General features: G+C 36.6%; 4 protein-coding genes and 1 long non-coding RNA gene across 5 annotated transcripts; 3 read left to right on the forward strand and 2 right to left on the reverse strand.

The window, feature by feature from the left end:
* Positions 1-5064: 5064 nt before the first annotated feature.
* On the forward strand, positions 5065-11150 carry LOC107785261 (DNA polymerase kappa-like). The gene is made up of 14 exons (XM_016606523.2): positions 5065-5219; positions 5430-5602; positions 6451-6624; positions 6813-6936; positions 7023-7123; positions 7273-7359; positions 7674-7769; positions 7897-8017; positions 8267-8395; positions 8566-8657; positions 8747-8858; positions 9912-10240; positions 10345-10655; positions 10807-11150. Exons 1-14 carry the CDS (start codon positions 5090-5092, stop codon positions 10928-10930), a joined length of 2103 nt encoding a protein of 700 aa, XP_016462009.2. The 5' UTR covers positions 5065-5089; the 3' UTR covers positions 10931-11150.
* A 696-nt stretch (positions 11151-11846) lies between these two features.
* LOC107785262 (uncharacterized) lies at positions 11847-14401 on the forward strand. The gene is made up of 2 exons (XM_016606524.2): positions 11847-12562; positions 14016-14401. The coding sequence occupies exons 1-2, from the start codon at positions 11984-11986 to the stop codon at positions 14184-14186; spliced, it is 750 nt and encodes a 249-aa protein (XP_016462010.1). The 5' UTR covers positions 11847-11983; the 3' UTR covers positions 14187-14401.
* A 3942-nt stretch (positions 14402-18343) lies between these two features.
* On the forward strand, positions 18344-21653 carry LOC107785264 (uncharacterized). Its single transcript, XM_016606526.2, has 4 exons — positions 18344-18480; positions 19191-19500; positions 20236-20296; positions 20938-21653. The coding sequence occupies exons 1-4, from the start codon at positions 18410-18412 to the stop codon at positions 21504-21506; spliced, it is 1011 nt and encodes a 336-aa protein (XP_016462012.1). The 5' UTR covers positions 18344-18409; the 3' UTR covers positions 21507-21653.
* A 625-nt stretch (positions 21654-22278) lies between these two features.
* LOC107785263 (uncharacterized) lies at positions 22279-26828 on the reverse strand. Its single transcript, XM_016606525.2, has 9 exons — positions 26257-26828; positions 25984-26146; positions 25347-25457; positions 25060-25194; positions 24155-24259; positions 23764-23933; positions 23418-23517; positions 22884-23137; positions 22279-22602 (listed from the first exon to the last, which is right to left on the reverse strand). Exons 1-8 carry the CDS (start codon positions 26346-26348, stop codon positions 22892-22894), a joined length of 1122 nt encoding a protein of 373 aa, XP_016462011.1. The 5' UTR covers positions 26349-26828; the 3' UTR covers positions 22279-22602; positions 22884-22891.
* A 7356-nt stretch (positions 26829-34184) lies between these two features.
* On the reverse strand, positions 34185-35237 carry LOC142182600 (uncharacterized). The gene is made up of 2 exons (XR_012711412.1): positions 35100-35237; positions 34185-34660 (listed from the first exon to the last, which is right to left on the reverse strand). It is a non-coding gene; the product is annotated as an uncharacterized LOC142182600 (long non-coding RNA).
* Between the last annotated feature and the right edge of the window lie 36852 nt (positions 35238-72089).

Here is a 72089-nt window from a genome sequence, read left to right on the forward strand (position 1 = left end):
AATGAATTTAAATGGATAGCGGACATATTTAGAATTCCAGATTTCATTTCTTTGCAACATGGCAACTTTGCAATAACATGAGTCTAGATATATATACCTGGAAATGAGGGTAAAAGAGGTAAAGTTCAGCAGTAGCAGCAGCAAAAAACCAGCAGTAGAGAAATATGAAAGTCAGCAAAATTTATAGCAGCACGCATACAACAATTCAGCAGATTGAACAACCCCAAAAATCCGTAAAAAAAACCCAAACAAATCAGTAACCTCAAGAAAACTCCAGATTCAATCCAAACAATATCACCAAACAAACCCAGACAGATACGAAGAAACAATATTTCTGATTTTTAAAACTCAGGAAGATGTAACCTAAAAACGATCAGTTTCAAAATCAACCTTAACACTCTAACTTATAATGTAAGGTTATAAGTTTTTTTTTCTGACTTTTCTCTCTTTCTTTTCTATTTTTCTGTGTTCTGTCTTTTGTATCTCTCGGTCTTCTCTCTTCTGTTTTTTTTCAGTATCTCTCCTTCTCTGTGTGTGTTCTGAAATCAATCCTAACACACCCTTTTATACAACTTGTTTCCCCCTCTTCCAGCCTACTGCCCGAACCCCTTTTGTTATTCAAAACAGATTTTCCACTAAAATCTGCCACTAAAACTGCTTTTCATTTAATCAGCCACTAAGGACACCTTTTCCCTTAATTTTAGCCCCCCCCCATCTTCTTTTGTTCCCCAGTATTCTTTAAACAAATACATTATTGAACCCTACCATTAGTTATCTATTATCTTTATACAAACCTACTTAAGAATGTCTCAAATCAGTCCACTAACATGTTTAAATATTCAGCAGCCCTTAAACAAGTATTCATGTAGTTTATTTTCCCCAAACTAACCCTTAACTAACTCATGAAAACTCTCAATAATACTGACCCTAATACAAAAAATCAGAATCCAACACAAAACAGATTTTACAATCTGTTCAAACTTAATTATCAATACTAGTTTCTGATTGAACAGTTATAACCAAATCCTAAGGTTTTAATGCAGAAAAACATTAGATACAAAGATTTCCAATTCAGAACAATATTTACAGAATTTTAACTAATCGGGTAATTAATTAAAACCAAACAGAATTTTGAATGATTCAATCTATACAAACAAACTAATCAATGAAGCTCAATCGAACGATTACATATTATAACTAACATTGATCAGCAACCAATGAACACATGCAATTCAAACCATTTCAGTGTTATGGCCAGAATCAAGGATTAAATGAAAACTAATTAATCAATGCAACTTATTAATTGATTACACACATAACAAACATAGCATACATAAACAAATGACAGAATTGGACAAAAATAAAAGTCCACTGAGGATGAGCAGAATTAATTGCTAGGAAAATGGAAAAGATTAATAAAACTAAATTAATCAGGTACATAGATAGAAAATCATGAATACAAAAATAAAGTAAAATACCTCGGAAATATTCTGACCCCAACTCGAATCCAAATTTGGGCACTTTAAGGTCGAACAGACTTTAATCGAAGTATTCTCGATTGAGAATACCTCGATTAAGGTCTATTAGACCCCAATATTTTATTTAATTTGGCCAGATTCCATGGTTTGGTTTTTTTAGGGTTTTGTTTTCTTTGGATTTGGGGTTCGAACATTTTTTGGGCAGATTCGAAGGGAACCAATGATGACTTAGGGGTGAGGGAGGCCTAGAGGTCATTTGGTATGAATTTGGGACGGATCTGGATGAGTTCACGTTTGGCTCGAATCTTCAAATGAAGATTTGAGAAGATTTGAGATGATTCGAGCCGAACGGTTTGAAGATCCGTGTTGGGGGTGACTGGAAGGTTACTGGGTGTTGGTTTGGTGGTCATCGGAGATGGTCGTGTCCTCAGGCCCACTTTCGATTTAAGATTCGAAGAGCTGGGGCCTGATTCGATGGGAGTTATGGCAATGGTTGGGAAGAGGAGGTCGAGGGGGTTCAGGGGTGTTAAGGTGGTGACCGGCGGTGTCGTTGCCGCCGGATTTCAGGCGAGGGGGAGCTAGGGCAGCTAGGGTTTGAGGGCATCGTCTTGGGGACGATGATGAACAGGAGAGGGAGGGGGGTGTTTGGTTAGGGGGCTGGGGTAGGAGTTTAACTTATATAGGGGAGGGGTGGTCTGAGCGCGTCCGTTGGATCAGGTAAGATCTACGGTCTGGATCAATTCATTTAACTAAACGGTGCCGTTTTGGTTTAATGGGGATTGGGTCGGTCTTAGATGCAGGTGGGTCGGGTCATGAGGAAAGGCCTGGAACCATCAGATCAAGAATTAATGGACGGTCCCGATTAAATACAATCATACGACGTCGTTTGGTTTAATGAAAGAACTGAACTAGACCGTCGGATCTATTTGATCAACGGTCCAGATGAAAAATGTCAATGCGACGTCGTTTGGTTGTCTTGAGATTACCCAGAAGGCACCATCAAAACGACGTAGCTCCTGCCCTATACTACGTCGTTTGATGGCTTTTGGGTTGACAGATCTGGGTTGGGTAGGAAATGCAAATTTTTGGGCCTAAAAACAGGCCCAGTCCGAATCTTTTCTTCATTTTTTGAATTCTTTTCCTTTTTCTTCTTTAATTTTCTGATTTAAATACAATTCCTAATTAATTGTAAAATCTAAATATAACTACAAATATTAATTAATATTTACAATAATTAACACGCAAATCAAAGAAAATGAAATCACACAAAGGCACATTTAAATGACAAAATTACAACAATTACGTATTTTTTTGTGATTTTTCTTTTTGTAAAACAAACCTGTTAATTCCTAAATTGAAAAACTAAATTCTAAATACACATGCAACACATATTACATTATATTATTTTTTGTATTTTTAAATACATTAATAAAATTACACACGCACATATGCCTATGCAAACAAACAGGAAAACAGTACAATATTTCCACATAATTAAAGAAAAGACCTAATTTCGGGAGTTATTTTGGAGTAATTCGTATGAGGCAAAAATCACGTGCTCACAGCCTTAAGGGTGTCATTTCGAACTTTCGTCAAAATTTTAACCTGTCGTTGTTCGATCGCGGTCGAACTCTTCTCTTTGGTGATGGCCTTTGGCCTTAAGGGTGTTATTTTGAACTTTCATCGAAATGTTAACCCGTCGTTGTTCGATCGAAGTCGAACTCTTCTCTTTGGCGATGACCCTTGGCTTTAAGGGTGTCATTTCAAACTTTTGTCGAAATGTTAACCTGTCGTTGTTCGATCGAGGTTGAACTCTTCTCTTTGGCGATGGCGCTTGGCCTTAAGGGTTTTATTGCGAACTTTCATCGAAATGTTAACCCATCGTGAGTCCCCATTTTTTGGAGAGTCGGGTATCTTCTGGGGTGTCCCAGTTTTGCTCAACCTTTGCGCTTCCTGGGTGAGTCCTAGTTCGCTTGGTTTTGTTTGCATCGGAGAGTGTAATGTCGGATGGTATAAAACATTGTTGTTTTGCTTACGTTCGTTTCGTGCATATATTGGAGTTTCCTTGTCTAGTCCTTTCGTTTTCCGGTCTGGAGATGTTATTGGCAGGTGGGACAATGAATTATATTTTGAACTTGGGGACGTCAGCCTCATCGAATCGATACTTAACTCCGCGAGAGAACCCTATTGGGACAACTCCTATGTGGTGGAGAGAGAGTACGGTTTAATGGGCATCATTTTCTAGAAGTTGGAGTGTTAGGGGGGCGATATTTCAGTTATTTTATAGTAGTTTCCCATTCTCCAGTTGAGATGTTCCTTTGCTCGCTCGCCTACGCGGCGCTTGCGTTCCTGTTTGAGCAAACAACAGAAGGTGAGTTAAAATGATATTTTCCTTACCCCGATCCGATGAGTCGGTGAATGAGGGTGGATCTATAGCGTTGCTCACTTTGCCTGGTGTTTAAATGGTTGATGGGGTGGTGGTTTCTAAATTCGGTGGCCGTATTCAGCTCTCTTTCCCCTTCTTTTTTGTGCTTTAGCTCCGTGTAGGCTGGGCTTGCCTTAGCTTGTTCATGGACCGCCCGATGTGTGGGGGAGGATGTTGGTTGTAACTTCTGCTCGCATGCAACATCATGATTTGGATTAGCACGTGAGGTTTACTTACTGCTTTTCTTTGGTGGGTGATTATGTTTCCGGTTTTTGATCTGGAAGAGACTAGGAAATTTGACAAAGAAATCCCCATAGACGACACCAAATTATTTGACCAAAAGATGTCAAAACCTTTTTGATTAAAATAACTAATGATAATGAGGAGGTTAATCTTAGTCAAGCATGATAAACCCTAGATCTAAAGATGAATCGGAAAATAATGAGTAGACTAAAATAAGAACGAACAATCTTTATTGATATTGTCGTTTCTTCTTTCATGAGACAGAGTAGATGATCAATTTTGCATCCTTTTTGGAAGGAAAATAGAAGGAGAGAACAGAGACAGAAAAACAAAAAGTCCCCTCCCCCCCTTTTGAGAGTTCTCCCGCTATATATAGTCTTGGGGTTCTTGCTATCTTCTTTAGCCGATATACCTTCACGCTGTGACCATTTTTGTCTTTGCTTGAACATTGTTTTTAACTTAATGTACATTGTGGGTGCTTAGACTGAAGTAGGTTGTGGTGCCTCTCGTTATCCCGCTACTTAGGCGGGATCCCAACTGGGTCGGCTACTGTGGTCAGATTTTGACCTATATATGGATAATATACAAAATTAAAATAATTTTGGTAAATAAGTTTTAAATATTGTATAGGAAAGAAAAAACTCTTTTAGAATTAGTTAAATTATGACTCGTTTGTTAATTCAATGGGCTTTAACAACCAAATTGAGAGATCCCCGCACCATTGACGCACTATCAAGTGGAGTGTAAATGTGTAATTGAGGGATAAATTTTCTGTTTAATGAATCTTTAAGCGTGGTTTTGTGACTGGGAGATAAGTACGGGGAAAATTCCGTGAAACGCAAGAACTTAAGTGTGCAAAGTATAATTTCAAAAACTAAAGAGGTGGCGGGTAAAATTTTATCAAATTGGGGCAAAATCAAAAGGCGCGGTCTTTGCCCTTTAGATGAAACTTTTAGTCTTCTCGTGGAAGCAACCATCAATGGCGAAGAGCCAAACCTCAGTAGGAAGTGAAGAGCCTTCTTCCTCTCGCCCATGGGAATCTTATCACACAGTCTACACCAGCGCCAAAGCTGGTAATTTTGATTATTTTTTTTTTTTTGAAAATTTAGGTATTTCCAATCATTTTAATGTAATTAATTGCTAAATTCATCTGTAGGAAGTGTAATTTCACAAATTAAATGTTCCTGGATAGAGAGGAATGCATAGCGAATTGATTAATTGATTTATTTGACTTTACTTGTTTAAACCACTGTCAAAATTGTGCTGGATGATTGAAATTGTAGGAATGGAAGGAGTGGACAAGGAAAAAGTGCAGAGGATAGTGTATGAAATGAGTAAAGGGTCAAAGTATTTTGAGAATGAGGAAAAGAAGGAAGCTTATATGAAGCAGAAAATTGAGAACATGCGTGCTCAGTACTCTAAACTTACTCCACAAGATATATCTCATCATCAGAAGGTAATCTTTTATGTCAATTAGGAAAATGGTTATGCTTCCAATGTGTCACGTGGGGACCTAATTGTCTATTTCTTTCTATCTATGTTCTCTACACACACGATTTGATGTGTATTGGCTGCATTGAGTGTCTTTGACTGGGTATCCATGATAAAAGGTGTAATGCCAGTGCGATTAAGGAAAAGCGATTTTAAAGTGTAGGATCAGTTGACTGCTGCCATATAAAGTTATTCCAAGTTTGCAATTATGAAATTCTAAATGTAAGTAGAATGAAATTCAGTTAGTTTTACGCTCAGTGGAGATATGAGAAGGGCTGGGTGTGGAAAAGAAAAGAAACAAAGATGTGCGTGGAAGTGTTTTATGTAAGGATTATCATGAGCTTTATCTGACATTGAGAATTGCATGGTACTTTTCACTATGGGCATGGCCTCATATGGTACTATTGAGGCTTCATCTGAACTTAAACAGAAGTGCTGTTTTACAGTTCGCTTTTCTTGAGCTGGCATTGCCCCATCCCTAGTGAGAAATTTTTTATTACTTCTAAGTTTTTTAAATCTAGCATCTCATTATTATTAAATGTCACGTCAAGGGCTCAGAATTGGTTCACTATAAAATTAATAGTTGGAAGTAGTTGTTTGTTGACAATAATCCCATCTTTCCATTGTTGCGTCTTGAGATCATCTGCTTCTCTTGCATTGTAGCTTTGGCTTTCTTTTTCCCCTTTTCCCTGTTAGGGTACAAGGTGGCTTTAACTGCATATGCAAACTTTTCATTATTTTCTTTTGATATGAGATTAACTATCCTTTTTTTTTAACTTTTGTCTAAGAATATTATTTCTTCTTTTTTGCCAGATGGCTGACAAAAGGATTTTAGAGCTAGAAGCCACACGTGATTTGTCAAGGATTTGGCTGCATGTGGATATGGATGCTTTTTACGCAGCTGTTGAAACTTTGTGTAATCCTTCATTAAAAGGGAAGCCAATGGCTGTTGGCAGCATGTCCATGATTTCCACGGCTAGTTATGAGGTTCGAATTTCAGATGAAGAGCTTTTAGGTTAATTGAAGATGCTTGCTGCACGAATGTGGCTGGTGGATATTCATGTTTAACTCATTTATAGTTTATCTTTCAGATTCCTATTTTGTGAAGTTTGTTGTTGTATTTTTTCCTTTGTCCTTTTTCCTTTGTTGAAACATCATGAACTCATGCTTTATAGGCCCGTAAATTTGGTGTTCGTGCTGCGATGCCTGGATTTATTGCACGCAAACTATGTCCAGAGTTGTTATTTGTCCCTGTAGACTTTCAGAAGTATACTCATTACAGTGACTTAACAAGGAAAGGTTGCATACTGTATTTCTAAGGACTCCGCATATTTTGATTGGTATGTGCCTAATTATTTGGATTATTAACCCATCTCTTTTCATAGTTTTTCAGAATTATGATCCGAACTTTCTGGCTGCTAGCTTGGATGAGGCATACCTTGATATTACTACTGTTTGCGAAGAGAGAGGCATTACGGGTGGAGAAGTTAGTCTACAGTAGATTTTGTCCCATCTTTATCTATTTCCATTAGAATTTCCTCCCTATCTTATGTGTCCCTGCTTTACCTTGCCCTTGACTTTGTTTGTCGGTAGTCTTGTTGATCCTCCTTTTTTTGGTTGTTCCACTCCTTTAAGGTGGCTGAAGAGCTCAGACAAAGTGTACACCTTGAGACAGGTCTCACGTGTAGCGCTGGAGTGGCACCAAACCGCCTACTTGCTAAGGTATTGGAAATGAATTATTTTATGTTAGTTTCCTGTCCTCTTATGAAATGAATATTGCGTTTTCTACATAGACCATTCTTGAGGCATCTACAGGAGGCATTAGTTTCTGCATTCAGGCTATGGGCATCATCCAAACTAGTATGTCTGGGTATGCCTCACACAGACTAGGAAAAAATTGCATTATAATTTTCGAAAACTATGAGAAACGATAGATTGAAATTTCAACTAATTAGGCACAGTCCACCTATTCGTACTTTTGTATCAAAATGAAGATGCGGATTGCCGAATAATAGCTTCTCTATTCCTTCTCACAGGTTTGTTCGGATATCAACAAACCTAATGGCCAGTTTGTTTTGCCAAATGATCGAAGTGCTATCATGACATTTATTTCTTCACTTCCAATAAGGAAGGTATTGAGAGTAGCTGTGTTTAGGCTCTTTGGTTTGTGAAGTATCTTATTCCAATTAGGCAGTTCAGTGCTGCTTTTACATTTTCGGATGTAGAATTATAATCTGACATTCAGGAAACTATGTACAGATCGGGGGCATCGGTAAGGTCACCGAACGCATTTTAAATGATGTCTTTGGAATAACAACCTGTGAGGATATGCTGCAAAAGAGTAGTTTCATTTGTGCCCTGTTTTCTCGTTCTTCAGCAGGTTTGTTAATGATATAATCCATATCTTCCATTTCCTCTTAATCTGACAAAAATACAACCTAGAACTATTTCATAGAAATTTCAAGCTCGATTTGAGCTGTATACTTTGATATTCTGTTGTGTTTGAGAGGTCTTTTTCAAAGTTGATTAACTGGCGTGGTCACTGCTTGTTTCCTAATTTTGCCGTTCGTACTGTTTATGATGGGTTCTTCTGTATATTGACAACATTTCATTTGCCTCTTTGTTGCAGACTTTTTCCTTTCCGTCGGTCTAGGGCTTGGCGGAACTGATACTCCTCAATATAAGATGCGAAAGAGTATAAGTAATGAAAGAACTTTTTCAGCCACTGAGGATGAAGCTTTGCTTTTTCAAAAATTAGGTATGGTTTTAGGCTTTCTGTTGGGATTTCTGCTTGCCCGGCCTATAGATATGTTTTTTCCCTCTCAGGTTTTGAGCATGGAGAAATCTTTCTTCAGCCGGAACTTTTGCATGTGTTTTATAATCATTTGGTATGATCTCAAGGTTAATTTCGTCAACTTTGGCTTGCAGTTGATCTATCAGAGATGCTTTCTGCTGATATGATAAAGGAGGGTCTTTTTGGGCGAACATTGACGCTAAAACTGAAAACCATATCCTTTGAGGTACTTCCAACATTTTGCTTTAGTGACTTCTATTACATAAATTCAGGTTATTTTTATTTAAAATTAGCTGATATATTCGAAGTCTCCAGGTTCGAACTCGAGCGGTGACTTTGCCTAGTTACATATGCTCAAGTGAAGAAATCTTGAAACATGCTTCAAAGCTGCTGAAGGCCGAATTTCCTGTTTCTTTGAGACTCATGGGTGAGCGGTTCAACATTGTTCAGTGCTTTTAGTAAATATGATGTCTTGTGTGGTTTCCCTTCTCTTAATTGCTCAGTGCTACAAATAAGTTGTGATTGTTTCTTTTTTCTTTTTAACTTTTTTGGTGTGTGGGGGGTTATCTGATTATTGTGTTCTGTGGAATGGAATCAAGAATGTGCCTCAATTAAAGATGCAAATTCATGTGTGGCTGAAATCATCTAAAAATCAGGCGAAGTATCTGTAATAATTTGTATTCCTTTGTTACCAAAATACACTTCAAAACATTTTTTTAGAAGATTATAAGCTGTCTTGATCAAACATTGGTCCTGCTTTTACATCTTGGGGGAATAAAACCATCTTCCTTCCTTCTGCGTAATTACTGCATATGGAGAAGGAGCGAGGATGTTGAAAACAAAGTGTTAAAATCTTCAATACACGATATCAATTGAAAATCGGTAGCATTGTGTAGCTTGCAGTTTGCAAAATCTCTCTCTCCAAAACTTTTTGAAACTCTACTATCAGATTAAAGGGGAGGTTAGGGCTGCTAATGAATACACATTTGAAACCCATAATTTCCCATGGTGAAGAAGGATGAGATTATGAGGTGGAGCAAAAGAAGCAATTATAGAGAACAGTCTCATAGATTTTTTTGATTCCTTAGGTTATTTGGATTTGCTGTTTTATTGGTCTTATTTTGATTTATAGGAAGGGATTGATTTTAACCCTTTTTACAACTGTAGAGGGGTATTGTTATTTTGTGATTTGCCTCTTTATTCATCAGACTTTATCAAACAATTTTTAGATGCTGCCCCACTCACTTGCCGGTTGCCATGTTTCTATAACTTTTAATTGCAGTTATTGGTTAAACCATCCATTTATGAGTATGCTCTGGGGAAACAAAAAGCCCAAAACAGAAGCCAACTCCATTTAAATTGTTCTCTCTTCCCTGAGCTAGAAATGACATGTTCAGTTGTCACTCTAGAATGTTGTGTTATTTGACTGCAAATTTCCAGCATGAGGCATTTTGACTAAGCAATTGAACTTTTCCATCAGGACTTCGTATGTCTCATTTCAGTGACGACAAAAATGGCATTCCAGCTGATCCTACTCAAAAAACCCTTTCTGATTTCATTCTTTCCGGAGATGCTTCTGGAGGAAAGATGAGTGATTACAGGCCCTTGGTTTTTGATGTTTGTGATAATACTTTCTCAGTTAATTTGAATTGTTGTCCTACCTACTCTGCTGAGACATCTTGTGATCTGCGTGACTCGTCAATGGAGAACCAGACATCAGATTCTACTTTCAGTTGCAGGATATTAGGGAACATTAATGAAGAATTGAATGGAACTGTTGTACCTCAAAGTAGTGAACCTGGAGCTAAGGTATACTTTCCCCCCTAAAGAGCTAAGGCATACATATATCACCAAAGAAAAAGTTGTGATTCAAATAGTGTGATTTTTAATTTTCAACATGTGTTTGAATTCAGGTTCATGAACCAACAAATACTGATCATAAAATGAAGTCTGAGAAGATCGACTCTTACACAGGTCAATTGGAGGCATGCCACCGGGATAGTTGGAAAAATGGTTTTAGCTGTGTGGCTGATGAAGCAGGGTCTATATCAGATCAGAAGCAATTCTTTGTTTGGGTGGATGACTACAAATGCTCTATTTGTAGTATTGAGCTGCCTCCAAGTTTCACTGAAGAAAGGCAAGAACATTCTGATTTTCATCTTGCTGAAAGGCTGCAAGGTGAAGAATCAGGTAACAACCACAGGAGTTTCGTGCGACAACAGAGGTACCTTCTACTTCATGATGTTTATGATACAAGAATTTATTTCCCCATCCTGCTAAGCGCGATTGTTTCGAGTATATTTCTTTTCCTTTTGTTTTGCCTTTCACTTCTCGGTATTGGCTGTGTCGTCTCATTTCTTTTGAATTCTTGTTAGGGCTGCCCAAAAAGGCCATACTGGAAGCAGCGGTCGGCAGAAAAAGAAACAGAAATCATCTCCAACTGCTAGCAAATATGTACCAATTGATGCGTTCTTTGTCAAATCAAACCAGAACTTTTGAAAGGCATAAAATAGTGAAAATCTATTTATTCAGAAAATAGCGATAAATCTATTTCTTTATCCATGTATTCTTTGTATATAATCGTGTAATCCTTGTATATAGTAAACAGATGCAACAAGTGTTATAGTTAACTTCCAAGGGAGTAGATCAGATTTGCTGACATAAACCAGCAATGTATTGTTAGTCTAATTCGTGTATTATCTACAATACAATGTCCTCTTACGTTGCTCGTGTTCTATTCAAATGATATAACTCTCAGTTATGGTGGAATGGTGCACTTTATCAAACCCGTGACGACCAATTTTAAAAAATAAAAGTACATGGCGTTTTTTTTTTTTGGCGATATGGGAATCAGAAGTTTCCCAGCAAATTTATTGTGGGGGGAGGGGGGGGGGGGGGAGTTATTTTCTGAAAATTCCTCAAGTTTACGCTACTCGGACAAATTTCCGATATCTTACCGTGCTTTGCGTTTGCGATATTAGGCCACGTTATGTTTAAATCCTGTTCTTTGCTTTGCTTAGGCAAATAGCTTAACCTTTGGACTTTCCCTCGGCTAATGGTTTTTTTTTTTTTTTTTTGGATGAACTAGTGTTTTTGGGAAGGTGATATTCATTCACTTTTACAGATGAGAGATCATATTATATGATTAATTGGGATATATGAATTGATGCTTTATGCACAAGAATAAAATGTTGTGATTAGTAAAAAAAATTCAGTCATAGTTTGTCCTGTTATGATTATTTGAAAGATAATGAGTTTACATGCTCCGTAAATTCTTTCTTTTGCACAGATTGCCGTGTTCAAAATTGAAATTAAAAAGTAAAATTGATACGATGTAAAAACGTATTTTCTACCTTGTTATATCATCATCCGCTACCTCCTATTCGCAGCCCTATTCTATCCCTGATTCCCTGCTCTACTCTACTCGAAAAATAGGAGAAATATATAAATCTAAAATGATATCCAGAGAGAGAGGAAAGAAGAAAATTTTAGTACTGTTATGTCTACTTTGTAAGGGATTCCACAATTTCATAACTTCAAAATTTTAAAACAATGAGTTCATATCCATGCACCAAATGCCCAATTGCTGTTAGAAACTCCACAATTCAATCCCCTCATCCAAGAACACCCACATCTAGGAATAAAAAAGCTTCTTATCCTTTCAGTAAAACTAAATCCCTCATCTCCCAGATTTCACTCTCTAGTAGCTGCTCATCCTTCAGTCACCAAAGTAAAGCAGATAATCTCAACCAATGTCTAGCCGAAACAAGAACCTATAGTTCTATTTCTGAAGACAAATATCCCACTATGTCAGAAATTATGGAAGCATCAAGAGCCCAAAATCTTGATCTTCAGCTTCAAAAATTGGGACCCTTTTTTAGAATAACAGCTAGGAGCTTAAAAACACAAAGGGAGCTTGGGAAAGCCGAGGGTTTGATAAGGGTGTGGTTTCAAGGTAAAATTCTACACTTGGATTCCATAAGACTAAAGAGAGAGACATCGGGGATGGAAAAATCAATATTTGGGATTGGCTTGTTTATTGGAGCAGTTGCAATTAGGCATGGTTACGATTCTGGTTGTGGAAAAGCTGAGTTGCTGGCCATTTATGACACTGAGCTTTATCACTCCAAGGTCATTCACCACCCCCTCTTCCATTTCAGTCACAATTTTTGAATTCATGATTTTATTGCATAAAAATGTGTTCTTTGGTGTAATTTTCTTCTTCTGAGTTAGTTATCCTATTGATGCATTGTTTCCCGTCTTTGGACTGGGACCTTAGAGCTTTCAACAACAATTAGGGTCTGGGGAGGATAGTGTGTACCCACACCTTACCCCTGCTCCGACAGGAGTAGATAGGCTATTTCCGAAAGACCCTCGGCTCAAGAAGACGGAAAAGACGAGAAGAGAAGGGAAGGGAAATATATTAGTACCATCAAATAGAAACCAAATAAATAATAACAACTTCACGAGAACTAGAAAATAGTTGAAATGCAATAACAAAATCAGAAAACAAGCCCCAATGTTATGAAAAACATAAGGATAATGTGAAAACAACATGAACCGCTAGCAGTCTAAGACCACCCCTATCGAACTAGCCTCACCCCTGGACTCGACTAGGTCTTAACCTACAACCCTAATGCTCGACCTCCACACCTTCCTATCAAAGGTCATGTCCGCGGAAATCTACAGCAACGCCATGTCCTATTTGATCACCTCTCCCCAATACTTCTTAGGCTGCCCTCTACCTCTTCTCGTTCCCGCCAAGGCCAAACTCTTGCACCTCCTCACACCGGAGCATCAGGGCTCCTCTTCCGCACGTGCTCGAACCATCTGAGTGTCGCTTCCCGCATCTTGTCATCCATAGGAGCCACACTCACCTTCTCCCGAATAACTTCATTCATAATCTTATGCATCCTAGTATGTCCGCACATCCACCTCAACATCCTCATCTCTGCCACTTTCATCTTCTGGATTGGGACCTATGAACTTTATTTATTTATTTATTTATTTATTTATTTTCTACGAGGTTTGTTTTCACAAATCTTGGAGTGAAATGGCTGAATAGTGCGGAATAGATAGATTCATATAACTGACCCAGTTAATTTAAGATTGAGGCTATTGGTTGGTTAATGGTCGTTTTATAGAAATAAAATCAGGAATTGTTCTAAAAATTGAATGAGAGCCGTTAACTAATAGGAGTAACATTTTAATGATGGTTCCTGTAGAAAACTATAGTGTACAACCTGATGGTGATTCTGGTTCTCTTCCTATTAGATTTTCTTTATGATCGAAAAAATCTCGAGGGCCAATTGGTGCACGGTTTGAAATTTAGTGGATAATGGACCAATCCCTCTATCTTTCTCCACTTAAATTTCAGATTTTTGTCTGCATGAGGATCTGAACCCATGCGCCTAATTCACGTATTACACACTGTTCTTACCACTAGATCATGGCCCTGAAAGCCTCATTAGGTGCTTTTACTTCATCATATTAGGTATCACATTTATTGATGTTTACTTTCTAGTTTGTGTTGCTTCAAGTAGAAAAGTGGGTCTCATCTTTGGCTTCTCTTTCAATGTAACAGCTTGTGAGGTTCTACACAAGGATTGGTTTCAAGTCAGTACACCAAGTTACTGGAGAATCACTGGGAGATGTTGGTCACATGTTGGTCTGGGGTGGCGTAGGAACTCGCATGGATGCAGATATTGAAGATCTTCTTGTCAAATGGTGCACAAGATTTAAACCGAAGAGTTAAATTGACTCAAGGATCTCAGTCTCAGTTTTCTTTATAGCACAATCTCTTTTGCCAAAGTTTGAGGTGTATATATGAAAACTGACGATGGGCTACCACTATCCCATCACCACAGACTTCTCAGCTGTGAAATGACTCCCTAATAATCTGAATACTAAAATAAGTGTAGTTTATGTTTTTCTTTTCAAAAGAAGAGTTGTTTCTGCAATATATCAAAATGACGAGCATTTTCACCAAACTTAAAGATCTATAGGATGATGATCTACCAAACATTGTGTGTTTGGCATTTGTATTCTTATAACATTTGTAGACAGACAATAATAATAAACCCAGTATAATTTCACATAGTGGGGTCTGACGAGAGTAGTGTGTATGCAGACCTTGTCTCTACCTTGTGGATAGAGAGGCTTTTTCCGATAAATCTTATAACATTTAAAGAGACCAGGGGGAAAAATCCAATGCCACAATATTAGTTTTCCAATCAAAACGCAACTTTTATCTATCCCTTTAGAAGTTTTTAGGTTCGTCTAAAATAAGGTATGATGCAACAAGATAAAACTCTTAGTATTACTACGTTTTATCTCGTGGAGTATTTGATTCATAAACTGACGGACCCTTTTTTTTCTCCTCTCCTTAGTTTATGAGCAAAAGTGGTGTTTGAATTTGAATTTGGGTATAGTTTTGACATAATTAAGTTTGAGTCTGGTTTTCAAAAAACATCTTGGCATACAATACAAGTACTTAAGTTCATCTACCATTTTTCATTTCAGGACTTCACTTATAAATGCTGAAATGAGAGTTTAAAAAAAAAAAAAAAAGACATGTAAAAAGAATAAAAATTAGGGATTTTTACCTACCTATACTACATATGAAATTAATTTACCTTCCCTAATCAAGTTTTAACTTAATTATATGGTCATATATAATTTACCAATTATATACAAATTATTTTTAAATGAGTATACTATGTAGCCTTTTAATTTAGTAAATCGCAAAAGATTCTCACAATTTCTTATTACCCACACAAACTCCAATCTTTCTAAAGGATTTTCCTCTTTCCCTCTTTGAAATCAACCCTCTTTCTCTACTAATTCTATAATGTTTTTCTTCTAAAACTCATAATTTTTTCCAACAGTGGCGACGAAAGGGGTTAATTTTTTATCGATTTGAATTTTGCCATGGCTGAAGTTTGGAGCTTTTCTGGGCCTCCTTATTTCTTGTTGGTATTCCGATGGCGGGCTAACAATAGATGTATATTAATTATTTGGCTAGATTGTTCGAATTTAATTATCAATCAATAAATTTTGAAGGTGTTTGACTAGGCTGGACATAATTTGGTAAATACCGAATTACCGTACCGAAATCAAAAATTTTGGTATTTGGTATACGGTATTTTGGTATTTGGTTTAAATTTTTTTAAAAAAATTGGTATTAGGTATGGTATTTGGTATTTTAAGATAAAATTACGAAATACCGATGTCGTACCGAAATATATATTATATTACACAAAACATATTATCAATTATAACATAAATATAAAAAAATCTAAAATTTTATTTTCCTTTACTCTCAAAGTTCATCAATTAACTCTAAACAAGCAACAAGACACTTCTAATGATCAAATATTCTTTTATGTACAATTTTCTCTATTTGAGTCCTTATTTGCTAGTTTTGGACAAATTTTTTGTCAACAAACGTTTTGAGTTTTTTGTATTTTTGAGTACTTTAATTAAGAATATTAGAGTGTATCTCTCTATGCACTAGTTAGTATTCAAACCGAATAAAACGAAGTTACCGAACCGAATAAACCGAAAATGAAAGGAGAAAAATCGAACCATACCGAATTTAATTAGGTACGGTATTGGTATAGGATTTTAAGAAACCGAATACTGAAAATACCAAACCGAATACCGTACCATACTGACCGACGGACAACCCTATGTTTGACTCTCCACCATTGACAAGCATTAATTCGAATTCGAATTTTCAAAAAAATATTTTTTGTTTAGATAGTGTGTTATTGCAAATGATTGGAAATATTCTATGGAGTTTATATCTCGATTTCGAAGGTATTTGGTGAAGATTAGATTTGATTTGGATGGATTTTTATATTGAAATTCGAAGAAGAAGTAGAAGAACACCACATACAAAATATATACAATTATATACAAAATACATATTGTATAAAATTTGTATGAAAATTGTATTTAAGTTGTATGATGTTGTAGTTGTGTTTAACTGGGTAAAAATGATGTATGAAAGTTGTAAATAAGTTGTATACTGTATAATTAGTTGTATGATTTATTTTTAGTATGTATGTTGTTGTAGATATATCAAAATTTGTATTAAACTTATATGAAATTTATTTTTATTTTGTATGTTGATGTACCATACATTATTATTTTCTTAAAATATGTAATTATGACAAAGAGAGAGAAGAGTTGCTCTAATTATGGATTAAAATAGGTAATACATAACTAGAAGGAGTCTTATTTAGATGGAAGGACAATTAGAACTTCATTTCCTTCAGTTACGCCCTTTTCCAAGCAAAGAATCCCCTAATTTAAGGCACTAATAATAAATTATATATAAATTATAAGAAAAACTTATTTAGGGTGTGTAATATATAAAACTTGAATAATTTTTGTAAAAAAAAAGTTTCAAATGGGAAGGAAAAAATGTAAAAATTGCACGGGACGCCCTATTTGGTCGCCCCCATTTAACCTATACCCATTTTTTTTAAAAAGTTTTAACCTGTACCCAGTTTTTAAACAACTTCAGCCCCTTTCTTCTCCTCCTTCGTTTTCTTCGTTTTCTTCTTCTTCTTCTTCTTCTTCTTCTTCTTCTTCTTCTTCTTCTTCTTCTTCTTCTTCTTCTATTAATAACTGAAAGACACTATGATTAATTCTCTAATACTACCACCATTCCATATGTTTGACCTAATTAAGCAGCCTTCAATCAATTATTTTTTGTGTTTATCCTATTTCTCAGCCACTGTTAGTCACTTTTCTGGCATCCTAGAAGTTGAGCCATTGCCACGTTGGAGTGTTTCTTCTGCATTGTTACAAAAGGCAGATACAATAGGATTCACTGCATTGTTTCATAACTTCAATGAAGTATTTCTGTGGTGTGATTCCTGATCATGCTCTTCTATGTTTCAATTTTTGGATGGTGAAAGTTGCTCGTTGGAAGTAGGCAGCTGAAGCGTTAGGTATCTGCATGTAGATTTGAAGAACGACAACCAAATGGCAGGAACTGCTAAAACGTATGCTTTGTATGTCAAATCATGCTGAAGATGCCACATTGTTATGTTTTGGCGAACTTCAGCTCTAGCCAGTTACAAACGAAAACTTCAGCTCTAGAGCTGAAGTTCGTCAGTTACAAAAACAAAAACTTCAGCTCTAGAGCTGAAGTTCGCCAGTTACCTAGAGCTGAAGTTCACCAGTTACAAAAACAAAAACTTCAGCTCTAGAGCTGAAGCTACGCGAAAAAGTGGGTACACTTGCAATTTTTTTTGCAAAGCGGGCACAAGTTAAAACGTGACCCAAAAAGCGGGTATAGATGCAAATGCCCCGGAAAAAATCCCTAAAAATTAAGTGATTAGTTCATAAAAGTTAAGCTCTTTAATTTGGGAGAAAATAAAAAATAGCCAGATTTACAACTGGTCGTTCAAAAATAGCCCAATTTCAAAAGTAATCGAAATTTAGCCATTTTTCATGTAAAGATAAATCTGAGTGAAAATACTGTTCAAAACCCGGAAAATATGCCAGTATATTATACTGGAGTTCCAACAAGTATAATTGTCCAGTATAATATACTGGAGTTTGGAGCACCAGTGCTCCAGTCTCCAGTATATTATACTGGAGTCAGCAAAGTATACTGGTCCAGCATATACACAGGAGCACCGAACTCCAGTATATTATGCTTGACCGGTCTTTGTTGCAGTAAAATAGTGGCTATTTTTCATTGATTTCATAAACGCTGGCTATTTTTGAATGACCAGTCTGAAAACTGGCTATTCCGTGCTATTTTTACCTTTAATTTCATATCCTAAAAGCAAGCCCGACTAACTATGGATCAGACGTTAAAGCCCACTAATATTGGGCCCATCACTGCATCATCGACCCGAATATATCTAGTTAATACATAAAAATCTACCATCTGATTTACTTAAGCTCCCATGTAGTAGAATTTTTAGCCGTATTGTCGTCTTTGTTCAAGCCCTAATGTCGTCTCGTCGAGAGGGCCGGGATTCTGACTCGAAACGTCACCGTTCCCGATTCGATCAAGAACCCAGGTAACACATTTGGGAACTTATTTCCACTTGCATTTCGAGAAGAATTACAAAATACGCAAATGAGTTTTACTTTTAAAAGAGATAAGGAAGAAGAAAAAATTTGATATTAGTTTGTTATCTAGGAATTTCAGATGCGGTTAGAATTTCCTGTGGTTATAAAGTTTTCTCCTTTTTTCTTTTTGTATCAGTGTTCACATGAAAATTAGTTATGTGAAATTGAGGTATATGTTCAGGACTAAGCTTAACGGACCCCTACCTTGGCTATTGGTTACGTCTGAAAGACTGAAATGAAAGGATTGCTAATAGGAAAAATAGTGGAGTGAGAAAAAAGAACCTTTTTTGGTCTGAGTATAAAGTTTATTGAAGAAAAATAGTAGATGGATTGATGTATAAAAAATCATTGGACTGAGAAAAAAGAACCTTTTTATGGCCGTTGAAATTTAAAGCTTACGGACAAAAAATGGACGGGTTGCTGTATGAAAAATAATGGAGTGATAAAAAGGAAGCATTGTTGATTTTGAGATTTAAAGATAGATATATCTTGAACTACTTCACAACTGGAAAGAGTTAATTTTATTTTGAAAAATTGGGGTTCTATTTTATTAACATTTTGTGCTTTGTTTGGAATTTTACTTAATCTGTAAATGCTGTGTGTTTCGGGCATACAAATCTCGTGTGCTATTAATCTGTATCATATTTGTTCTTGTTAGTCCAAAGAGATCTAGGAAGCACAGTAGACCAGAAGCTGAGAGGCCACCTACCACACACAATTTAGATAGTGGAAACAATTCAGAACGAGATCTAAAACACCACCGCAGGCTGCAAGATGCTGTGCCTCTTGATGCTTCGTCAGCACAAGATTCCAAGTCAGAAAGAACTGCGAAGAAACCATCTGAGAATGTAACAGTTAAAGATGATGGGATCAAAGAGCTGTCTGATCACAATGAAGGATCTCGCCATCGATCATCCAAAAACTCTTCAAACCCAACAGAAGCACCTCGTTCTACATCATATTTTCAGGTTTCTGTGTTTTGTTGACATCATTTTCCTTCTCGTGTCAGTTTGTATTAGATTATGCTTATGCACTATTGGCACGGTAGAACTTTGATGACCAGGTTCTTTGGAGAGGTTTGCTCCTAGAACTCACTTGAAGCACGCCGAAAAACTTAATCATAGTTCCTATTTCAAGAAGAAAAAAAAAGAACTTGATCATAGTTTCTTTTTTCATTCGTGTGCAAAATTTGGATACCGCCACTGGTGTTGGTGGAGAGGGGTTGGGGAGTGGAATTCAGCTTAGCTAGAGAACTAATGAAACCAGAGAATCCTTCTTTTAACTTTAATTTTTTTCATTTATATTTTTAAGCAGTTATATTTGATTTGATTTGTCTGTATCTAGATAATTTGGTGTGTTCAATTTGAGCATCGTAAGAATAATGTTGCTTCGTTCCTTTCCTCCCAGTTCTTTCTTATTACTCAGCCTCATTAAGAAACTACAATTTTAATTCTTAAAGAAAGAACAATGTTGCTTAAAAATAAAATATATATGCTATGTATCAAAAAAATAAATAAAATAAATTACAGCTTCTGAACTTGAGTAGACGAAGATAGATTTGCCTCAAACTAGTGCATTGATTTTGTTTATCTGTTTTTGTTCCTTATATTGGGGCTGATGTTGTGGGATTGTTCAGCCTGTTGATTCCAAGTAGATCCGTGTATATAACAATGTTAGACTTGCCTGTGCATGTCTTATAACAGCACGATGAGCGTGGTAGTGCTGGGCAAGTTGATCGAAGCTCCAGGCATAAGGCAGCAACTGGTGAGTTTCCACATATTATCCTAGCATTTTGATGAGTATTGAACTTTCCATTATTTTTTTTCCTTTTTCTTTGCCGAGGAGCAAAAGCAAGGATTGGACCGTTGTATGACCTCTAACTCTTGATGTCTCACTTGACTTGGTGATCAGATCTTTATATTCTGTCATGAGAGACCTCTTTATCTATTGCTTGGTGCTGTGATAGGAATTTAAATTTGTTATCAGTACGTTATTATTTTCTTTTATAATGGTGGTTTCCATGCCAGGTTTAGCGCATCTCAATTATTGCACCGGCTACCTGCTACCTCCCACCAGTATAGATATTTTGCCCACCAAGACTTAGGCAACGAAGATGAAATCACCTAGTGTTTTTTTTTTCTCTGCTAGAATTTGAATCCTTGTCTCCTAGGTTTGCATTCACTTCATTGGTCACTAGGCCACGCCCTTGGTGCAAGTACCTTATATTCTTATTCTGCTAAATCACATGATCTTTGAAAAGCAGGAAATGCCTGATAGCAGAGTTAGCTAAAGATATCTGTGAAAAACTTTTCTTTCCTACCTGCGTGTTTTTTATTTGGATTTTCCTACCTGCCTATTACAAATTATTCACAACATATAATTGCCATCTTATGTTTCCCGTGAAGAGCGAGGATGGTGGAAAGATCCGAAAGGGCACTGGAACAGAACGACAACAACTGATAAGCAGATGAATGATGAGAAGAGCAAAGTTTCAGGCAAACAAAGTGATGTTTGGCGCCATGACAGGTACTTCGAAGTAAAGGAAGATCCTAAACCACCTGTGAAGAAAAGGTCATTTAGGGAAGAAAAGATTCCAGTGGATACTGAGAAAGTTGAGAAAGCAGCAACGGAGCTTGTTAAGCCTAATCCTTCGCACCCTGTGGTAGATGGAGGAAGAAAGAATGAAAGAGCTGAGCACATGTCACGTCATCCTGGTAGATATGAGAGACCATTTACTGGTGAGAGGGATGCAAACAGGGGTGAAGCATGGAGGGGCAAGTTTCCACCAAGAGACAGGTATCACGGCAATGGTGACTACAGGGCGCGAGATAGATTCAATTCAAGGCAAGGACATTATCAAAGTAAGGTGGCTGAGAAGTGGAAACATGATCTTTATGATGAGGCCAACAAGAGTCCAACTCCAAAGAATGAAGACGATCAAATAGCCAAAATTGAAGAACTATTGGCTTCGTAGACGCCTCATCCTGCGATGAAGTGTAGTAGTTTCCTTTTCTTTTTTTTCCTCAAAAAAGCTAGGGGAAACTATTACTGATGATCAAAGCTAGTGTTGTACAATCCACTCAACTATGATTTTAAGCAACTCAAATCTTCATTAGTTGCTTGGATTTGTGTTCAGTTTACTCCTAGTTGATAAGATTTTAGCTGTGAACTTGAAGGACGTAGCTCAAGATACTGTTTTTAGTTGCATTTTGGGAACATTGATTAATGAGGCACCAAAGATTGACTACAACATGGACCCATGTTCATTTTGGATTCTTCTGTTCGGAATTATTGAATTCATCTTTGGTTAATGAAGTCTGAAGGAAGACTGCATACAGCATTATCTTTGCATATACCACTTTCTTTGTAGTTCCCACTTTCAGTCGCCCCTAATGCCGAAGTTAAGTTCAGATCTGTGATATCGACCTCAACCCTTGCGGAAAGAAAAAGAGAAAGAAAAGTCGACATGAACAGCAAAGGCAATTGTTCAATTAGTGAGGAATCCTGTTGCACTTCTTTAACAAAATGCAATATATAAGTAAATAAAAGTTAGATGACTTTCACTGTTTCACATAATATATAAAAGTTAAATTCTCTTCCCAACTCCTTAATTGAAATTATGAACCGAGGTTCCTCCAAAACCTAAACCAAGAAAGGCATGGTTGTGATCATGCTAATATGCAGCTTGCGAAGATTAGGTGAGGACCTTGAGCGAACAACTGAATACAGAGATCTCAGGTCATATGTGCAGGCCAAAACTAGCTTATGATGTCTTCTGATTCAGGTTCGTACAAAATATTTTAGTGCTCACATCTCTTTGAACATATTCTTGTACACGTCTGCCTCTTCACTGCAATTTCTAATAAAAAAGTTTCTATGGCAAAACAAAAGAAACATTAGAAAGACAGCTTGTTATGTGTCGTATACATCTTCCTCGAGCCTGTGATGGGCCGTTCACATCTCCCCTTCAACTAATAGCAGGGACCAACGTCAACTTGCGGTCAAGACTGAAAGCTACATATATCCTGTAGATAGAGCTGCTATTCGTCTCTCCTTTTAACATAGAATTTCTGAGAAATAGAGTTAAACGAACCTTCAGAAATAAGTCGTACAGATAGTACTTTGGTCATGGTTAGATTCTGCATGCATCACTACTGTACATGGGTGATGAATGCCTTATCCAGTTTTCTTTTTATAAAAAAAAATACTGATAAAAAATAAAAAGAAGAAAGAAACAGACTTCTTTTACAACTGAATTTGGTATCACATTTCTGTGAATATTAAGCCCTGATCAAGTGGTTCCTGATTGAAAGTTCAATCTAATTTAGGAACAGCCAAACATAAAAGGTACCTTTAACTCTACTGCTTATGGAGATCCTCAATGTCTGTTAGAGGAGCTGCACTGCTGATGGAGCGCTTATCTGGTAGATTAACCACCAATTGACCACAGGCACCGCTTATATCTCGGCCCATTTCCTTGCGAACAGTTGTGCGAATATCATAGGTATCCCTCAATATTTTCTGAAACGTGGTGACTTTCTGATTGGTACTGGTACTGAAATGACTTAATGATCCAATTGGATTAAAAGGTATGAGATTCACAACCTGTGAGAATATTTTGAAGTCAATGCAAAGCGATTGTTACCAAATTTTTTGCGACTAAAAGACGAAATGAACTGTTTAGCTATATAGCCCCCCACTGTCTGCTGGCTGATCAATATAGTCTCTCTCTCTCTCTCCCCGTTTTTTTCTTTTCCCACCAAGTAATGGTTTCGTTTGGAAAGCATCCACGGATACAGCTCAAGTGCGTTAAGCATAAATTAACCCACATACATACTCACATCCCACCATTAGGCATAATCTATATAATATTCTTAAAACTCACCACTTGAAATGCTTCTAGCAATTTCCCGAGCTGATGCGCGCGCTTCTCCTCATCATTTACTCCATCAAGCATTATGTATTCAATAAAGATCTTTTGCTGGCTACAAAGAAGGCAGATAAGATCTCTCAGCAACTTGCCAAAGCTACCAAATTGGTTATCATGGACATTAAAGATAATTTATGTGCCTTAATTTATGCCACTCTTTCCATCTTGGAACAGTCCAAAAATGTATGATACATAAATTAAACTAAAATCTTAATCTCCATGCAACTCAAATGGCATAATATAAAATGCGAAGGAGGGAGTGAATGCTACTGAAATATAACAGGGCAATTGCAGACAACACCTTTTCTTTTGATATTCCTGCAGTGCATTCATGAGTCTTTCCAAAGGAAAAGCTCTTGCTGCAGGCATTATCTGACAACGGATTTCTTGGACTGGTGCATGCAAAGAGACAGCCAGGTTCACATTTGGGACGTCATTGTGGAGCTTGGTGATGGCATGAATTATCCCGACCTACAAAACATTTAATTGGTTATATTGATGTTCATGTGATCTATAAAAGAATGCAACTAAACAGCTAATTATGAGAAAGTGATTTCCTGACATGGGGAAATTGATTACAAAAAGTACCAGAACAAGTATATAAAAGTGAGTGTGCCTCAAGAAGTCAAGGTGAGAAACCATACAACAACGTTGTAACTTGAGAGGAAAAGACATCACAGGGTCATTCATACCGTTGAGACTGTAATTCTCCTAGGAGAGAGCTGAAATGGAAATGCTGTCATGACTCGTATGGCATCCACCAGGGCAGAGTAGTTATTCAATGGTTCCCCCATTCCCTGTCCACCAGTTGGATGATAATGCAACCAAAATGAAGACTCACGAATGTGTAGAGTCGAAACAAATTAAAAAATAAATGACAGAAAACACTTATAGTGAACCAAGAAAGTCAAAAAACATGAAGAGATCCAAAATTCTTAGTCATTTTGACTGGATGATTTCAAATTTGAAAATCTATCTAGATATTCCCATAAAAAACACAAGCATTAGGCAGCTACCAGTAAAAAACTACTATCGTCTGTACTTCAAGTGCCTCAATGTTTATTTAGATGACAAACTGTTAACTTCATTTATTTGTTTACCTATTTATTTGATATGGATGGCTTTTTAAATTTTTTGGACAAGAAAAGAGAAAATGACAAAAAGGATATAGCTTCTTAGTAATAGAAGAATGTCTCTGTAGTTGCATCATTATCAAGTAACCTCAACAAGAAAGCTCAATACAGCAACTGAAGCACAAGCATGACCCATACAGCTGAACTAACCCATAAATGGACACAACTTTGGTGCCTTGAGTGCCCACCATCCCGTTCCTAACAACCATACTAAAGATGCATAGACCAAAAACTGTTACATTATTCTAAATTCTGTCTTTTCTTCTTAATCATGGATGTCATAAAGTTGCAGAGAACGGAGTGAAACTGAGAAGAGAGAGACAGGGTTTCACGTTGTGATAGAGCAAAATGAATAGCGGCACTTAGAACTTAGAACCCACTTCCCTCAAATCCTAGATCCACCATTGAGTAAACAACAGCTATTATGGAGAAAACCAATTCTGCAGAAAGGGGAAAAGAAATACCATGAAAACAATATTACGGATGGTTGATAAACGAGAGGCATGGACCAATTGTTCAACTATCTCTCCAGAAGACAGGTTACTTTTGAACCCCATGCTTCCGGTAGCACAGAATGTGCAGCCCATTTTGCATCCAACCTATAAGAAAAGAGTGTCTGGTCAACATAAAACGGCTTTCTAAGAGAACAAAACATAAAATACTTAGGCATGCCAAAAGGAAAACATAACTTGCACCTAACAAGCAACAAGCCTTTTACTAATAAATAAATAGAGCTAACGAAATGACATGCCTGAGACGATATGCACAAGGTTGATCTTGGTCCTCCAGGACGAGGCTTTCCATTATATTTCCCCAAGCGCGTGTCGTATCTCATAACCACAGACTCCACAAATGCTCCATTCTAGCATTTAACAATGTCAATAGGATATTTTATCAGAAAATTGATGTCAATGTGATATGCTTGTAAAGCCAGAGTTTTATGTATAGATACTATAAACGCCCTTTTTCTTAACAAGTGGATAAAATCAGAAATATTTAAATCACAAAAAAGAGCACACCAACGCCTCACACCTTCTAACAAGTAGTATTAGAACAATAGTAAAAAATCAAATTACATAGTACTATTCTCATCTTTGCGGGAGGGGGGATTATAAAGGATTAGTTTTTGGTTTATTTCCAAATAAACGGGTCAATAAAACAAGGTTATGTCCTCTTTGGTGGATAGAGTTGCTCGGTACTTTGTTGGGATTAGTCAATGTGCGTCCAAGCTGACCCCGAGACCACCATGATAAATTAAAGGTTATGCCCTCTTTGGTGCTTTTGTCAATGAATTGCCTTTTCTCTTACAATATATTTTGAGCGTGAAATATGAATTTGACAAAACTTATTAAAAATGATTGCGGGCTAGGTCAGCTAAAAAGTAAAACCTGGAGCTTGATGAGGAGCTTGGTGGTGACACCGTCGTTGGACTCCAAGACAGAGTGGACAACAGAAGTTGTAGTTCTGAACTTGGAACGAAGCAAAGTGTAAGCCGAGGAGGGCAAAGATGGAATATCTTCCCAATCGCAATCTGGGTCCTGTATCACATACCTATTCATGTGTATAATCATGAGCAAAACAAAACAAAACAAAACAGAAAAAATTATAACTTTTGTGTTATTAATAATAAGACACATAAAGGAAGAGACGGATAAACTTACTTCCAAATAAGAGGTATGAAGCGAGTGTTGATACTGGCCTTGTCGAATTCAGCCCTGATTACTGAAGCATCGAACACTGATTTTAGTGCCATTGCATTCCTGCACTTGACCTTACCAGTAGTAGAAAAGAAGCTATTCTTTCCTTCAATTCAATTGGGGACAAGGGCAATGAACGATCTGCTAACGCCGGCGTTTGCCATCGGCAGAAAGACTATGGTTTTGCTTAAATGCCATGTCATCCCCTTAATGTTTGAATTTTGACATATAAACCTATTAAGTTTTGGATAGGACATTAAAACACCCTAAGACTTGTTCCAAATTACTGATTACACCCTTTGGGAATTTGTGATGTGTAATTCCACCTTTAAAAAAAAACTTACTTCTTCAATTTCCTTCCTTTAATTTTCACCCTTTCAGAATTTGAATCTCTCAAGTTCTTCATACTTTTCAGTTTTTTCAACCAAAAAAGTTAGGGCTTTTGCAAATGCGATAATTATCAAGCCAAATATATTAGTTTGACACTCCATGATATACTTTTTCCCCAAAACTTTCGTCCATATTTTGATTGCCCTGAAACAAAGTTGCATAGAGAAGAGAGAACAAATACTAAATTTTGATTGCATTAATTGATGCTCTAATCCTGAAATAGATTGACATAGGGGGTGTCAATCGATATTTGAAAATCGACTAAACCGACAAAACCGAACCAATTTTTAGATTTCTTTAAAGAAATCGTATGTTTTTATATAAATCTATAACCATACCGATAATTAGAGTAGATCGAACCGTACCGACTAAATTTTACATGTGAAAAATTTATTTATATAGTAAGTTTAAAACTAATAAAGCATTAAATTTTTCATTGGGCCTTGGAATTATGAAAATTGTTACAAGCCAATAAGTAATTAAACTCAAAATACTAATTCCTAAAACCTATTATGCTACTTATACTTAAACTAAGCTATTTCAAGTATCTTTATTAGCAAGACACAAAGTATTCTAGCGATTATGAGTAGCAAACTACAATGTATTGAATATGTTTCTTTCCATATAATTTAGATTTATCGTTTTGTATATTTATGTAGACTTTATTCTTGAGTCCCAACTTGATTAATAACTTTCCACTCGTGTGATTTATATTTTTTTGTTTTTACTTGGTTTCTTTTACGTTGCTATCGAATAGTTGTGTATCTATACTCTAGCCATCTTTCATGTTTTTTAATTCATTATCCTTTAAACAATAAAAATGTCTAGAGAGTTTTGTTAAGCCCTATAAAAGAACGTATGTTATTGTATTCTACTTTTACTGGTGAATTTTACATGATATTTAAAAAAAAACACCAACTAATGTTTCTCAAGGAACAGCAGCCACGCGAGATCACAAATAGAGAAAATATGAAATTAAGTATTTGTATATTTCTTTTTTCCACGTTACCAATGAAGCATATACTGATTATAGTTTTTGTTCAACAAATAGTGAAATCACAGGGCTGATATACATCTGTAATGTTTTTACTATTTATGGATTAATTGTACCTTAAACTATGAGAGAAAGCAATCATGTTTCCTATGTTTAACAAAATTAACAATTAAAAAAGAATCTATTATTGCTCGCTTCAGTGCCAATTCAATATATTGAAGGCAATAATAATAAAAAATGACTTTTTAAGTACAAAATTAGAAAAACACTTGAATAAAGAATGGCATGTCAGAGAGAATAAAAGTAAACGGATAGAGCATAAATTAAAATTTATAAAAGTTCTTAGTGTATTAAGAAACTATTGAAAATTGAGCATGAATATCTTTAATGACGTTAGACAAGGAACCAAGAGAAGCTGCAAACCATCGATAAAGAACAATTGATAACTTAGCTTTTGCTAACTCAAAATTAAAGCTTAGTTTAGGAAAATAACTTAGTTTACTATTTTGTCGAATGTAAAGTCTTTTTTAAAGGGTAAAAAAGGCGAACGATATTTTAATAAGGGTATTCATACTTTTAATATAGTATAGATTACTAAAGCTTGAGTCTTAAGTTATTACTGAAATTTGTAACTTTTAAGCAAGGTTTTAATTTATTTTGGAAGTATGTCAATGTATATTTAGCAAAGTTAGAGATTACTTTCTCAAATATATCCCTCATTTGTTAAGAAAATAATTGACATATCAACCTGTTAAAGGAATAGATTTTGAGAAGCAATTTCAACTTTGGTAAGAAATCTTATCTTAAGAATGGACTAATGGCACGAAGGAATCATGAAATTTATTTTTTCGTTTCTTAATTTTGCACACATCCAACCCTTTTGTCAGATTGTTATACCGTCATACTTCAATAAAATAAATTTTTTAGAAAAAAATCTGCTCAATGTGTAATAACCCGCAAATGACACAGGAGATATAAACTGTTTTAGGCGACGAGCTCTGACAGAGAAGACTGCTAGTAAAAGGAATCCAAATTATGAATCATTTAAAATGTTGGAGGCTGGACTTTAATGGCTACAATTTTCCTTCAAAAATGATGGCCAAATTCTTTCTACATCCTAATTACTAGTATTATATTTTTTAAGTTAAGAAATTTTTCACTTACGGAACCTCTCGCTCGTTAGTTTATTTTACAACATTTCGTTTTCCAACAATACGGAGTCACCACAATGTGGTATCTTGATAAAACACCCAACTCTATTATGGAGTCTCAATTGAACTAGCAAAAGAAATGATACGAGCTGCATAAGATAAAGAAAAAAGAAAGAATTGTTAACTAGGATAGACCTAAAAAATCATTAAATAACATAAAAAGCACACAAGTTTATATATTCAAACAACAGTATGTATTACAAAAGAATCAAACAAATATTGCACATGTACACTTAATCATCTTGTCTAGATTTTAAAGAAAGAACACAACAAAGTACAAATTATTCATCAGTATTTTTTTTTAAACGTAATCTGTAGCATCAGAATTTCCTATGGCGGAGATTATCAACTGTAGTAGTTCCTTGTAAATTGCTCGTAGTAGTCAATCTGTTCGAAACAGGAGAAACCAGAGAAGAAGCTCTGTAATTGAAGCTTTTAGGCTGGGACAGCTCCAAGAAATCAACGCTAACCGGAGGCTGAAACTCTGATCGAGTTCTCCGATGAGAAGAGCCCTCTATAGAGTCAGCTCCGACGAGCATGTGGTAGCTCCGGTTAGAGGTATCGGAGAGACACCGGAAAGTATTGTGGTGAGGCTTCTGTTTCTTCATGGCGTGAAGGAGAAATGGGATTAGACCTTCCATAAGGATAAATATAGTAGCTTTTCTTCTTTTGAATGGGTGAGTTTTGGATGTTGTTTAACTCAATAAGTTTTGATGTAAGAAATGGGAATGGCTGACATGTATTTATAGTGGAGAAAGTCTGCAGGAGGAGGTTTCATGGATATGGATAAGAATAGTCAGCAAGGTTGATTAATGCAAAATTGTCAAAAGTGATTCAATAGAATGATATTATTAAGTATAACCGTTGAAGAAACTACTTAGATTGTATAACAGGGAAAGGTCACTAATATAATCTGTGGGCAAGCAGAATCAAATTGAAAAAGACTGTATCAATAACGCGTAGCAGACAGTTGGAATCCACTAATTTTCAAGTCTTGATGACATTCCTTTTCATTCAACGTGCCTAATTAACTCCTTTCAATTTCTATGCTTTGACTGAGGCACACAACAAGTTGAACGCAGAACATACCTTCACTGGTTATAATTCTGTTGAGGTACAACCAATTCATCACTAGTTTCAACTTTTCAAGCTTGAATTTCCTTATCCTTTACACAGCAACTGGCAAGTTTCTTATAATCAAGGTAAAATTCGTGTTTTAATCATTACTAGGCATGTGTTAAATGTTTAACCGATGTTTATGTAATTCGTCCAAAATTTAACAGGTTAGGTGAGAGATATTTAAAGGGCAAATAACAATGAGTTGGATGCAAATTGAATCATTATTAAAGATTTTATTGAATGGGTGAAAAGTATTCCAACATATTGATTTCCAACCAGTAGGTTAAAGGCCGTTAAGTTACTTATCTACCCTTAAAAAAAAGAAGTGACATAATCTTAAAGGGAACGAGGGACAATCTTTCTTTGGTCAAGTTGTAATTAACGAAAATTTGTTTGAGAAATGATTTTGAGTTGAACGACGGTAAAGCTGTGAGCAATAGATCATGTGATCGAGTCGTGAAATCAGCTACTAATACTTGCATTAGAATATATTACTGTGTAACTTTGTTGTATTTCACTTAACAAACGGAGGCAAACCATATGGAGAGTCTAGGGCCGGCTTTAATGTATTATCTAATAAGACTTGTGTCTTATGCCCCCAAATTTGGGGGCCTCATTTTTAAAAAATAATCGGTTTATAGATATTTAAAAAATTAATATTTAATATTTTTAATACAAAAGTAGATTTTTTCATATAAGTGATCTTTTTTTTTTAGATATATAAATAAAGTAACTATTTGGCTTACTTAAAAATGAGTAAAGTAATTATTTTTCCTAACATGTGAAGTGGAATTAAATTAACAAGTAAATCATTGATGTTGTCATAGCAACTAAGATGTTTGATTTCTTTTAAAAAAATAGAGCAGAAGGATTTACAACTGCTATGATTTCAGTTAATAAATTTTCATTTGAGATAAATATTTAAACTGAGTTTCATGAATTGTAATAAACGTGTAAATTATAGAACTAAGTAATTTGATGGGAATCTTGAAATAAAATTGTAGGCATATAAATTTTATTTAAATTAAATCCATAAAATAATTTGGACTATATTTTAAATTCAAGATATATTGGTCCAAATAAATATTATGGGCTAATATATAAATGAATTAATTATATAGGTCCAACATTTATGGATTAAATAAATAAGTCTTAATCTATTGGGCTAAAGTGATGAGCCCACTTAATTAAGCCCAAAATATTATCTTCCTAGAGACCCAGTTTGGTGCCATATGTCAAATGACGTGGCGCGCCAAGTCAAACGAAAGAGCAAATAGGATCGTGCCATGTGTCAAAAGGACAAGGCATGCCCAGTCACACTAAAAGTCCAATGAAATCGCGCCACATGTGCAAGGGACATATTCTGGCCAATCAAATGCGGTCATGTCACACTTCAATTTGATTGGTCGGAAAGCGTTTGTTCTTATCACAACTCTTCCCTTCCACAACTATAAATAGGGGTCTTCATAACTCAGAAAAAATACCAGAAGTTATAACAAGAAGCAAGAGAGAGCTCGTGGATCAAACGCCGCAAATTTCTCTACAAGTTTCAAGCTTCAAGCAATCAAGTTCAAATTCAAGCTCAAGAACGAAGAACAATTCAAGTATTCAAGATCAAGAACGAAATCAAATCAAATACAAGGCGTTCAAGATCAAGGCTACTTGTTTGTGATAAAATTCGTGGCAGCAATCAAAGTGTTTGTGACGGATAAATCAAATTACAATTCAAGATCAAGCTCAAAGGCCCTTGAATTTATACTAGAAAAGTAGAATCAGAGGATCATAGAGATTTTAACACTCAAATATTTGAAATAAAATACTATGATTGTTGCGATATTTTTCGGTCTTGATTTTATTTTCTCGACGCAAATTTATTGTCTACAAAAATCACAAAGTCTCTTGAAGAATCTTTGAGAGTTGATGAAGTCATTTTTTTCACTTCAAAACAGATTTAAACGATTTAAAATATTGTTGGATTCATATTTAATGGTAAAAGATTGAGATACTTAGATGGCGAGAAACTAAAAAAATATTCCTGAATCTCTAAATAGTCACTCTAAATCTAATATTGATAATTTAGCCTTATTTTTTGCACTAAAAGTGTTAAATAAAATAATACAAGTAGAAGTTACTGCTCTAATCGATATACTCACTCAAATAAAAAGATTTGATTCTTTCCAAATGCTTATATTACTTATCGACTAATGTTAACAGTTCCTACATAACAGTTGTCTCAACGGAAATAAAATTTTCAAACTAAAATAAAAAAATCTTAGCTAAGATCAACAATGTCCCAAGAAAGATTAAATGAGTTGGCTATATTATTAGAAGATATCAGTTATACAAAAATTATTAACAACTTTGTATCTCAAAAAGCTAGTTGAATAGACTTCGTCAAATAAAAATATACATTAGTATAACTTTTAGAACAAAGATTTAGATCTCACGTTAAACTTTAGTTTTAGGCCACATTTGTACTTAGAGGTGCCTGATAGAGACATGTCCCTTGCATTAATCTTCGCAAATAACCTTATGATGCCTAATTTTATGGTCCCCAATGTTTGGTTGAAATCATGATGAACTAGTCTTTATTTCTTTGATTGTGTCAATTTCCTCCTTGAATTATGACATTGCAGAAGATGGTGACGGACAACAACTTTGTTTTATTAAGCCCTCCCTCTCTATACATATATACATTTTTGAGAGAAAAAGATTATGTTTTCATCTACTTACTCCTAAACATATACGTGGATTTATACGTGTAGCTCTGATATCTAGTTTGGGATAATATCTCAAATCATTTGGCACAATTACACTATTTTATACAATTTTAATTTTTTTAAATATGCGATGTTATTCATTTGATTAACCTTTTAATCACCACTTTGATTTTTGTTCCTACTGTAATATATAGAAACGAAAGTAAATTTAAATTCCGTATATAGACAAAAGATAGTCATATGGCTTTTTGGGTCATGTAAAACATGGGACTCCCATGTTCATCGCCAAAAGGAGACAAATTAAATATCCTAGACAATTTATAAGACCCGACCTATTTCAGAATACTTATACATCTTTTCTAGACAAAATCTTCGACCAGTGATAAGAAACGCATGTAATATGTGTAAGCAGAAATTGCCTTAATTCATGCATTGACCGAACATTTTTCAATACAACTCCGCCAGTATGGGTTTGGTTCATATTGCCGGACCTTTGCATTTATACCCGATTTTAGAGTCACAATTGAACCTATATTCATTTTGCAAAAAAAATTTGCAAGCCTACGCACCCACTTTACGATCAACTTCAAACATATTGGATCTGAAATTAAAAAAAAGTTAGTTTGAAGTGAAAAAATTGCACTTCAGATGTACTTAGGCCAAATAGGTTTAAAGTGCAACCAATAGTTTCATGCAGTACTTATGGTCGTCTGAAGTAAAAAAGTTGCACTTCAGATGCTCTTAAGGCCAAAAGGTCTGAAGTGCAACAAATGTTTTCCTACACTTAAGGCCAATAAATCTGAAATGAAAAATTGCACTTCAGATGCACTTAAGGCTAAATAGGTCTGAAGTGTACCCAATGGTTTCATGCACTTAAGACCAATAAGTTTGAAGTGAAAAATTGCACTTTAGATGCACTTAAGGTCAAAAGGTCTGAAGTGCAACAAATGTTTTCCTATTCTTAAGGCCAATAAGTCTGAAATGAAAAATTGCACTTTAAATGCACTTAAAGCCAAAAGGTCTAAAGTGCAACAAATGTTTTCATGCATTTAAGGTCAAATAGGCCTGAAGTGCAAATTGCCGAGAAACAGAAATTTATTCTTCGAATTTTAACAATTCAATATTCAATTTAATACCTAAATCTACTCCAAATAAGTTCAAATTTAAAATATAACCTCCAAATATTATCAAAAACAAACCCAAATCATCAACTTGTCAAAACAACAATAAATCTAACAAACCCATTTTGTAATTAAGAAAAAGAACAAGTAGAAACCTTAAGCAATAGTAAAAAATAAAGCGCCACAACAGCTCACCATTGTAAAAATATCATAAACTACCTTAAAATATGTTCACAAACACCATATAAGATCACAGTCACCCTAAGCAACAAAAGAAGAAGAAGGAGGAGGAGGAGGAGGAGGAGGAAGAAGGAGAAGGAGGAGGAGGAGGAGAAAAAAGTCTGAAGTTAAGTTGTTTAAAAAGTGGGTACAAGTTAAAAAAAATTAAAAAGAGGGTACATATTAAATGGAAGCGACCAAATAGGGCGCCAGTACAATTTTTGCTAGCCCACTGATAGTTAGCGTAAAACTTGTCAATTCATGCTGAATCCGCATAGGCCTTAGTAGTATATATACATTTGTCCAAACATATTACTCCTAATTTTTTCATTGTAGGAACAAATATTTATAGCATAAGATAATGAGTTGAGCTAGGAGAGAAATAGATGATGGTCAAGGTGGGAATACTTTGTCTCCACAGCCACACCTCCAAACGTGGGGATAATATTGCTCATTCTGATCACCATCTTCTTCTTCAATTAATATTTGAATGGGCATACAGGGCATGCATTGGTAGCATTTGGAGTGACAAGCCACTGGAGTTGATCCATCAACTCTAATCACCTCTTCCTTTTTAGTCACGTTGCGCGAAACCTAATTAAGTCCATGATATGAGTCGGTGGTAAATTCATATCATAAACATTACTAATAAGTAATCTAGTAAAAATAGTAACTAACCTACTATAACAAGTTAAAATACATTGATAGTGTAAAAGACCTTAACATTGTTGGTATGTATAACTTAATCCTTATCAATATTGGTTAGAATAATCAAGTATTAGTTCATAAGTAAGAAAGCGAAAGGAACTTTTACGGTATTAGCGTAATTTAACTTATTACTGTGGTTGTTTTGCTCGATCTATTTTCAAATAACTAGTTTCAATTATCATGAACAATTACCTGTAATTATTTTTTATATGACCTGACGGCATAAAACCTTTTGTATAATGTCAGTGTGTGGAAGTTGAAGTCTGAATAGAAAAAGTATAGGAAAAAAATAAGAAGAGGGACATCTTGAGAACATTGTACTTACTGGTGGGAATGCAGGAAAAGGAGATAGTTTGCGAGAATGAAGCAACTGATCAGAACTGGGGATTATGGTGAGAAAAAGGGGTATTAGAAGCAAACACAACTTCTTGGTTTTCATGAATTCCATCATTCTACAAATTGTTTCATGCTCGTTGCCCAGGAACATCGAACATGGATATATAAGAGGATTTAACAAGTGCAATGCATGTGAGCTGTTAGCATTATGTTTGAGAAGAAATAGTCAAGACCTTCATGTGTAAGCTGATATGCTTGTATTCTGTCATGAATATATTGTGTGGATTCCATAGGGAGGAAAAACAGAAAAACAGAAATAAAGTAGGTCTCTTAAGATGACGCATTAGCTCGCTGTTGAGTTTCGACAAAGATTAGAATAAGATTTTCTCTTTTTACATAGTCATATTTTAATATAGCGGATCTAGGATTTACAGAATATGGGTGTGCAGTGCATTGCTTAAAAAAGAGACAAAAATATATCTAGTGAGAATTGATCTCTATACCTAACTCAACATTCAACCAAGTATACCATATATTCAACCTTCTTAAAACATAGGTGCCACCAGTTAATACAACAACAACAAACCCAGTGCAATCTTACATGTGGGATCATAGGCTAAAAACTCATATTTTAATCATTGTAACAACACTTTAATTATTGCATTTTACAAAGGTTTGGGCTTAATAATAATGAATTGTACTAAATTCATGCTTTATGCCTTGCAAGAAGAGATTCCGGCTTAAGAATTAAATTTGGGATGAATTTGATTAATTTGGGGCTTTGAAGTCTGAGTAAAAGCTAAATAAATCAAGTCGAGATCGTGTTCGGGGGTCGCATAGTAAGCCCGGATAGAAAAACAAAAGAAAAAACGAAGCAGCACAGAAATTTACACTGTCGCGCCGCGGCAGTGCATTTCCAGAAAATGTTGTTTTGCTCCATTAAAATGTATTCTGCCTCTGACCAATCCATGTACGCGGCGCACGGGGCATCGCGCGGGGTGCCACGAACGTGTAAAAAGTCACAAAACTATTCTATTTTGGTCTTAAAAGGGCATGATTGTCAAAACCCATTCTTACACGATTAAAAAGGGTAAAGCAACCATTATTGAGGGACAAGACCTGATTTTAGAGAGAAAAATAAGAGGAGATTCATCTTCAAGTATCAAAAATCAAGAGGAACAACACTTTGGAGCAAGGATTAAAAGAGTTTTTCTAACTTTCTTCTAGTATCTATTTATTTTATGTTTAAGACTTATATTGTTGATATTTGTATGAATATGAGTGACTAAAAACCCAAATATTCTGAGGTCATGGGTTTTAGATGATTATGTTGTTTGAAGCTTAAATTGGTGATCTTGAATTTATTGTTATGGGTTGTTTATTTGATTCTGTTGTTAATTATTTTACTGCACAACTAACATTGAAATACTATTTATGAATCTTGAGTTAAACTTGGAAAAGGAAATTCTTGATTGCATATAGAATCAAATAGAACAAGATCTTGATCCTAGGCATCGGGTGAAAGATTAGCGATTAAGATAGAAATATACTTAATTGCCTTGTTTGGTTGAAAAATAGGAATTATAAATGTATTTGAGTTAATATTAATGCCATAGAAATATAGGTATTAATTTAACCTGAATAGGCGCATAAGAATTTGACAGATTCTTATGGGTATTATTAACCCTATAATCAATAACCTAGATAATTCAATAAATCATTCTTAAGCTAAAAGCGTAGCATGATTTCTAGCAAGCCCATGACCCTGGAATATCTCTTTTATTAATTGTTAAAAGAAAATTGCGTAAGTGGTGTAGTAAACTTTGCATTGTATTATTGTTTGATTACTATTTAAATTATAAATTGGTTATTTATATATTTTGTGATAAATTAACTTGAATTGATAATTGTTTGAGTTTACATTAGTCGATAAGTTGATCATAACTCCTCGTGGGAACGATACTTTACTTATTACTATATTACTTGACGATCGCGTGCACTTGCGTGAGTGTTTTGGTCACAATAAGTTTTTGGCGCTATTGCCGGGGAGTTAGAAATTAGCTACTTGACTGAGTTAAGCTTTTATTAGCTATTGGTTTAAGCATTAATCTTCAATTCACTTTGTTTGTGTCACGCAGGCTTTTCTCTTGAATACGGAGGAGTAGAAGCACAAGCAATCTCTTCCCTCTTGATCCTGAAATTGAAAGAACACTTCATAGGGCGAGGAAGGAGTTGGAAGTTAGATACAAAACAGAAAGAGAGTTGGAAATTTTAGTTCAACCACAACCAACAGTGATGACAGGTAATGGAGGGCGTCCGGTGATAGAAGCTGCAAGGCCAAATCTTGCTAATATGACTCAAGCTATTGTGAAGCCTGATATCACTGGTCACTTTGAGCTTAAACAGTATATGGTACAACTGATTCAGTCCACCGGGAAATATGTAGGTCTATCTCATGAAGACCCGCATAGGCACATTCAGAATTTTTTGGAAATCACGGATACTTACAACTATCCAAATGTTTCCAAGGACTATGTCAGGCTGACCTTGTTTCCTTTTTCATTGTTGGGGGAAGCTAAAGAATGGTTGCAGAAGGAGCCTGCTAATTCAATCCATACTTGGGATGATTTAGCAAAGAAATTCTTAATCAAGTTTTTCCCCACTAAAAAGACAAAGTCTTTGCGGAGCCAGATTTTTGGGTTTCAACAACAAGATGGTGAGACTCTTCGCCAAGCTTGGGAAAGATACAAGAAACTACTCTGAGACTGTCTACATCATTGTCAGACTGATGAGGTATTGGGCCATACTTTTGTTGATGGATTAGATAAGACTTTAAAGATGAATCTTGATTCAGCTTGTGGAGGTAGTTACATGGCAAGACCATATAGTGAAATACAACTTCTGCTAAACAACTTTACTGCTAATGATCATAATTGGCAAGGTAAGGGAGAACCAAGGAGAGCAATGAAACAGAAAGCAGCATGGGTACTTGAACTTGATGATTTTTCCGCCATAAAAGCAGATATAGCAAAATTGGCAAATCAAATGAATAGAATGACAATGAACCAGACACAACAAATGCAACATGTTCAACAAATGTCGATTTTTTGTGAAATGTGTGGTGACAATCACACAGTGACATGTGCCCAACGAATCCTGAATCTATTTATTATGTGGGGCAACAAAGCAAAGGTCCGATGAACCAACAGGCACAATATGGGAACACTTACAATCCAAATTGGAGGAATCATCCTAATTTATCCTGGGGTGGAAATCAATCAAATCAGAATCAATATAGACTCCAAGGAAATTTTAATCAACCTCAAAGGCCACCCCAGCAGGTAAAAGAAAGTACAAATGATTTGTTGAAGAAATTGTTGCATGACAATCAACAACTCAGAACTGACTTCAGAAATCTTGAAAGGCAAATGGGACAGCTAGCTGCAAATTAAAACACTAGGTCTGCAGGTGCTCTTCCAAGTGATACAGAGAAAAATCCGCAAGTTAGTGAAATTACACTTAGAACTAGAAGGGAATTAGAAGAAGTTACAAAGAAGAGAAAAGACAAGCTTATACCTGAGGGTGAATTGATTTCCAAAGCAACACAGGAAGCAAAGAAAGATGATACAGTTTCAGCGCCCGTGAATGTTCCAAGGCCACCACCACCTTTTCCACAAAGATTGCAGAAAAAGAATGATGACCGCATGTTCAACAAATTTCTCTCTATGTTGAGTCAGATTCAATTGAATATTTCGTTGGTAGATGCAATTCGTGAAATTCCAAAGTATACCAAGTACATAAAAGATATTATGGCTAACAAGAGGAAATTGACTGAATTTGAAACAGTTGCACTTACTGAGGAGTGCACTTCAAGGGTCCAAAATAAGCTTCCTCAAAAGCTTAAGGATCATGGCAGCTTTACTATCCCTGTGAGAATAGGTAATGTTGATGTAGGCTATGCACTTTGTGATTTGGGAATGAGCATAAATTTGATGCCATTGTCTTTGTACAAACAATTGGGTTTGGGAGCTCCAAAATCCACCACGTTGATGTTGCAACTAGCAGACAGGTCCATAGCTTACCCGGAAGGGGTGATTGAAGATGTGTTGCTAAAAATTGGAAAATTTATTTTCCCGACTGATTTCATTATATTGTATTTTGAAGCCGATGAAAAAGTTCCTATTATATTGGGAAGACCTCTCTTGGCTACATGTGATGCTATAATTAAAGTAAGAGAAGGAAAAATGATCATGAGAGTTGACAATGAGGAAGTTGTTTTTAATGTATACAAAGCAATTCAACTTCCTCGCCATTATGAACAATTGTCTATGATATCTGTCATGGAGATGGATGGGCAACTTATTGCCCCAAGTGTATATTTGCAGGATTCTTTAGAGAAAGCAATCGTGTTGTTTGAGAGTTTGGAGATTAAAGATGAGGTTGAAGAGATGAAGCATATTTTGAATGTATCATGTGAATATATGAAAGGTTTAAATCCCTTTGAACCTTTAAACAGGCCAAATGGTCCTCCTCCGAAGCCATCAATTGAAGAAGCTCCAAAATTGGAACTAAACCCTTTACCTTCTCACCTTTATTATGCTTATTTGGGTGGTTCTGATACGTTACCTGTTATTATTTCTTCTGACTTGTCTAAATTGCAGGCGAAAAAATTGCTGAGAGTTCTACATGAGCATAAAAGAGCAATTAGGTAGACAATGTCTGACATAAGAGGTATTAGTCTAGGTTTTTGCATGCATAAAATTCTCATGGAGGAAGGACACAAGCCGAGCATAGAACAACGCCGCCGCCTAAATCCCAACATGAAAGAGGTGGTAAGAAAAGAAATGATTAAATGGCTTGATGCAGGTATTGTATTTCCAATCTCTGATAGCAAATGGGTAAGTCCAGTCCAATGTGTTCCAAAGAAAGGGGGAATGACTGTAGTGACAAATGAAAACAATGATCTGATTCCCATTATAACTGTTACTGGGTGGAGGATTTGCATAGATTATAGAAAATTGAATAATGGCACATGAAAAGACCATTTTCCTCTCCCCTTTATTGACCAAATGTTTGATAGATTAGCTGGACAGGAATACTACTATTTTTTGGATGGCTACTCGGGATATAATCAGATTGTTATAGCCCCAGAGGATCAAGAGAAGACAACATTTACATGTCCCTATAGGACATATGCATTTAAAAGAATGTCATTTGGTCTCTGTAATGCACCTGCGACTTTTCAAAGGTGTATGATGGCTATTTTTACTGATATGGTTGAAAGATTTGTGGAAGTATTTATGGATGATTTTTCTGTATTTGGATGTTCTTTTGAAGAATGTTTAATGAATCTTAACAAGGTACTTGCTAGGTGTGAAGAAACAAATTTGGTACAGAATTGGGGAAAATGTCATTTCATGGTAAGAAAAGGCATCGTCCTAGGGCACAAAGTGTCCAGAATGGATTGCAGGTAGATAAAGCAAAGGTGGAAGCAATTGAAAAATTACCTCCACCGAAATCAGTTAGAGGCATTCGCAGTTTCTTGGGCCATGCAGGTTTTTATCGTTGTTTCATTAAAGATTTTTCAAAAATTTCATCTTCTTTGTGTAGGCTTCTTGAGAAAGATACATCCATCAAGTTTGATGATGCTTGTCTGAAAGCATTTGATGAGCTGAAAAGAAGATTAGTTACTGCACCAATTATCATTGATCCAGATTGGAAACTTCCATTTGAGTTGATGTGTGACGCAAGTGACATAGCCATTGGAGCTGTTTTGGGGCAGCAGAAGGAGAAAATCTTTTATTCCATTCATTATATGAGCAGAATTCTTAATCCAACACAAATAAATTACATTGTTACTGAAAAAGAGTTGCTTGCAGGAGTATGGGCATTTGATAAGTTCAGGTCCTATCTAGTGGGAACCAAAGTCATAGTTTACACAGATCACTCAACCATCGGGTATTTATTTGCAAAGAAAGATGCCAAGCCAAGGTTAATCCGATGGTTTCTTCTTTTGCAGGAATTTGATTGAGAGATTCGAGATCGAAAAGGGATAGAGAATCAGGTTGCAGATCACTTGTCCAGGTTGGAAAATCGAGGCCATGTCACTGAAGGAGAATCAATCAAAGAAACATTTCCTGATGAACAGTTACTAGCCATCACTTCGGATGAAACCCCATGATATGTTGATTATGTGAATTTTATTGCAAGTGTGGTGACTCCACCAGAATTCACAGCTGATCATAAAAGAAGATTTTTACATGAAGTGAGATTTTACATGTGGCACGAGCCTTTTCTATACAAGCAATGCGCAGATCAATTGGTAAGAAGGTGTGTCCCTGAGGAGGAGATGAATGCAATATTGCATGAATGTCATGCTTCTCTTTACGGAGGTCACCATGGTGGAGACAGAACTGCACAAAAGGTTTTGCAATCAGGTTTTTACTGGCCGAAATTGTTTAAAGATGCACATGCTTTTGATAAAAATTGTGATAGGTGTCAAAGAACAGGTACAATCACGAAGAGGAACGAGATGTCTTTGTAAAATATTTTGGCAGTAGAGCTCTTTGATGTCTGGGGAATTGATTTCATGGGACCATTTCCATACTCTAACGGCCACAGATACATTTTGGTTATAGTCGATTATGTGTCTAAGTGGGTTGAGGTCATTGCTCTTCCTACTAGTGATGCAAAGGTAGTGGTAAGTTTCGTAAAGAAGCACATTTTCACACGCTTTGGAACTTCAAGAGTGTTGATAAGTGATGGAGGAACACACTTTTGTAACAAATTATTGAAAAATGTTCTATCAAAATATGGGGTAAGACACAAGGTTGCTACTGCATACCACCCTCAAACGAGTGGTCAAGTTGAAGTGTGAAACAGAGAGGTAAAACAGATTTTGGAGAAAACTGTGAGTGCAAATAGGAAAGATTGGTCCGGTAAGTTAGAAGATGCATTGTGGGCTTACCGAACTGCATACAAGACTCCAATAGGTACTTCTCCGTACAAGTTGGTTTATGGGAAGGCATGTCATTTGCCCATTGAGCTAGAACACAAAGCTTATTGGGCAATCAAAAAGCTAAATATGGATATGGACTTAGCCGGTGAAAAAAGACTGTTACAAGTCAATGAACTTGATGAGTTTCGGTTGCATGCTTATGAAAATGCCAAGTTGTATAAAGAAAAGACCAAGAGGTGGCATGACAAGTACATCCAACATTGTGATTTTGAGCCGGGTCAAGAAGTTCTCTTGTTTAATTCAAGGCTAAAGCTTTTTCCTGGAAAGCTTAAGTCCCGTTGGGCAGGCCCTTTTGTTATGGTAAGTGTGACTCCTCATGGAACAGTTGAATTGCGGGACATAAATTCAAGTGGTACATTTTTGGTGAATGAGCATCGAGTAAAACACTATTGGGGTGGTGATATTAAACGTCACAAGACCTCGGTAGATTTGGTTGATGTGTGATGAAGTGTTGAGTCGTGCCGCGACGTTAAATCAGGCGCTTGTTGGGAGGCAATCTAATGACTAACATCACTAACTTTTAATTGTAGTTTAGAAATATTAGATTTTAGATGTTATAATGTTGTTAGTCAGGTGCAAACATGAATTTGGCATAAAATCGGTGTACAATGATGTAGGGGTATAAATTGTGAGCTAAAAATCGAAAAATAGGCTAACTCTGTGAAAAATTGGCCTACCGCGTCGCATGGGGCGTCGTGCCACACACCGCACCAGGAAAAATTGCGCAGACGAGGCAGAATACAAAATTTTTGGAGTAGCTGGGATTTTTGCACTACTGCGCCGCGGGGGGCGCCGCGGCAGTGCATTTTATATAAAAAAAAGATTTTTTTTTTTAAAAACCCTTAATAAACGAACCCCCTTTCCCCTTATTTTATTTACCCTCTCCTGAATTCTCTGCCTCTCTAAGACTAAACACAAAGAAGTAAAAAACATAATTTCACTCAAAAATCCATCCCTAAATCCTTCTTCTTCTTGCGAGGTAAGTATTCTCTTCTCTCTTTTCTTTCAATCTAGTAGTATTTTATTTTGTATTTCTTTCTTATTTTCAATTATATTTGTATAAACCCTATCAAGAATGATGTTTTAATTCTTTTTTTAGTTTCTTTTGTTAATATTGTTGAAAATAGTATTAGAAACTTAGAATGTATATTATCTTTGTGATTATGGAGGATTTTAGGGTGTGTTGAGGTGATATGGGTTGAGTTTCTTGTTGAAGATTGTTGAGGGGTACACTATTTCGAAAATACATGTAAGAAAGTGAAATTTGTGCATTGAATACTATTGTGAAGATGCGGTGATGTTATAGTTGTGAAGTGAGGTATATTTGTGTTGCTGATATGGTGAATTTGCCTCATTTCAAGTTGAAATTTTAAGAATGCAAGACATGCTTACAATGTGTTTGTTAAAATGTTTAAGTGACATGAAATTGAGTAATGTTGCAAATTGAGAAACAAATTGCATTGTGAAATGTTATTATTGCTAACAACTATGGCATTAGGCTAAACCATGATTTTTCACTTGCTTTATGTAAAATAATATGTAGGATTCATGCTAATGTGCCTATGTAGTATGTTTTGTATAATAATTTTGGATTTTGTAAAACAGACTAATTTCTTTTTATGTTTATTTTTAATATTTTTAGCCTTGTTTTTGATTATTTTATTTTATTTACAATTGTTGCAATTCTCTCTAATGATTAGGCAGACCGATAAGCATTATATCATTCTAATTGAAGAACATGGTAGTCTGAATCCCTGTTATACATGCTAAGTGTCAACATGATAATAACATAAGTGTGGGGTATTTACTCCACTTGCTTTTATAATTATTTTTGTGTATTTTAACTAGTATATCATGTTGTATAGGTATAATGTCTCGGCGCCCAAGTAAAAGATCAAACACTGGCCTATCTTAGGTTGCATCTACTAGTCGATGGGGAGGTAGAAGGGCACCCCCTCCGGCCCCAGTTGAGGAGGAATAGGAACACTTCGATCCTGATATAGATGAGGTACCAGAGTGCAAATATGGCATCAGGGCTATTCCAGCCCATACAATACAATGGTTCCAATCATTTGTTCCTGCTGTGCCACCAACTCCTGAAGTTTCCATAGATGAAACAAAGATCGCTCGTAAGTATAATGCAATATATAATAACATTAGAGCTTTGGTTTTGAAGGGTTGTTTCGCCAAAGTGATAGTGTGAATATCAACTTGGAAAAAGAATTTTACGCCAATTAGCAACCAGGAGGCGATTTAGATGCAAGTTACCAAGTAAGGGTCAGAAACAGAGTGATTCCATTTTCTTCAAAGGTCATAAATCAAAGAATGGGTTTCACTGAGCATTCACATAAGTTGTTTCAGAGGTTTCTTCGTAGACCAGACTACCCAGACATTCGCAGGCAGTTATGTGGTGCAGATTCCTTTGCCTTGTGGACTAGAGATTCAAATGAGTTTCACAAGGAGATGAAAAAAGGAATATTCCAGCATCCTGCAAGAGTTATTTTGAAGATAATAAATGCAAAAATCATGCCGACACAAAGTGATACGGACGCATCAAAACTAAAGGTTTGTTTGATTTACACATTTTTAACAGGAATGCATGTTGATCTTGGAAAAATTATGCTGGAACACATGTCAAAGGTGAGACCTTTTGGGGGATGCCGCCTACACTATCCGAGTATGATCACTCGGTTATTGCGGACGCACTACATTGAAGAAGAGTATCACTACGATTGGAAGATAGAAATAATATATCCTATCAGAGCGCTTGATGTCACGACTGTGATAGATCCGCCTGTAGCTGCACTTAATGTCGATCAAAGGTTTGTCCGGGAGGAAGAGACTTTGCAGATATTATTTGCTGACTTGCGCCTTCGCGCCTCCATAGGAGAAGTGAACTTGGAAGAGTTATAATAAAATTACCCTCTATCTCCTTTCATTCAACAGTGGTTAGGAATGGCTCAGCAAGGACAATTTCCACCGGATGAAGATGTCAACTCTGTTCTGCAATATTTGCGTACCTTTGAAGATGAATATGCTTAGGCCAATGGCCTCAGGGAGTCTCTTTTCTGATCTATTTTGATCTTTTGCATTAGGGACAATGCAAGTTTTTAAGTGTGGGGTGACTTGACCCTATTGTAATGTACTTATTTTTGTATTTTTTGTATTTTTAGTTGTTTGATTTTGTTTAGACTGTTAAACTTTTTGGTTTGGTAGATTATAGCGTTTATAGGTAGTAAGTGGTACTAATTTCGATTTTTTTTTGACGATGGATTTTCTTGAGGGAAATGAAGTCGAAATTAAAAAAAAAATATTTGCCTTTTATTTCAGTTTAGTGTATGCTAGTTTTGGTTTAATTTAAAATTTTTCCCTTGATTTTTCTTTATGTCGCGGTTCTTTTCCAAGGGTGTATTTGAACCGGGTATAGTGTAATTTTTTTTAGTTCAATTGAATAAAAAGTTCCTAACTTACAGAGTTAATCTCCTCAAATGCACATGCTTTAGAAGTGGTATGTACCTTATTTGTGATGTTCAACCTTAGTTCTTGATTCTAAAGTAAGTGCCTTAAATTGTGTATTTATGACCATGCTTAACTGCTTTGACTAGAGAGTCGAGAAAGATCCAAACTTGAGTGAGTTGTGTGCCAATGTGTGAGTGAGGTTGCTGAAATATTCTGTGTTTAACATTTGATATCTAGAACTTGCCCTCAAGTGTTTTGCAAAGCGAAATAGTAACATTATTTAGTTTAGGAGATGATATAAGCATTTCTTTGTTGAACCGGTTTTATAATTGTTCCCACCTAGTTGTATATATCTTAGTCAAACCTTTTGAGCCGTTAATCCTATTTCTTTGGCATCCACATTATAAACCTTACCAATTTATGTAAATATATCAGTTGTTTGAACCTCTATCTCTCATGAGCACTTAGTGTTGTCTTAATGTTGTTAAAGTTGAGAAGAGATTGGTTGGTTTGTTTAAAAAAAATTGAAAAAATACATAAATATGTATATGTATGTATGTATGTATGTATGTATGTATGTATGTATGTATGTATGTATGTATGTATATATATATATATATATATATATATATATATATATATATATATATATGAATTTTCATAAGTAACATTCCCTAACTCATAGTGCTTAAAAAGAATGAGATTTGTTGTTAGTATGTAAAACCTCAAAAAGGTTGGAGATGGTTTAACAATAAGAGTGATGCTGAAATTGTGAAATGAAATGGTGTATGTATGGAAGTGCTCAAAGAGGTGTAGCTACTACATTCTATATTTATCACACCCTTCCTCAGCCTACATTACAACCAATTAAAGTTCTATTTGATCCTTGATTGAATAAGCTCAATTAGTAGAGTATTACACTAGGGGCAAGCACATGGTATGTCATCTGTTGCACATGAATTTCAATTCTGAGAGTGAGCTAATTCTTCCTATTTTGAGTTCCTAAATATTCCTGAATATTATTTTGAGAGGAACTAGTCTATATTAATTGTGGGAGGGTACATGATTTGTAAAAGTAAGGAAACATTTTGACCTTTGTGTTAGAGTAAGTAAGCAAGTTATGAAAATGCGTGACACTTGTGAGTTATGTCTTGAGGTTGAAATATTATGAATTGGTACTTAAGTGTCCGCATGTGTTGTTAAAGAAATTGTTTGATAAGAAGGTCATCCTTATGTGAAGTGTATGTTAATTGCTCGAGGACGAGCAATGGTTTAAGTGTGGGGTGTTGATCATAGGCTAAAAACTCGTGTTTTAGTCGTTGTAACAACATTTTAATTATTGCATTTTACAAAGGTTTGAGCTTAAATAATAATGAATTGTACTAAATTCATACTTTAGGCCTTACAGGAAGAGATTCCGACTTAAGAATTAAATTTGGGATGAATTTGATTAATTTGGGGCTTTGAAGTCTGAGTAAAAACTAAATAAATCAAGTCGGAATCGTGTTCGGGGGTCGCATAGCAAGTCTGGATAGAAAAACAAAAGAAAAAATGAAGCAGCGCAGGAATTTACACTGCCGCGCCGCGGGGTGCCGCGGCAGTGCATTTCCAGAAAAATATTGTTTTGCTCCATTAAAATGTATACTGCCTCTGACCAATCCATGTACGCGGCGCACTGGCGTCGTGCGGGCGCCGCGGATGTGTAAAAATCGCAGAACTATTCTATTTTGGTCTTAAAAGGGCATGATTGTCAAAACTCATTCTTACACGATTAAAAAGGGTAAAACAGCCATTATTGAGGGACAAGACCTGATTTTAGAGAGAAGAAGAAGAGATTCATCTTCAAGTATCAAAAATTAAGAGGAACAATACTTTGGAGCAAAGGATTAAAAGAGTTTTTTTAACTTTATTCTAGTATCTATTTATTTTATGTTGAAGACTTATATTGTTGTTGTTTGTATGAATATGAGTGGATAAAAACCCAAATATTCTGGGGTCATGGGTGTTAGATGATTATGTTGTTTGAAGCTTAAATTGATGATCTTGAATTTATCGTTATGGGTTATTTATTTGATTCTGCCGTTAATTATTTTACTGCGTAGCTAACAGTGAAATACTATTTATGAATCTTGAGTTAAACTTGAAAAAGGAAATTCTTGATTGCATATAGAATCAAATAGAACAAGATCTTGATCCTGGGCATCGGGTGAAAGATTAGCGATTAAGATAGAAATATACTTAATTGCCTTGTTTGGTTGAAAAATAGGAATTGTAAATGTATTTGAGTTAATATTAATGCCATAGAAATATAGGTATTAATTTAACCTGGATAGGCGCATAAGAATTCGACAGATTCTTATGGGTATTATTAACCCTATAATCAATAACCCAGATAATTCAATAAATCATTCTTAAGATAAAATCGTAGCATGATCTCTAGCAAACCCATGACCCTGGAATATCTCTTTTATTAATTGTTAAAGGCTTAGTAAACTTTGCGTTGTATTATTGTTTGATTACTATTAAATTGTAAATTGGTTATTTATGTATTTTATGATAAATTAGCTTGAATTGATAATTGTTTGAGTTTACATCAGTCGATACGTTGATCATAACTCCTCGTGGGAATGATACTTTACTTATTATTATATGTTGGTCCAAGTAAAGGTTAGTTTTGAAGACGGACAAAGGAACTCAGGATGAACCAGGTCCATCCCTCAGGTTCACAAAAATGGGAAGATTCGAGTATGTGGGATGCACGTGAAGGAGATAAGCTTAACTTGGTATATTTAATATCTCCTAATCGAAAAGGTTGCATAATTGATAAGGAGAGGGACTCCTTAATCAAAGAGAACATTATCCAAGATATGGAAGGAGTTAGAAGTTGAAATCAACTAGAACTCTTCCACCAAGGACGAGTTGCATCAGAACTCTAGTTATTTCTTCATCTATTAACTCTATAAATTGCAGGATGTTCTCACATTACAGTATTGCACAAAAACACTGAAGTTAAATGTGAATTGAGAGCAAAATAGCAATGCTTTTTGCAAGCAGTTCGTGTGTAATTCAAGTGTGCAAACCTGAAGCTACATGAACCAGATTGAAGAACCAGCTCCATAAAGAGTTTTATGTGTCTTTCTTTATTTATAGTTCAATTGTAGTAGGTGTTTTGCAGTTGATATCTAGAACTTGCCCTCAAGTGTTTTGCAAAGCGAAATAGTAGCATTATTTAGTTTAGGAGATGATATAAGCATTTCTTTGTTGAACCAGTTTTATAATTGTTCCCACCTAGTTGTATATATCTTAGTCAAACCTTTTGAGCCATTAATCCTATTTCTTTGACATCCACATTACAAACCTTACCAATTTAGGTAAATATATCAGTTGTTTGAACCGAACTCAAAATAGAAAGAATTAGCTCACTCTCAGAATTGAAATTCATGTGCAACAGATGACATACCATATGCTTGCCCCTAGTGTAAAATGAAGTCGAAATTAAAAAAAAAATATTTGCCTTTTATTTCAGTTTAGTGTATGCTAGTTTTGGTTTAATTTAAAATTTTTCCCTTGATTTTTCTTTATGTCGCGGTTCTTTTCCAAGGGTGTATTTGAACCGGGTATAGTGTAATTTTTTTTAGTTCAATTGAATAAAAAGTTCCTAACTTACAGAGTTAATCTCCTCAAATGCACATGCTTTAGAAGTGGTATGTACCTTATTTGTGATGTTCAACCTTAGTTCTTGATTCTAAAGTAAGTGCCAAGTCGAGAAAGAACCAAGCTTGAGTGAGTTGTGTGCCAATGTGTGAGTGAGGTTGCTGAAATATTCTGTGCTTAACAGTTGATATCTAGAACTTGCCCGCAAGTGTTTTGCAAAGCGAAATAGTAACATTATTTAGTTTAGGAGATGATAAAGGTATTTCTTTGTTGAACCAATTTTATAATTGTTCCCAACTAGTTGTATATATCTTAGAGAAATAGAATTAAATTTTGGATGAATTTGATTAATTTGGGGTTTTGGAGTCTGAGTAAAAGCTAAATAAATCAAGTCGGGATCGTGTTCGGGGGTCTCATAACAAGCCCGGATTGAAAAACAAAAGAAAAAATGAAGCAGCACAGAAATTTGCACTGGTGCCCCACGCGGTGATCATGTTCGGGGGTCGCATAGCAAGCCCAGATAGAAAAACAAAAGAAAAACGAAGCAACGCAGAAATTTGCACTACCGCGCCGCGGCATCGCATTTCTAGAAAAATGTTGTTTTGCTCCATTAAAATGTATTTTGCCTCTGACCAATCCATGTACGCGGCGCACGGGGCATCGCACAGGGCGCCGCGGACGTGTAAAAATCGCAGAACTGTTCTATTTGTGTCTTAAAAAGGAATGATTGTCAAAACTCATTCTTACACGATTAAAAAGCCGTTTATTTTATGTTTAAGACTTATATTATTTTGCTCCGTTAAAATGTATTCTGCCTCTGACCAATCCATGTAAGCGGTGCACGGGGTGTCGCGCGGGGTGCCGCGGACGTGTAAAAATTGCAGAACTATTCTATTTTGATCTTAAAATGGCAGTGTTGTTACAACGAATAAAACACGAGTTTTTAGCCTATGATCAACACCCCACACTTAAACCATTGCTCGTCCTCAAGCAATTAATATACACTTCACATAAGGACGACCTTCTTATCAAACAATTTCTTTAACAACACATGCCGACACTTAAGTACCAATTCATAATATTTCAACCTCAAGACATAACTCACAAGTGTCACACATTTTCATAACTTGCTTACTTACTCTAACACAAAGGTAAAAATGTTTCCTTGCTTTTACAAATCATGTGCCCTCCCACAATTAATATAGATTAGTTCCTCTCAAAATAATATTCAAGAATATTTAAGAACTCAAAATAGGAAGAATTAGCTTACTCTCAGAATTGAAATTCATGTGCAACAGATGACATACCATATGTTTGCCCCTAGTGTAATACTCTACTAATTGAGCTTATTCAATCAATAATCAAATAGGACGATCTTGATCCTGGGCATCGAGTGAAAGATTAGTGATTAAGATAGAAATATACTTAATTGCCTTGTTTGGTTGAAAAATAGGAAATGTAAATGCATTTGAGTTAATATTAATGCCATAGAAATATAGGTATTAATTTAAGCTGAATAGGCACATAAGAATTCGACAGATTCTGATCTTGTTCTATTTGATTCTATATGCAATCAAGAATTTTTTTTTTCAAGTTTAACTCAAGATTCATAAATAGTATTTCACTGTTATCTACGCAGTAAAATATTAACAACAGAATCAAATAAACTTGTTGCGACCAAAACATTCACGCAAGTGTACGCGATCGTCAAGTAATATAGTAATAAGTAAAGTATCATTCCCACGAGGAGTTATGATCAACTTATCGACTGATGTAAACTCAAACAATTATCAATTCAAGCTAATTCATCACAAAATACATAAATAACCAATTTTTATTTAAATAGTAATCAAACAATAATACAACACAAAGTTTACTATGCCACTTATGCAATTTTCTTTTAACAATTAATAAAAAAGATATTCCAGGGTCATGGGCTTACTAGAGATCATGCTACGCTTTAAATATAGAATGATTTATTGAATTATCTGGGTTATTGTTTAGTGGGATCTGGAGAGGGTAGTGTGTACGCAGACCTTATCCCTCCCACATCTAATTTTGCAGAGAGACCATTGTTTACCCGTAAAATGGTACAATTAAATTTATACGTAGTTTCTAGAAAAGTGAATTAATTTGATCCTGAAATAATAAGATAAGTGAAGAAATGTATAACATTTTGCCTTGATATGAATATGAAATTGTGAAGATGTTGATCCCGGGCGCAACAATGATAAGAACAATAACAAGAGAAGAAAATATGAAGATAAAATTATGTATAGCTTTGAGTAGATTATTGTCACACCTCCTTTTTCCGCGCCCGATGGGCGCAGGGGAGTTTTTTCCAATTAAAGGACAATCGAAACGGGATTTATTTATTTATTTCAGAGTCGCCACTTGGGAGATTTAGGGTGTCCCAAGTCACCAATTTTAATCCCGAATCGAGGAAAAGAATGACTCCATATTATAGTCTGCGTACCAGAAATCTGGATAAGGAATTCTGTTAACCCGGGAGAAGGTGTTAGGCATTCCCGAGTTCCGTGGTTCTAGCACGGTCGCTCAACTGTTATATTCGGCTTATTTATCTGATTTTTAATACAATATGAACTTATGTGCAAATTTATCTTTTAACCGCTTTACTATTATTGTTTTTTAAAAGAAATGTGAACATCATTTAAAACACGTCTTTGGACTACGTCACATGAAATGCACCCATAATCCGGAACACATTTTATTTGATGTTTTGGGATCGGATTTGAGTCGCATGAAATGCACACCCGAGCTTAAGAAAGTAAATTATTAAACACGCGCCTAAAGAGACTATCGCGTTATTATTTTAGGAAGACCACGAAATTCACTAAGCGGCCCTCCTGAATTCTAAGTAATTTAAAACAAGTATTTACTGAGGGCCCCGCAATTTGTATTTTTATTCGGCGAGGCTCATCTCATTCTTATTTTTAAAAGAATTTGCAACGTCATGGAAATACATCTCGGCCACGCCACAATCAATGCGCCCGTGACTAGAGACACATTTCGACTCCGTTGAGATTTGGATTTGGGTCACATAAATGTGCACCCGAGTTTAGGGAGATTAAATTATTAAAGACGCGCCTAAAGCGACTAGCGTATTTATTTTGGGTAAGACCGTGGAATTTTACTAAACGGTCCATCCCGAAGTCCAAATAATTTTTAAAGCAAATATTTTACTGAGGGCCCCGCAATTTGTATTTTTATTTGGCGAGGCTCATCTCGTTCTTATTTTTTAATGAATTTGCAATGTCATGGACATGCATCTCGAACCACGTCACAATCAATGTACCCGTGATTAGAAACGCATTTCGACTCCGTTGAGAATTGGATTTGGGTCACATAAATGCGCACCCGGGTTTAAGGAGGTAAGATTTATTAAGGCGCGTCCTAAAGAGTCTAACGTATTGTTATTTTTAGGAGGGTTGTGAGATTTGCTAAACAACCCGTCCTGGAACCTAAATGCTTCGATAATATACATTTAAACGAGGGCCCCGCATCTGCGCGTTTTGTTTATTTTCATCGAGGCTCATCTCGTTCTTATTTTTAAAAAGGATATCCTATAACGACTACGTTTCTTGTCGTGTTTGTCTTTATCAATTGAAGACAATAGATAGTCCTAATTAATTAAATGCTTGCAAGTTGTTTGTAATGACATTCAGAAAAGCAAAAAAAATCAGAAATGAGGCTGCATATACAGTCAGCCGAACAAATAATCATGGGCCCAAATCCAGCCCATGCGTGATAGGCCAGACCTGGGCCTCTGCTTGTTCGATGCGGGCCTACTTGGTTTGCTTCGATTTGGGCTCGACCTTCATGAGGTTGAGGCCCTGAACTGGTTCTTTGTTCTATAAATGAGTTTATCAATTTATATGTGACAATTTGACAAAAGAGGAAAGTACTTTAATTAAAGTGGATAGTTTCCCTATTTGACCTACGCTAGAGAATATACTACAACATCAGACTAAGTTTAAAATACAACTTATTGCAATGAGAATATTTTCACTTAATAGCATACATATATGACTAACATTCACTTACCTACATTGATATACTAAGCATGTAGGCTACTTTGAGAAAACTTACTCCATGTAAAATATGAGGAAAAAACCTTGGAGGAGGCCAAAGCTGGTATAATTGATTTTGATGTTGAAATTGCTAAGGCCCGTGAACTTGAGTTGGCTGCTAAAAACGAACTCCCGGTAGGTCACTCGACAGAGCTTGATGCTCCCAGTTCTTCTGGTTCTGAATTTTCGGGAACTGAAGAGGAACCAGAAGGTGATTATGTTAAAGGCCAAACTGTTGAGGCATCGGTGAATATTTCTACTTCCCCTGGGGTCGCAGATACTTCTCTTCCACCGGATTCCGGAGAGGCTGTAGTTTAACTTTTCATTTTTTCCCCAACTTGTGCCATTTTAGCATGTTAATAAAACCATTTTTTGTTCAAGTATTGCATGAATTTTTCTGCGTTCTTTCGTTTTCAAGTTTTAACTTTTGCATTCCTTTTTTGCTTAAGTGTTATACGCAAATTTCACTGTTTGCATCTGATTATGTATGACTTTGGATTGTATTTTTCCCTCCAAAAATGTTAGGATTTCGTGCACAATTTCATCCGATATCAACCCTTTAACGTGAGAGATTTCATAAGAATTTGTGCAAGTTTGCTTTTTGCGTTTTTTCGCGTAAGGCTTTCGGGTGTGTTTTTTCCCGACGGCATTTTGATCCCGGGCATAAATTCTTCCAAAATCAACCCTTTAACATGAGTATTTTTATAAGAGAGGGCCCTCTTATGTTTACGGTGCTCTTAAAGAGGACGTCTCTTGTTCATTATGACACTAACATTTGAAGTACTTGTTTAACTTTCAAATGACAAAGTCGATTCACCGTTCAAAATAGAAACAAGATAGAAATAAAAAGGGCTTTATTTGATTCTTCCATTTTCAAAAAGTACATAAGCATTTGCTATGCTAAAAAAGAAATTACCAAAATTGCCATTCACTTGTGGCTAACTTGTACAACTTGTTTCTAGGTCCTGATGATACAACTATATTTTCTATTTTCATTCTCCGGTCGACGTGGAAGTCATTGTTTCCTTATCCTCATATCATTTTCCCCCAGTGATCGAATGCGAAGAATGCGAATTGGAACACTGGAAGTCTTGCACCTTTGAGGATCCCACTAGTGAATTGCGAGATAATCCTTAACTCGGTAACATACTTTGTTTCCCCTTAGGAATTTATGCTATCGAGTAAAGGACTATCTAACAACCCTCTAGTTGTTTGTGCTTGTGAACGGTCGGATAACCTTTGTTCAGTAGCAAACTTAACTTCCCGAAGGGAATTTGCTATAGAGCAAAAGATTATCTAACCGTCCCAAAGTGGATCTTTGCTTGTGTGACTTGCTATTAAAGGTCTTATTGCTGCTGTTAAAGCTTTCGTCGTAGTATGCTTTCCGTTGCCGGCTCATTAAAAACCTTGTCAGGAAAATCTAATTGGGACAAAAACTGAATGAAGGGAAAAAGAGTGCAGTGCATACTTTCAGTACAGGTGATGTTCATCAGCAATACTATCTTTTGATGTGTGCCATATTCCAGTTGTTGGGCAACTTTTCTCCATTTTGATTATCCAATTCATGCGAACCTTTTCTAGTGATAGCTGAAATCCGGTATGGCTTCCCATGTCGGACCTAGCTTCCCCGTATTTAGCTCTCGTATGTTTTGAGTTACTTTCCTCAGGACCAAGTCCCCTACTTTGAAATAACAGAGGTTAGTTCTTCGATTATAGTATCGCTCCATTATCTGCTTTTGGGATTCCATTTTTATATTCGCCAAAGTCCCTGCGTTCATCAAGTAGAACCAGGTTGACTAGTATTGCTTCATTATTTGACTCTTCACCCACTTGGAAATATCTCAAGGTGGGATCCCCTACTTCAACCGGGATCAATGCTTGTGCTCCGTACATAAGGGAAAAAGGAGTTTCTTCTGTGCTTGATTTGGCCGTTGTTCGGTATACCCACAAGGCTCCGGGCAATTATTTGGGCCATTTACCTTTAGTCGCTTCCAACCTTGTCATGACCCGGATTTTCCACCCTCGGGAGTCGTGATGACACCTACAAGTGAGAGCTAGGCAAGCCAATTATTCCAATTATTTAACCCCTTTTATTTTTGATCCCTTAACAATTGTGAGTTAACATTTTATAAACAGTGAAAATAATAAAGCAGAAGAAAGAAATGTAATAATTTAAAATAATACCGATACATATCCATAAATATAAGCTACCCAGAACTGGTGTCACAATTTCACAGACTATCTAAGAATACTACAAATAGGGTCCGAACAAAATAGATACATGTCTGTCTCTGAAATAGTAAAGAACAGAAGAAAAACTAGATAAGAAGGGAACGCCAAGGCCTACAAATGCCTGCAGGACTATCTCGGGTCGCCTGATGGACTGAAGGCAGCAACCTCACTATGGTCCAAAAGCTGCAGCTCCGGGATCTACATATAGTGCAGAGTGTAGTATCAGCACAACCGACCCCATGTGCTGGTAAGTGCCTAGCATAACCTCGGCGAAGTAGTGACGAGGCTAGGATAAGACTACCAAATAAACATGTGCAGTTATATCATATACAACAAGTAATAATGACAGAAACTAGCAGTTAAAGATGGGAAGGGGAAACATGTTGCAGGGAATATCATGTACTAACAAAATCTCAGTAAAGAAGTGAAAGGAACATGAAAATTCAACTGTAAGAAAGAATAAGTAAATCAATGACAAGTTCATGGCATCACCCTTCGTACTTTTACCTCACAATATCGGCACGACTTCACCCTTCGTGCATTAACACTCTCAAAATCATGCACAACATCACCCTTCGTACTTTACACTCTTCCTAACCCAAGCAACAATCACAAAGCAATTTGGGCAAGAGAATCAATAATATCACAATAAAATTCCAGCAAGGGAACAATAGCATAACAACAATATCCCGACAAGGGAAATAATATCATGAGTAATAACATCCCAGCAAGGGAGATAATATCAAAAGCAATAACATCCCGGCAAGGGAGATAATATCAAAAGCAATAATATCCTAGCAAGAGAGACAATATCATAAACCTCTTCTCTTTCCCACAATTACTTCACAACTCAATTCTCAACTTGAGTCAACGCTCTACAATATTCAATTTCCAATAATACTTCCACAAGCCTTGTTCAACAATAGAAATCATCATATAAAGCATGAACAATACAAAACGGGGTCACAATAATTACAATACAAGACTCACGGGCATGCTTGACACCGACGTATAGATACTCGTCACCATGCCTATACGTCGTACTCCACAATTAACACATAGCAAATAAGATACAACTCCTAATCCCTCAAGCTAAGGTTAGACCAAACACTTACCTCAATGCCACGAACACAATTCAAGCCTCAACTACCGCTTTACCTCTTGTTTCCACCACCAATTCGCTTGTATCTAGCCACAATTTACTTAACGATATCAATAAATGCTAAATGAATCAATTCTAATGCATGAAAATATGTTTTCTAATATTTTCCCCAAAAAGTCAAAAATCGACCCCGGGCCCACATGGTCAAAACCCGAGGTTCGAACCAAAACCCGATTACCCATTCAGCCACAAACTCAAATATATAATTTATTTTAAAATTGGACCTCAAATCGAGGTCCGAATCCCCGAAATTTGAAAATCCTAAGTTCTACCCAAAACACCCAATTTCCCCCATGAAAACCCTTGATTTTGAATTGAAATCAAGTGAAAAGATGTTATAGATTAAAGAAAATGAGTTAGAAATGACTTTCAATTGATTTGGAGAAGAACTTTTCTTTAGAAAATCGCCCAAGAGAGCTTAGAGTTTGAGGGAGTTTGAAAAATGAAGAAAATTTTGTCTAAGTTTGATTTTACACAGGCGCAGATATTGCATTTGTGATGTCATGTTCGCAAATGCTAATTCGTCGCAATTGCGAAGGAAGGCCTGCCTCTGCTTTCTTCGCAAATGCGAATAACTGTTTGCAATTGTGGTGCCTGCTAAGGTCGCATTTGCGACATGAGCCTCGCAAATGCGAAAGTCTCCCTGTCCCAGCCCATCATCGCAAATGCGAGCTCGCAATTGCGAAGCCTGCAGACCTGCAACACAACAACAGTTTTCCTAAGTCCAATTTCACTCTGTGGCCAATCCAAAACTCACCCGAGCCCTCGTGGCTCCAAACCAAACATGCACGCAAGTCTAAAAATATCATACGAATTTGCTCGTGCGATCAAATCATCGAAATAACATCAATAACTATGAAATAAACCTCAAATTCATAAAATTACTCAAGAACATCAAATTTTCCAATTTCTCAAATAAAGGTCCGATTTATACTAAACGAACTCCGATTCTTACCAAACTTCACAGATTCAACTTAATTATTGTATAAGACCTGTATCGGGCTTCAGAACCAAAATACGGGCCTGATACCATTAATTTCAAACCTCTTTTCATTTCCAAAAACTCTTATAATTTCAGTTAAACAATTTCTGTCAAAAATTCATTTCTCAGGCTTGGGACCTCAGAATTCGATTCTGGGCATATGCCCAATCCCAAATTTTACTACGGACCCTACGAGATCGTCAGATCATGGGTCCGGGTCCATTTACCAAGATTGTTGATCAAAGTTAATTTTATTCAATTTTAAAAGCCAGTTTTCTTATTTTACTTAGTTTTTGCATAAAAACTTTCCAGAAATGCGCCCGGACTGCGCACACAAATCGAGGTGAGACAAAAAGAGGGTTTTAAGGCCTAGGAACACAGAATTTTCTTTCAAAATGAGTGATGACCTTTTGGGTTGTCACAAACCTTTCTTGAGGTTTTGTATAATCACTTTGTTTGTTGACTCTACTTGACCATTTTTGCTCGGATGGTAGGGTGAAGATGTAATCCTCTTTATTTTCAAATCTTTGAGGAATTTTGTGATTTTTGTGCCAATAAATATTGGACCATTATCGCACGCTATCTCTTTCGGTATTCCAAACCTGCATATTATGTTTTCCTACAAGAAATCCACTACTTCGCGCTCGCTGATCTTCTGATAGGGACCTGCTTCTATCCACTTAGAAAAATAGTCAGTTAAAATAAAAAAAAATGTACCTTACCGGGAGCCGGTTTCAATGGTCCAACAATGTCTATTCCCTATTTCATAAATAGCCATGGGGACAGAACCAAATGCAATGGTTTTGTCGGTTGGATTACCAATGGTGCATAGCGTTGGCACTTATCGCTTTTTTGTACAAAGGCTTTAGCGTCTTGCTCCATGTAGGGCCAATAATATCCTGCCCTTACCAGTTTTAGTACTAAGGAGTCGACACACGAATGATTGCCACATATCCTTTAGTGGACTTCTCGTATAACGTAGTTAGCTTCGGATGCACCCAAGCACCGGGCCATCGGGCCTTGGGAAGATTTTCTGTACAGTTGTCTTCTTTTGAAGTTATACCGTGCTACTATGGCGTAGTGCCCGGGACGCCTTGGAGTCTTCGGGCAGCTTCCCGTGCTCGAGATAATCGATGCTTTCATTCCTCCAGTCCCAGACCAAATTAGTCGTATTTACCTCATAATAACTATCTGTATCTAGGACTGAGTTCATCAGTTGTACTACCATTCCGGACTCTGATCCCTTTATTTCCATTGATAAGCCAAGGTTAGACAACGCATTTGCTTCTACATTTTCTTCCTTGGGATATGAATAATTGACCACTCCTGAAATCGGGCCAACAAAGCTTGGACTTTCATCATATATTGTTGCATGCATTCTTTTTTAGCTTTGAAGATTCCGTAGACCTGATTTACCACCAGCTGTGAGTCGCATTTAATTTTAAATGACCTTGGAATCAAGTCCCCATGCCAGTTCAAGCCCTACAACCAAAGCCTCATACTCTATTTTATTGTTAGTTAAAGGGATTGTTATGATGGCTTGCCTCAGGGTTTCCCCCGAAGGCCTGATTAATATTATTCTGATCTCGGACCCTTTTATATTGGAAGCTCCGTGTATAAATAAGGTCGAACCCCCAATGTCAATTCCGACACCATTACTACCTCTTTGGTTGCTAGAGGCAGCAATTCCGGACTGAAATTAGCTACAAAGTTAGCCAAGACTTGTGACTTAATCGCAGTCCTTGATTTATATTCTATGTCGAACTCACTCATTTAGATGGCCCATTTGGCCAATCTACCCGAGAGTTCGGGTTTGGGGAGGATGTTCCTTAGAGGAAAAGTGGTCACCACGGCTATCGAGTGATATTGGAAATAGGGCCTCAGCTTTCGAACGGCGACAACGAGAGCTAAGGCCAGTTTCTCCAAATACGGGTAGCGAATTTTTACTCTCGTTAAAATTTTACTAACGTAATAAATGAGAGATTGCATACCTTCATTATCACAGACTAAAACTGCACTTACCGCGACTTCCGAGACCACGATAGAGACTAAAAGTGTTTCACCTTCCTTTGGTTTAGAAAGTAGCAGAGAATTGACAAGTACCCTTTTAAATCTCTCAAAGCCCGGTGGCACTCCGAGGTCCATTCGAAGTCGTTTTTATTTTTGAGCAGTGCAAAGAAATGGTGACATTTTTCTGATGACCGAGAAATGAACCTGCTCAAAGCTGCTAATCTCCCGTGAGCCTTTGGACTTCTTTCACACTAGACAATTGGCCTGGGATGTCCTTGATCTTATCAGGGTTTACCTCAATCCCCCATTGCGATACCAAAAATCCCAGAAATTCATCGGAGCTGACCCTGAACACTCATTTCTTGGGGTTAAGCTTTATGTTATGCTTCCTCAAGATGTCAAAAGATTCTTGCAGATACTTAAGGTGATCACCTCTCGGATTGACCCAATATTAAGTAAGCGAGTTTCCTCTTCTTTGGCGAATTTATTCATGACTTCCGCAATAAGCGTTTCTTTTGTCTTACCGGAGGTATGTTGGGGTCCATACTTAACTTGTGTACAGCTGCCTCCATCAGGATACCTGTCATATCCGCATGCGACCATGTGAAACAATCGGCATTAGATTTAAGAAATTCAATAAAGCTAGACCTGAGTTCGGGGTATAGTCCCGTCCCCAAGTGAAATTTCCTTTCTAAGAACTCTTCGAATAGTGCAACTTGCTCTAGCTCTTCTACTGTGGATTTTGTTGTGTCTGTCTCTTCTGGAACTTGGAAATATCTCGATACTTGATAAAATTCTGATGCTTCTTCCCCCAGGCCAACCTCGTCCAATTCTGGAGCGGGCACCGATTCCTGTAGTTGCTATGCCGCATGTCCCTTTCTTTTGCTACTCGACATCGAAATTGTGTTCATCTTCCTTGACGCCGGTTTGTCATCTCTTATTTGTTTAACTCCTTCGGTTGTTGGAAACTTCAGCAATTGACGATATGTTGATGGTACCGCCTTCATCTCATGCAACCATGGTTTCCCAGAATAATGTTATATCCCATATCACCATCTACCACTTCAAAAATAGATGTTTTCATCACCCCTTTGACGTTTGTGGGTAGCAAAATCTCTCTTCGGGTTGTCACACTTGCGAGGTTGAATGTGGCGAGGAGTTTAGTGGCCAGAATAATGCTTCCGCTGAGTTTAGCTTGCTCCAATACTCTCCATTATATCATATTAGCTAAACTTCTTGGATCCACTAAAACACATTTAATTTTAAAATCTACCATATTTAAAGAAATTATCAGTGTGTCGTTATGCGGTTGCAGTAATTCATTTGCCTCCTCATCCGTGAAAGTGATATTGTCTTCGGCTACTTCCCGGAGCCTCTAGCTATGGGTTATTGATAATTTCGTCTTTTTTTTATTGTCGAGAAAGTGACTCTGTTGATCTCGTTTCCCCGAAGATCATGTTGATCGTCTGGCGCGGGGGATCTTCCCCTACTTTCGAGGATTCAGCGTTGTTACGATCATAGTTGTTCTTAGCTCAGCCACTCAAGAATTCTCTGAGATGACCATTCTTCAACAGTGTTTCCACTTCTTGCCGGAGATGTCGGTAGTCCTCATTCCGGTGGCTATTTGTCCCGTGGTACTCACACCACAAGATGGGATACCTCTGGCTGAGATCAGATCTTATTGGTTTCGGGAACCGTGCTTCTTTGATGTTTCTCATGGTTGATACCAATTTTACTGACATTTGAAATTATATTCTGATAGCCTGGGGTAGGAAGGATCCCGCGTACCTGATGGTTCCTTTTCTTGCAACGATCTATTTTTTCGATTGCGGTCGGGCCTTCTATCTAGTGAATCTATCAATTGATTGGAAACCTCTGATGCGGCCTTCCGTCCGTTCATAGGGCAAAAACCAGCCACTTGAAGACCTTTTATCCGTATCAAAGTCATCTTTTGATTTTTATTTATTCTTCTCCCATCCCTTTGCCGACAGCAGGAAACCGACTTGATCATCTTTGATCTTTATATTTGACTCGTATCTGCTGTGTACATCCGCCCAAGTAGTTTCTTGGAACTCAAGTACACTTTCCTTAAGTTTTTGGGAAGCGTCTGAACTTTTCAGATTTAGTCCCTCGGTGAATGCTTTAGCCACCCATTCATTGGGAACAGCTCGGAGGAACATCCTCTCCTATTGGAACTGGGTAACATATTCAATAAAAGAGTATGCGAGCATTTCAAAGGAATCTATGGAATGCTCGGGTAGCAGTGAATACTATGTCAAGGCTCCCCTCATAAGAGTCTCTCTAAATTTCTTCAGTAAAACAGATTCAATCTCGTGATGAGCTAAATCATTTCCTTTTACTGCCGTCATGTAGGTGGTTATGTGCTCTTGGGAATATGAAGTTCTATCGTACTTTGGTACGTCGGGCATTTTGAACCGCTTCGGGACTAGTTTTGGTGTCGCGCTTGGTTTGTATGGTAACTGAGTGTATTTCTTTGAGTTCGATCCTTTCACTACCGGTGGTGCTCCCGGAATTTGGTCCAGGCGGGGGTTCACTTCTCTCATGAACCGTAAGAGTTCGCTCTTGAAGGGATCATTTTCGTTATGGGACTAGATCTAATCCCCCCAAACCTATCAGAGCCTACTTCATCCCTCGGGGTGTTGTTGTCGACCCTCTATGTTGTTTGATTTGCGGGAGCGCCAGGAGGAGCCGACTCTCATCTATTCGCATATTTGAAGCCTCCGACAATGCCTGATTCAACTCCGTCATAATCTTATCTTGTCGAGTGAGGTGGCCTAGAATAATAGCCTACTATAGGACCCTTACCGTATCAACGACGTATTCCTCTTCAGCATCATCGGGAGTTTCTTCCGAACATGTCGAAGATATCGCCTGTCATGCACAGACGTGGCATCATTCTCCTTATTGTGGGTGTCACTAATCGAGTCCTCGAAATGAGGTTGATCCCCTTGAACCTCGGGATAGTGCGTGTTTTTTACACCGTTATCTTCCATTTCTTCTGATTTTCTCCAAGACAGAATAATCAAAACACGTTGGTAAAAGAGGTAAGGTTTAACTTAATTGCACGACTATCTAGGCCCCACGATGGGCGTCAAACTGTTTACTCGTAATACGGTACAATTGAATTTATACATGATTTCAATACAAGTGAATTAATTCGATCCTGAAATAATAAGATAATTGAAGAAATGTACAATACTTAGTCTTGATATGAACATGAAATAGCGAAGATGGTGATCTCGGGTGCAACAATGATAAGAACAATAACAAAAGCAGAAAATATGAAGATAAAATTATGTATATCTTTGAGTAGATTATGATACTAGTTTGCTAGTCCAATCCTTTTTTTATTACAATGATAGTATAGCTCATTTTTTTTTATAGCTATGCCTAGGGAACAAGGTCCTAGGATCATGCCCTTTTTAATGTCAATTATGAGGGCCATTGATGAAGATGTAACAGTGAGAATAAATGTCAAATTTCTTGTAACGGGCAGCGTACTTAATGCTATAGAATATTCTTCATTAATACCACCAGGAGGAGAGTACTTATTGCTTCTTTATGAATGTCATTCCTTCCGGTATGAAAAAGGGATAATTGCCCTCGGTTTCACATGTCATTATTTTAAGCGGCCATCTGGCATAGCATATTTTATCACATACGATCATAGATTCACGTACCCCATAATTAAACATATAAATTCACCACTTGTCATAAGGAGTAAGAAAGATCAAAATGTAATGAGTTAATACCCTCAAACCCGCCTAAACTATACGATTTTTATCAGTTTTCTACCTAAACTATCGAGTGTCCCCAGAAACCCCCTAAACTATATCCCCCTTCGTATTAAGACCTCCCCCATCGCATTAGCCCTAGTGCATATGATACACGCTCAAACAAATTATAAAACATGTCATGTGGCATGCCATGTGGATAATTAATCTAATTAATCATAAAATCGACTTAATTAGCCTAAAATAAGTTAATTACTCTTAGTCAAAAAAATTGGGTGGGTTTTAACTCGTTCCCTTCAGTAAAGAGGGTCATTTACTCTCAGTCAAAAAAATGTCCTTTTACTCCCATTAGAGAAAACTCTCATCAGACCTTCAACATCTCTTCTCCAATCATCTTCCTCCGATTTCTCTTCAAAACTAGTCGTTGCTACCATTGATTCCTCTTCAAAATTAGTTGTTGCTATTTCGAATTTGGAATAAAGGTGAAGTTTTGCTGGTGAATCAGAACAAAATTAGGGCTTAGGGTTTTGATGGTGAAATATCTTCCTCCGATTCTTTGAAGAATCTGAAGATTATTAAAGAAGATTGCTTCAATACATGTTTTATTCTTTATTCCCTATTAATTTTGTTGCGAAATTATGATAGGTGGGTACTGCAATTTAGTTCGTAGTAGAAAACTTTGGATCTTTTTTTGAGGTGTTACATCTTCCTGCTTGTCGATATTTGTTTGTCGAATATATAGTTGCATGCATGCTGCTTGTTGTTAGTTTTGGATTTCGGGTCTTTTTATGTTAGATTAATAAAGTGTTGTATGTTTTTGGCCTTATTCTTTGCTGTTTTTATTGTTATTTTAGGGTAATGGCAGACAAATATCTGAATTTGAGATTTCATATTGGTGGTATTCTTGTGAGTGAGGTAGGGCCGGTTTATGTTGGGGGGAACATTGAATATGCCTTTAATATGGATACAGACAAACTTTCTATTCCAGAAATTATTGATTATGCCAAGGATTTTGGGTTTACTATTGTAGAAATAATGTATATTGTATCTTCTAAGGGTGGCAGTTTGGCAGAATTGAAAAATGATAGGGATTTGTTGGTACTTGCTAAGCTGTTAAGTAATAAGGATACAATAGACATTTATGTATGTCACAAGGGAGATAATGTGGTCCAGAATATCCATGTGACTACTGGGGTCGTTGAAGAATCTTCCAGTAGGGTTGTTGAACGTTTCAATGCACCTTTAAGTTCCCAAATTGAAAATATTGATTGTAGTGGTCAAATAAAACCCGCTGAACAGTCACATATTGTAGAAAAACTTCCTAGAAACTCCTTAGTAGATGAAGATGATTCTGACATAGAAGATGAAGACTTAGAGGAAGATATCATAGGTAATGTTGCAGATAGTGATAAATCTAGCAATTCTGATGATGAAGAGCATGAGGCTGATTATGGTAGTGATGTGCATGAAGAGTTGAACATAGTTAAAACAGATTTGAAGGCTTATAAAAAGAAAAAAAGAGCACCAAGAAAGAAAGTTGTTGTTGAGTGTTTTCTTGGACCAGTTGGGATAGATCCAGGTTTTGAAGACATAGATAAAGGGAAGAAAAATATTTCTGGTAAGTTACTTGGTGATGAGCCTTTTTATGACAGTTCAGATGCTGATAGTTTTGTGAGTGACAGTGACAATGAGAGTGGTAGTGAATCAGGAAACATAAGTGGTAACATGAAAGCAAGAAAGGAGAAAAAGAGGGTAATGTATGATCCAAAATGGAAAAAAGGTGGTTTGGCAACTTAACACGGTCTTTGAAAATGTATATAAGTTTAGGGAAGTTTTCACTAGGTTGGCCGCTCTTCCGCCTCCTTTGCCCATTGTGCCCGGACTTTGGCTAGGTTGGCCTCAGACTTTTTCAGGTCATCTTGACACTCAAGGGCTTTCTTTTTTAGACTGCTTATAAGCCTTTCATCCGCTCAGCTTCTTTCCAGGTTTCTAGCAGCTGTTCTCATTTTCTGAATTTGGGCTTTGAGGGCTTCATTTTCCTGAGTTAACTTTTTCTTCTCGCCTTCATCTGCGGCGGCTTGCAAACCATTCTCAAACTGAAGGTCCATGACTTGCTTTTCTAGCCTGCCTATGGTGGCTTTGTACTCATTTTCTTTGGCCAGCCAATCCCATTGCTCTTGTGATGCTCCGAAAAATTCTTGAAGATGAGGTCTTTTGGCTGGCCTTACAAACTCAACTTCCCTTTTATACCAGGCAATATATCCTGGTGCAACTTCACTTCTGGACAGATCACGCACCCGAGTGTTCGCCGTCAAGTACTGACATTCACTCCAAATTTGGCGGACTGCTGCTTTATAAAACTGACCATCAGGACCAAGCTCGACCATATGGCGACTAATGTCTTTATCCCTGGGAATCATTTGATATCTCCCTAATTGTCTCAAAACCCGGTATGGGGCATAAGGCTAGATACTCCTGAGACCCATCAAAAGGAAATGAGGCCCGATAGCTGACATGTATATGATCTCATCTACGTAAAGCCACCCAAACGTCCACTCTATTTGACTTGCACTGATGGAACGGAGATGTGATACTCATTCTATAACCCCTTCTGGCAATCTGATCCCATCAACCCTCGTATAAAATTCCTCTATGTAGGTTTTCTCTGTCGACCCATGACTCAGGAATTGAGGATGATGGCATAGATGTTCAATCATCCACATCTGCAGCAACAAGTTGCACCCCTCAAAAAAGTCATCTCCGGCTTTGCATGCTGTGAGAGCGCGAAAGATTTCAGCTACTATCATGGGTGCAAGGGTGCTTTTGGCCTGAGTAAGCAAAGTGCTGACAACCCCAGCTATTCGTATGTCGATATTTTCATCTTTCCTAGGAAACACCAGAAGTCCCAAGAAGACCACCATAAAAGCAAAACACATGTGTTCTTCCCATTTGAGGCGGTTCCCTTTGCTACAAATTTTGTTTTCTGGATTATTAAACCCACCTATGTGACCGTATCTTTGGTATATAAACTGCGGAGTGGAAAATCCTGCGGCCAAATCTAGGTTATGGACCCCCTGCTTATCTTTAAGGAATATAGGAATCTGTGCACAACGACGACTCTTGGAGCAACTAGGTACTTGTGTCTCAGAGGAACTTCAGCGCTCCCAATATATCCGGCTATTTCTTCCAGAGTTGGGGTGAGTTCAAAATCTGAGAAATGAAAAACGTTATGGGTCGGGTCCCAGAATGTAACCAATGCCTTTAAAATGTCCCCTCTAGGTCTGATCTTCAATAACCCGGTGAGTCCTCCCAAGTATAGATTGACCTTATCTTGCCCTGATTTACCTAGATCTTCCCACCACATACACAGCTCCAAAGGGATCTTGTTCATGACTGTTATTGGTAAATTTTGACTCGTTCTCATTCTGCACATTTATTAGGGTGATTAAGCAAAATCATGACTAACGTAAATTTTTGAAATTGTCATTTCAAAAATAAAACCCGACTTTGCAAATACGGCCTTTCAGCACTTCCGGGGAGAAGATTTTAGGGTTGTGCTTGCTAACCGACCAAAAATTCGAAAAAGAAACCAAAGGTGGTTGTTCTTGCTAAAACAGCCTTCCGGCGTCCTTTTGGGACATTCGGCTATTTTAGACAAAAATGGCATCACCCTGCTTATTTAAAATAAAATAAATTTTTTTGTTCTTTTGGGCTATTTTTGCAAAAGGGAAGTTGGACCTGATGGGGGGTTGCCTACGTATCCCACATCCATCGAAAATCAAACTGGCGTAGTTCGGGCAATTCTGACAAAACAAAAACCAACTCTTTTTTTTTCTTTTTTCACAAAAATTTTCTCTTTTTTTTTCAAAATTTTGGCAGAGTTTCGGTATGTTTTGGACATTGGTTTTCAAAAACAGGCAATTATCTCTCTTAGTCCCCACATTTTCCTTTTCAACTTTTCCTTTATGAACCGGTAAACATGCAAATCCGAAGCAAATGAATGCACAAGTAGCAAGTAAGATGCATCAGGATGGTCTTTTCATTTCGGGTCCCTGTCCTAGACAGACTCAACCCCTGTATTGAGTCTCTAAAGTCAAATGCACATGATGCAAACAAACGTTCCTACTAGGGATCCGGTATGAGGCTGAGTTATTCTAGGTTCAAAACCTGGGTATGTGTTCTAGACTGTGTACCCGAGCGGACAACTCGAGCCGAGGAGGGGGCTACGTACCGGAAACCAAAAGGCCATCCGGCTTAATAACTTATCCGAGCCTCTTTCTTATTTCAAGGTATGACGCTAACAGAATAGGGAGTCTCGACCAGCGAGCACGTCCACGAAGATGAGAAGAGAAGTGTTTCATAGCAGTTTATATACAGTTCAAATAGTATCAAAGCGGTAAAAACAATATTTAGCACATTAGGCCCAAACATGTAACCAGATAATAAATAAAGCCAAATATAACAATTCATCTAAGCTCGAATTATGAACCCTGAACCAGAAGTTCTGGGTTCCAGTCCCCAGCAGAGTCGCCAGAGCTGTCACACTTTCCTTTTTTACTACACTCGTAAAGGTTACAAGGGAGTTTTTTCCAATTTAAGTGACAATCAAAACGGAATTATTTTATTTTAAAAATTTAGAGTCGCCACATGGGATAATTTATGGTGTCCCAAGTCATCGGTTTTAAATCCCGATTCGAGGAAAGATTGACTCTGTTTTACAGTTCGCGAACACAGAAATCCGGGTAAGGAATTCTATTAACCCGGGAGAAGGTGTTAGGCATTCCCGGGTTCTGTGGTTCTAACACGGTCGCTCAACTGTTATTATTGGCCTAATTATCTGATTTTAAAACACTTTTATACCTATGTGCATTTTTACTTTAAAACCGCTTTTATTCAATTTAGGAAGATTTCAACGTTATACAAAACACGTCTTTGGATCACGCCACATGAAATACACCCGCGATCCGCGACATATTTTATTTAACGTTGTTATGATTTGGATTTGGGTCACATGAAATGCACACTCGAGTTTAAGAAGGTAAATAATTAAAATAACGCGCCTAAAGTAACTACGCGTTTGCAATTTTTGCGAGGGCCATGGAAATTCAACTAGGTGACACGCCTCGAATTCTAAGGGCCAAAACCAAATTAATTAAAACGAAGGCCATGCAATTGTGATTTTATTTGGCATGGCGCGCCTCGAACTATTCTATCCTAAGGGGTTGCTAGATTATAAAGTGAGGGCCATATTTTATGCAATTGGTCATCATGACACACCTCTAACGCTAAAGAACACGATGAATTAATTAAAAGGCTACTAAGATCGCAAATACCCAAATGTTAATGGACAAGGGTTCTACTATGGTCCAAACTAAGAGAATATATTTTAATAAATGAAAGAGGCTAGCGGTGTGAAGTTAAAATTTGGGCCCAACATGTGGCCCTATAGCCCACAGACGTGAGATTGTTCTGAATTACAGGTTAATATCGATCCAAACTAGCCCATAAAAGAGCCCAAATTTAAACAAAGGCCAGCTTCAACCAGCGATGAGTTCCTCAGTTCGATTCCACACAACAACACAGAGGCCAATCTTTGCATTTCATTTTTTTAAATTATCAACCAAATGGGAGAAAGTGATCATGACTATTTAAGGCATTTCCTAGACAACTGCACATCACTATTTTATCCTTCGAAAGACAAATTGACTTCTTTTGCTTATTGAAGTATTCCTATGGCTAAATAATTTGAGCTTCAACATTTTCAATAGATCATTAATCACAGGAAAACTCAGATGCACCAAATCGAGATAGCCATTCAGTTGTGTATTCCAGAAAGGAGTAAAAAATATTATTTAAATCCTCACACATACTTATTTTACTAGATGATGTACAAATTTAAACATGATTCAATCGAATTTGTCATATATACATCAACAAGTGTTCTTCTATAACCCATTTTCCATGCTTTGAATCTTCATTCCAAATGATTCTAAAAAAACGAAAATTAACTTGTAAAGTAACAAGATATTTAAGTTAACATATTCCGCACTGACGTGCTTGACAGCAGTTCTTCAAAATTCTACATCCACCATGTTCAATCAGTAGTAAATTCCAACAGTCACACTAAACGATAACTTTACTTCTATCACAATACTCAGATTTTGAGATCAGAACTAAGCTAAGAATGAATCCTAGATCACACCTTGATCCTTGCTATAGGTAAGCAGACATTTAGTAATTGAGACCCACTACACAGATCAAACATCAGAAGTTATGGCCCTGAACTATCCATTCCACTTGCATGCAAGGTTCAAATCCATACCATAGTAGCCTTGAAAGCCTTACTTAGTACATATTACATTTAAACAAATTCAAGTACTGACCTTAAACAAACAAGTAATACAAATGACTATATTTTAAGAAGCTAAACTAAGATGGATATCAACTAAACTACCATGTCACGTGATTTTAAAATTCAATCATTGATCACATATATGTGGTTCGAAAGGCAGTAAGTTAAAAAGAAAACAAAGTGGATAAATAAGCTAATCTATGAACCAACTAATTTGAATATAACTCAAAGCTCCATATCTTCATTTCTGATTCCAAATCAAGCATTACAGTTAAGGAGAATGCAGAAATGCATACCTGAATATCAGCAAAAGACCAGAAATTAGCTTGAAACTTTAAAAGAAAGCAGCAATAACAGACTAACAGCAACAAAAACAAACCCCAACTCCCAATTCGAACCACAATCCAATCCAGATGAATCAGATTAGCTATCAGAAACCGTAAAACTTCAAAAGTTGCAAGAGATTTCAATGGAACAGTAATGAACAGTTTAGCCGTTTGTATTTTTTCAGAATTTTCTATCACTCCCTCCCTTTTTTTTTCTTCAACCTCTATCTTTCAACCTTTAAATAGGCAGCCAATTAGTGCATTCACCATTACCAATTCCCTTTTTCCCCAATTTTAATAGTTGATTCCACTTAAACCTTATCTCTATCTTATCTTTAGTGTATTCACAACCCTACCACTATAGAAACTTCCTAAGTTAGGTAAACACTTGAATAGTTTTGAGAATTAAACCTATACTAATCAATTGATTATTACATACAAATAAGCAAGAAACTATCCAAATTATTAGACTAATCCTAGTTAAATTGACTAAGTGATTAAACAAGATATGACTTTAGAATTTTAAACAAGCTGACAACAAAGCAGTTTGAAAAACAAAACAATGAACAAAAGATATTTTAAACCGGAGGACTGGGCGAATTTCAACTGAAATCGACCAGAGAAAAGAAATAGAGACGGGGAAAGACGAAAATCAAAAATATACCAATGAGAATAATCGTAAAAATAGAAACGAACTCACCCTACATTTGAACTTGCAACTGTTAATCTAGTTTGGTCCCCAAATAATGTCAAATGTTTGTTCTTTGCCAAGAACAAACGAGCAACATTATTTTGTGACCAAACCGTCCTGAATACTTGAGAAAACTTGAAGGAGTAGTCTTGCATGTCTGAATTTGGTTTTGGGCTTTTATGGATCGAACCCTAGATTTGAAATTCGAAGGGTTCAGGCCATGTTCGAGGGAAACAGAGTAAGGATTTGTGAAGAGGGGGTCTTGATGATCATGGGGTGTAAATTTGGAGGTGAACGGAGGCGGCGGCGCCGGCAACAAGCGGTGGAAATTAGTGCGGCGGGTCTCTAGGGTTTAGGGAATTGAGAGAGACGAGGGTGACTGAGGAGGGGGGGCTGAAGGGTCTGGGTATATTAAAATCCACGATTTAATTAGGGCCGTTGTATGATTGGAATCCAACGGCTCAGATTGAATCCTTAATCGAAACGGGGTCGTTTTGACTAAGTAGGGGGCGGTTTGGTTCTGGATCGGGTCGGGGTCGGGTTAATAGGCGACGTAGTGGACCGTTTGATCAAATGATATCGATGGCCCTGATCAAAACTTGTCAAATGACGTCGTTTGGGTGGCAATGAGGCTGGACGGGGTAAGGGGACGGGTTTGGACGGGTTTGGGTTGGGTCTATCCGGGTTTTGGGAGGGGTATTTGATTTGGGCTTGGGATTTTAATTAAATTGGCCCAACTTCTGATTTCTTTTTTATTCCTTTCCTTTTCTTTTTATTTCAAAAGTATTTTTCTTCTCAAAATTAAAATAAAACCTTAATTAATCCCTAAACCAAATTATTCTACTAAATTAACTTAATTATCTCTAAATAATAATTACCACAACTAAATAAATACCAAATAAAAAGAAAATTGCCAAAATTTAAAATTAAAATGCAACATGACTATTTTATGATTTTTTCTATTTTTGTTAAAAAAAATTAATGTACTAATTGATCTAAAAATATAAAAATTAAATCCTAAACGCATATACAATATTTTTGTATTTTTGTGATGTAAACAAAAATGCAAACAATAACAGAAAATGCCACAAAAAATCCACAAAATTGCGAGCAATGATAAAAATTATTTTGTTTTGAATTTATGGGAATAATTCATATAGGGCAAAAATCATGTGCTCACAGCTGCCCCTCTTTGCCCGGAAACACGAAGAGTTTTCGTGCAAAGATAAAGTGAGTGGATACGAGCA

The sequence above is a fragment of the Nicotiana tabacum genome, chromosome 7 (genome assembly GCF_000715075.1).
Source record: "Nicotiana tabacum cultivar K326 chromosome 7, ASM71507v2, whole genome shotgun sequence".
Taxonomy (NCBI): domain Eukaryota; kingdom Viridiplantae; phylum Streptophyta; class Magnoliopsida; order Solanales; family Solanaceae; genus Nicotiana; species Nicotiana tabacum.

Excerpts from the sequence above, each read along its gene's own strand:
- LOC107785261 (XM_016606523.2), top strand. The coding sequence starts at position 5,090 with ATGAAACTTTTAGTCTTCTCGTGGAAGCAACCATCAATGGCGAAGAGC. Across the intron at positions 8,658-8,746 it reads TGAAAACCATATCCTTTGAG|GTTCGAACTCGAGCGGTGAC; the intron begins GTACTTCCAACA and ends CGAAGTCTCCAG. Across the intron at positions 8,859-9,911 it reads TGTTTCTTTGAGACTCATGG|GACTTCGTATGTCTCATTTC; the intron begins GTGAGCGGTTCA and ends CTTTTCCATCAG.
- LOC107785262 (XM_016606524.2), top strand. The coding sequence starts at position 11,984 with ATGAGTTCATATCCATGCACCAAATGCCCAATTGCTGTTAGAAACTCC. Across the intron at positions 12,563-14,015 it reads CTGAGCTTTATCACTCCAAG|CTTGTGAGGTTCTACACAAG; the intron begins GTCATTCACCAC and ends TCAATGTAACAG.
- LOC107785264 (XM_016606526.2), top strand. The coding sequence starts at position 18,410 with ATGTCGTCTCGTCGAGAGGGCCGGGATTCTGACTCGAAACGTCACCGT. Across the intron at positions 19,501-20,235 it reads GTTCTACATCATATTTTCAG|CACGATGAGCGTGGTAGTGC; the intron begins GTTTCTGTGTTT and ends GTCTTATAACAG. Across the intron at positions 20,297-20,937 it reads CAGGCATAAGGCAGCAACTG|AGCGAGGATGGTGGAAAGAT; the intron begins GTGAGTTTCCAC and ends TTTCCCGTGAAG.
- LOC107785263 (XM_016606525.2), bottom strand. The coding sequence starts at position 26,348 with ATGGCACTAAAATCAGTGTTCGATGCTTCAGTAATCAGGGCTGAATTC. Across the intron at positions 26,147-26,256 it reads TTCATACCTCTTATTTGGAA|GTATGTGATACAGGACCCAG; the intron begins GTAAGTTTATCC and ends ACACATGAATAG. Across the intron at positions 25,195-25,346 it reads CCTTGTGCATATCGTCTCAG|GTTGGATGCAAAATGGGCTG; the intron begins GCATGTCATTTC and ends CTTTTCTTATAG.